The 72,089-nt window shown below is 45.3% G+C and overlaps 2 long non-coding RNA genes and 1 other non-coding gene across 3 annotated transcripts; all 3 read left to right on the forward strand.

Moving 5' to 3' along the window:
* The first annotated feature begins 2,766 nt into the window (after nt 1-2,766).
* TRNAF-GAA (transfer RNA phenylalanine (anticodon GAA)) lies at nt 2,767-2,840 on the forward strand. The gene has a single exon. It is a non-coding gene; the product is annotated as a tRNA-Phe (tRNA).
* Nucleotides 2,841-5,655: 2,815 nt separating this feature from the next.
* LOC146207843 (uncharacterized) lies at nt 5,656-9,075 on the forward strand. Its single transcript, XR_014704419.1, has 2 exons — nt 5,656-6,139; nt 6,235-9,075. It is a non-coding gene; the product is annotated as an uncharacterized LOC146207843 (long non-coding RNA).
* Nucleotides 9,076-12,044: 2,969 nt separating this feature from the next.
* On the forward strand, nt 12,045-35,937 carry LOC146207844 (uncharacterized). The gene is made up of 3 exons (XR_014704421.1): nt 12,045-12,178; nt 13,531-13,657; nt 35,572-35,937. It is a non-coding gene; the product is annotated as an uncharacterized LOC146207844 (long non-coding RNA).
* Nucleotides 35,938-72,089: the final 36,152 nt, after the last annotated feature.

Consider the following 72,089-nt stretch of genomic DNA (forward strand, 5'->3'; position numbering starts at 1 on the left):
GTTCAATTGGGAGCTATGGAAATTTAATGAAAAGCTGCTGCTGGATGAAGAGTTTACCACTAAAGTGAAAGAATATATTACGCATATGTTGCAAAATGACTCTAATTTTATACAAGCATGGGAGCAGTTTAAGATCGATATAAAGATAGCTGCTATTGACCGAGCATGCACTCTCCGACGTAAAGAAAGAGAACAAGAAAAAGAACTTCGAAGCACACTTGAATACATGCTTAGCATGGAGAGCGTTAAGCCTGGCTTGTTCGCCCAAGATATAAAAAAGATAAAAACCAAACTTGAGGTGATAGACGAAGAGAAGTATCGCGGTGCAGTGATAAGGGCACGCAGCGAAAAATTGTGGCTCGGAGAGACGCCCACGAAAAGGGCACTAAGTGATGAAAAACGGTACGCAGTGTCAAAAGAGATAAAAGAAATCTGCTATCAGAACGTAGTTACCTCGGAAAAGAAAACGATTGAACGGGCGTTTGTAGAATTTTACGGGGAATTGTTTAGCCTCAAAACACCGGACATTGAACGCTTCAGAAAAGATTTTCTGTCGCTGATGCCAAGAGTAGAAGACGAAGTGGCGCAGACACTTGAAGCAAGTATTACTTCCGAGGAAATTGAGGCCGCTATCGGGGAATTAAATTCCAGTAGGTCACCCGGACCAGATGGTTTTGGTGCTGCCATATACAAGGCCTTTCCAACTGAAATGGCTGTTTTACTGGAAAGAGTTATTAGTGAATGCTACGAAAAGAACGCACCTCCTCCGTCTTTTCGAATGTCACACGTTGTACTAATCCCGAAAACAGATGACCCAGTTAAGCTTCAGTCTGTAGCGTCTTACCGTCCTATAAGTCTAACGAATGTTGACTATAAAATTTACATGAAAGTATTAGGGCGACGACTCCAACGTGTAATTACTTCTCTTGTAGGCCCACATCAGACATGCGGTATAAAAGGAAGGACCATTTTTACTAACATACACGCAGCAAGGAGTGTTCTCGAATGTTGTGACGCAATGCATGACCACGTAGCCATGATGCAATTAGACCTCCACAAAGCATTTGACAAAGTGGTACATGAAATTTTGTTCTCCGTTTTAGAGTATGTCAATGCTGGTTCTGTGATCACAAATGGCGTGAAAATGGTTTACGAGTGCTGTTCAGCGAGACTGGTCGTGAACAAGCATTTAACCGATCGTATACCTGTCCAGTCGTCAGTAAGGCAGGGCTGTCCTCTGTCTCCCCTTTTGTTTGCGCTTTATCTGGAGCCTTTCTGTTTAAGATTGCTTACAAGGCCAAACATACGCGGTTATAGATTTTTTCAAACTGAAGTTCGGGTTTTGGCATACGCGGACGATATTGCGGTTTTTTGTACAGACCATGAGAGCGTGCAAGAAGTTGTAAAAGAAGCCACTGCTTTTTGCACTGCAAGTGGAAGTGAAATTAGTTGGGCAAAGTGTTTAGGATTTTGGCACGGAAACTGGCAATACGCGCCTGAACTGTTCTCCAGTATGCAATGGACAATAACGCCAGGCAATTACCTTGGTGTGCCACTAAAGCATTACCGTGAAAGTAAGGAATGTTGGGCCGGTGAAGTTGAGCAAGTGAAAACCCAAACAAACAAATGGGGAGGACATAACTTTTCTATGTTCGCAAGAGCTACCGTTTGCAATATGTTCCTAGTTGCAAAAATTTTTTACATGCTGCAAGTGTTATCTATGTCAAGAATCTCGGTTCAAAAACTGCATAGGGTATTTGCCACGTTTGTGTGGGCTTCAACATGGGAGCGTACCAGTCGATGCAATCTGTTTCATACGGTGCATAATGGTGGACTGGGATTGTCACATTTATACTTAAAGCAGATTGTAACCAGGTTCTTTTTTTTGCGCGAACAAAGCGATGTTTTTCTTAGAACGGTAATCCAAGTGCGATTGCGTGATTCACTGCCGGAATATGTAGTTTCGACTATGTCTACAAAGACAATGGCTCTAAGTGCTTTTCTTCGCGAAGTTGTCGCGTCCTTTCAAATAGTGAAGGCGAGATTTTCAAATGAGTATATGTGTACTGTTACGCGAAAACGGCTGTACAAAGATTTATTGGAAACCTTTTTACCTGTGCCTCTTTATCGTGCTGTATATGCTTTGGGTCCGGAGCGGGACGTGTTAAAGAGAGTGAAAAGAATGCCCATCAGATCGTCCGCTAAATCTTTCTTTTTTCAATTGCATACCGGCACTCTTCTGGTGAAGCCATGGCTGGAAAGCAAAGGCCTTTTCGTGCCTTGGTCTGCTGACTGTTTAATTTGCAAAAAGCTGGAAACCATAGAGCATATTTTCCTTGATTGTCACGATGCGGTTTTTTTGTGGGACGTGCTGCAGCGCACTATTAAAAAGGACTTACCAATAACGCCGTTTGGCATACGCTACCTTCCATGCGGCCAGCCAGGAGAAGTGCCCAGTGATTTATTGATGGTCTTGTGTATGCACAGCATATGGAGAACGCGGATGGATGTTCGCCATGAGCATGTTGTCGTACACCCAGCCCATCAATACTTTGTTGAAAGTGTAATGTACACGCGTGATGTTTTCGGAGGGCAATCTGAACCCCCGGAATGGCTGCCAGTCTTGGACAAGCTCATGTCACCTTATCCATTCTATCACAAGAAACCTGTAAGAAAGTGACTTGTGTTTTTAATTCCATGCGACTTTTCATCGTTCTTTGTAGTTGCCAAGTCGGTAATAAAGAAAAAAAAAAAAAAAAAAAAAAGTCCTGGTTAGCTCAGTCGGTAGAGCGACTGCCCCGAAAAGGCGGTGGTGCCGGGTTCGATTCCCGGATCAGGACGAATTTTTCTTTAACTACGAAGTTTCTGAGAAAGCTGTATAGCTTTCCCTTGTGGCCGTAAGGCTAACTCCTTATGTGTACAAGCCGTGCAGGAAGATTTTGAGCCTGAATTTTCCAGACGCAGGTCGCATTTTGATGAATTGACGAGTATATAGTGCAATGTGTAACTTTGAAGGACAATTTTTTTATTGTTTGCACTCTTTTCGATTCTGCTTAACTGTTTATGCCCATTTCCTTGATTAATAGTAGTCGCGAGACTACATATACATCTTCTGTCTTTCAACCGATTGATATATGTTTTGAACGAAGCTAGAACAGCCCACTCCACTAGACAATAAAAATTTTTACTATACGAGTAAATTTTTTTTCTTTACTCTGAATCTGAGACGCGCCATGATTTTTTGCCGGTGCCTCTTCTGATCTAAACGAAAACGGTAGCGGTTGACAGAATCCCCACCCAACAGTTCACCATGCACTCACGTCAGGTCGCGCTCACCTGCTTAAAACATTCAAAGGCAGATTACATAGCCTGGTAAATTTATTTTTGTACAAAACTTAGGGGTAAAAAAATGTTGAAGTGCACCCGAAGCTTCATTCGACCGTGCACGGCCGCACTGACGAAGGAGCGCGTGCTTGAGCGGATTGCTGACTGTATTTTATTTCTCGTACGCGATAAATGTTCGATGATGATGACGGACTTTGTATAAACCATAAGGGGCGAAATGTCAGGACCTGCTGGTTGCAACTGACGCGGGCGAAGCTAAAAGCGAGCGCGCGTTTCCCTTGCGCGTGAACGGCTGTAGCGGAGGAGCAGCAGTGGGGCGGTGGCGACCCCACCGAGGCGCGGCGGGCGGTAGAAACAGACCCCATTGGAGAGGCCGTAAGAGAAGAGAAGCGCTCTCTCCCTCGCACGGCCGGTCTCGATGGAGAGCGCGCTTCTCTTCTCTTGAGGCCTCTCCAATGGGGTCTGTTTCCACCGCCCGCCGCGCCTCAATGGGGTCGCCACCGCCCCACTGCTGCTCTTCCGCTAGAGCCGTTCACGTGCAAGGGAAGCGCGCGCTCGCTCTTAGCTCCGCCCGCGTCAGTTGCAACCGGCAGGTCCGGACATTTCGCCCCTTATGGTATACTTATGGTTTATACAAAAGCCGTAATCATCATCGAACATTTATCGTGTACAATAGGAATAATATACAGTCAACAATCCGCCCACGCGCGCGCACGTCTTCGTCAGTGCGGCCGTGCACGATCAAATGAAGCTTCGGGTACACTTCAACATCTTTTGCCCCTAAGTTTTGTACAAAAATAAATTTGCCAAGCTATGCAATGTGCTTTTGAATGTTGTAAGCAGGTGTAGCGCGAACTGACATGAGTGCATGGTGAACTGCTGGGTGGAAATTTTGTCAACCGCTACCATTTCCGTTTAGATCAAAAGAGGCACCGGCGAAAATTCATGGCGCGTCTTAGATTCAGGGTAAAAAACAAAAATTTACTCATATAGTTAAAATTTCATTTGTCTAGTGGAGTGAGCTGTTCTAGCTTCGTTCAAAACAAATGTTGAAAGACAAAAGATGTATACTTTTAATCATAAATAGTTTAGCAGAATTGAAAAGAGTGGCAAATAATAAGAAAAATTGTCCTTCAAAGTTACAAATTGCACTATGTTCATCAATTCATAAAAATGGTACCTGCGTCTAGAAAATTCAGTCTCAAAATCTTCCTGCGCGGCTTGTGCACACAAGGAGTTAATTGGCCTCTCGTTCTTCTCCGTCACTTTCTTGGTATAATTAATTGAGAAGAAGAATTCTGAGAAAATTTTCAGATATCAAAGAAGCGCACCTAATAACATGGCTGTTGTCAATTTCTTTCGGGCAACTCAGTGTTGAATTCTCAAGTGCTGATTGAATCATACAGGATCTTAAGTACTTCGAGAACCTTTGTATGTAGTAGTAAGTGTACGGCAGCTTTAAAAAAAAAAAAGTTTGTCTGACAGGGCAACAAGCTCTGGTTTCGGATAATGCAGTCCACTAGAATATTGTTCTCGTATAAGAGTGTACTAGTGCAGACATAGGACCAAAATTTCATTTCGTGGCGCGCCCTGCAAGCGGATGCGCATGTGTATAGCTTGGATACGTGTGGGTCACCCGGGGACGAAGGAGACCGCTTTTTCCCCAAACTCGCGCTCCGATTTATTTTGTGGGCACTACATGGGGCTGCTTCTTTCGCTAGTTTCAAGAATAGCGCAAGCGTCACACCCGAAGTGGAGTAACTTAACAATATATTAACCTATGTAAGCTAAACCGGAATATGTGACAGTGAGAAATGGGATGGCAGGAAATGCCATCACTTCCTTCAATTCCTCGGTTACTGATTGCGGCACAGCAGAAATGACTTTTTTTTTTTTTTTTTTTTTTGCATCGACGCAAGGTTGCTTGATTTTGCTCTCAGATGAAATGTCCGTCTTGACAATGTAGTCAAGTGTCGCTAGCTGTTACGGCCCTCGCATCTAGAATGTCGTTCCCTTCCGCACAGTAGCCTTACTGTCCCGAAGAGAGCTTCAATATGGGTCGCTATATAGGGCTTGAAATGTGTCTTTAATGAGAATGTCCTTCTTTAACGCTTTAGATGTTCTTTGCATACTTTCGATATAGCAGGTGAACTCATTAGTAAGTCACTGCAATCACCTTCATCATTTATTGGCCTCTTTTTACCACTTCCAGCACAAGTGGTGTCATGAATAACAAACCATTTTTTATTGTTATCATAATAAGCTTAATATCGTGTAAAAATTACAGTAAAACAAGGTTTATTTAAACGAAGTGTCTAAAGGTACGTCCGACGGATCCATTCGATTCTCGTAAAGATACGGCGGACGTCGATATACAGGCTCATGGCTATATGCACGTCGAACGCAGCCCCATTCCGCTTGCTACGCGTGAATGGATCTCATCCTCTATGATATCAGCTAGCCGCGACTCTCGATGAGGTGCTACGAAGAGTGCATCCGTTCTAACATAGATCACGGTCTTCACTTAGGGTTGTGTACGGCAAACATCGCTGTCAAGCACATAGCTGCAGGCGATATGCTACGTACTGCACCAGCTCCACCAGCTGGCATCGAGATACGCACATTCACGAGCAGCTTTCGCTTCGCACTAAACTATCACCTCGATCTGCCCGTAATGCGAGCGAGCTATTCCTAGCATTTACGCTGTCTTAGGTCCTGCATCGACCTCTGAAGATCTAGCGCCGGCACAACACACACACACCTCGTCGTGCAGCTGAACATTCGGCAGTCCAAAGTATGTATGTGAAATGGCATTATGCTCGTTCCTCACATGCAGACCGAGGAAACAGGATGTTTTTAGCTAAATTCTTCGTTTAAATTCTACCTCAGAGCCGTGGCAGAAGACATGCCGAATCTACTAGAGGCCTGCACATCGACTCGTCGAGGCGAAGACCTACTGCACCGCACCGCACCGCAAGAGTGCACAACCGGAAAGCCGGAAGCGTGAATGATCCGAATTCCCTGTGAACAGCAATGTTCTTTGGTATATAGAGGATTACTAGACTAAAGTGCTTAGGCTGCATCTTTTTCTTGTCGTTGAAGTTTGCGTACATGTAGTTTAAACCCCCGCATGCTCGAGGTTAGCGTGACCCGACTGAACGGCCGCGCAGCTTTGAAACGATCGGGATCGATATGCATGCATCGCCGGGCTTAGGTACGCGGTAGAAAATGTGCGCTGCACATTTCGTTGAAGAAGCTGACTCTTGGAATTTTGCAGTGTGCCATGCAAGCGATCGTTGCTACAACCACGCATCCATGTTCCCACGGCTGGCCTACCCCGAGGCGCATAAATGTTCAACCGTGGACGTATCAATGATCGAAGAGAGGACAGATTTTCACAATATTGGGCGCGAAATCGATAGCTACCAGTGCTCAGTGTTAGAGAAATTCTGCCTTGATCATGCGCAATTCAGTGTTTCAGGTGTGGTCAGTAGCTATATAAGTTTGAACAGTTCGCCTTTCAAGTCAGCGGCGCCAGCGATGGATCGGCGGAGCGATTTTCCACGCTACACCGCTGTCTTGCTAGAAAGCCTATCTAGGCGGCGTTTGACATTCACCTGCATTTTGTTGGCCCCGTAATTGAAAGCAACGCCTTCAGAAACGCGTTAAATGTTCAAAAATGTATTCTCTTCAACAGTTTCACTCCAGGCTGTCAAAGCAGGCGGACGTTGATAAAACAGAGCACTCCAGTCTTTAGAAATCTGTACAATCACCTTCAGTTTGTAAAATTATTGGAATAGGTCACTTTACGATCGCTGGGACATAGACCCTCATGACAGCGCTTTCACGTGAATAAGGACCACACCAGGCCGAAAGCTTGTCTCATATAACATAGCTAACCAAAGTATACCTTACAGCATTGTGTTGATTTTTATGGTGCCTAAGCGACTAATGCTGCCATGCACCCAGAACAAGGTTTAATGTACTTATTTTGTGTGTAATGACTAAAATGTTCTTTAGGATGTAGCTTGTTTAGGAACATTTTAGGAAACCAAAAATGCAGGAAATTTGCACGTCTCTCCTAGGATCATGCTGGGATGGAAATGGATCTGTTGGAAATTGTACAAAATGTTTCCTCTTTTCTCGACTCTGGCGCATGTGTAAGATATGGTTTATTGTTAGTTCATCTCCACACTCCTTGCATATTGGTTTGTCCTCTTTCATAAGTATGAAGCTGTGTGTGAGGTGTGGGTATGTGTTTTGTGAAGATGACCTAAAATGGCTTCCATGTTGCGTTTTTGATTACTGCATGATTTCCATCCCTTAATGACAGGTTTGACAAGTGTAGTTTGTAGTTTATTTCAATGTTTCAAAAATCCTGCCATTTCACTCTCACTTTTCTTTGTACAAGCTTCTTGGTATCTTCATGCAGCATATTCACCCTCTGTAATTTAGCATTGCGTCAAGGTAACCTGGTTATTTCTTTTCATCACCTTTCAAGACTACTGTCCCGATTTCATAAAGTTTCTGACGACAGGAACTCCTTGGAAGTCATAGAAATAAATGAGATCCACAATCATGAGCTATCTAGGGTATGCATATACATGTCCATCGCTCAGTGGAATGGCGTCAGTACGCTGTTAGAACAGGTCTTGAGATAACAACAACCATTGTCTGAGGTGGTCCTTTAATGGGCATTGAAATGCTATGTAACTACAGGTACTGATAGAACTCTTGATCATGTTATGTGATGATGCGATCCTTGCATGAATATAGGTATACATTTCAGAATCTTCAGTGCACCACTTGACCATTTGCCACCAGTTTGTGTGAAAATGTATTTTTCATGCATGTTAACCAGTGTTTAACAGATGACCCCTGTGCACAAGCCAAAAGTGCCACGAGCCAAATGTCACGAGGCCACACGACATGGCAGGAGCTGTTAAGCCAAGCTTACAAAGTTATATTTGAAATATTTCAGCTTCAACGTTTCAGCTCCAATTAAGAAAGGTTGAGGCTTACAGAGGTCTATGCCAGGTTGTCTATCACCTAACAGGGCAGCCTACGACCGTATGCTAATGAGTATATCTGAGATAACAGAGACATGAATTAAGGAATTAGTAGTAATGTTTGTAACAAAGGGCATGTAAATTAACGAGAATCCACAGTGGGATCTGCAGACAAGAACCATTAACGCTGGCACACCATACCCTTACAGGTGGAGATTAGGAGTCTCCCTAATTTTTTGTCTGCTCAAAGCTTGTCATTTCCTTCGTTCTTCCAGATGAGGAAGATGTGAAAATGATAGCATCTAAAATGCCAGAGACCGTCGTTAACAAGGATGCTGATCCCAACAGCGTAAAAAGGAATTTCAGAAAAGATGGGTGACTAGTAATGCTGGCAACAGTTGAAACTAAGTGGAAAGGCATGAAATTGAAATGCAACATATGCAGAGATATGTTGCGAGACGACCAGTCTGTGGTGTGCGACATCTGTCTCCGTTAGTTCCATCAAGTGATTGGTCAAAGCAGATGGGGCTTGTGGTTTTGTGATAAGCGCAGTGTAGTAGCATAGATGCAACCTTGCCCATTAATAATTCGAGTGGAGTAAGTGCATTGTTTTGTTTTGTTCATGGTTTCCATGAAAACATTATGAGAAATTTTTTCCTAGAGAATGTTTGCTGAAATGTGAATATAATGTGCAATAAAACTAATGTTTTCTTGCTGTTTACTTTTCCTTGTATACATTAGTTCTGTGAAGAAAACCACAGGCTAGAAAGAAATGTAATGGCATGCATTTTGATACTTGGCCCCGTTGTGCTGGCTCAGTAGTTAGAGTGCTTGGCTGCTGAACCCAAAGATGCAGATTTGGTTCCAGCCACAGCAGGGACATTTTAATAGAGGCGAAACAATAGGCCGTCATGCACCGTGCGGTGTCAGTGCATGTAAAAGAACCCCAGATGGTCAAAATTATACCGGAGCCCTCAACTATTGTGTTCCTCATAGCCGTAGTTATTTTGGGATGCTAAACCAGATATATATCACATCATACTCTGAGTAAGATGCTATTCATGGTCAGTTAATCATACACTAAATGATCAATTTTTTTTCTGCATGGTACAGCAGCTGTTGTACAATTTTACTTTAGCCTTCATGAAGAATATCACACTGGCTCCACATGGCCTTCTGTTGACCCTTGATATGCGTCACAATCACACACCCGAGTATGTATTTGTCTAAAGGCACCTATGCATGCAAGGAGGGGACCGTTACTTTCCACTTGTCAGAACTGAAATGCATGATCCACGTCAATTCTGTAATTCAACTGCTTGCTATTTGAACTGTCCAGCATTGATGCAAGTTTCAAAGAACTGCAATTAGCAAATTAATCTAAGCAGCAAACCATGCCAAGAACTGCTTCGGTTTCATCTTTAGCAACTGTTTGGGAACTAAAATTAGCCAAATGTTGCAAAACATAGATGAGAGGTTACAAAATCTAAAAAACAATGCAGCCTACCTGTGGCATGTAGGGTTTCACATCCTAAAGTGACATATGTAGCTATGAAGAATACCGTAGTGGAGAGCTCCAGACTAATTTGACTGCCTGGGCTTTGTACTTTGAATTGACATCTTGCAGAAAACAGAAGCATTTGCATTTCACCTGCACCAAAGTGCGACTGCCATCCTTGGGGCAAGTAGCCTAACGTGCCACTAAGATGTCGCAGCGTGTACGTACATGCTATACATGTCAACCTTTCTAGCATTAAAGCTGTCACATGCATGGCAGATATTCATGTTCAGCTTTGGACTGACAAGTTTAAAAGTGTACTATTTGTGTTTGTCTAGCATGAAAAACAAAGGAAACTAAGGAAAAACGAAAAAAAAAAAATGAACATAATATGTTGAAAAAGCATTAGTCAGTAACACATAAAGCATATTCGTTCCTTTATTAATGATAAAGTGGCCTTCAACAATAGTACAAAGCCTGAACATTTAGAAAGGTGCTGTGCCAGGCAGCTATTTTACAGAAACCTGAACCATTTCACCTGTAGTAATACGCATCCCGGCGGTGTGGGCTGGGCACTTATTTTTCGGTGCACTCCAACATGCGAAAACTGCATCGTGCATTCCCATTTTCCGAGTTTTGAGCTCTGTAGTACAGGCTAACAAATTGTCGATGACTTATTTTCGTCTGATTGTTGCACAGCGCGTGTAAATAAATTACCACTGCACCTAATAAACACTGACATGCACGTGCAACATCGCCGATCATAAACGGACACACTGATGTCCGTCCGGACATCGGCGCACTCATCACAGCACTCTTCGTAGTCTCACATAGCACTCTAGTAGGACGTAATCCGTAATCACAGCATCTCACGGTAAGCACAAACCACACCTCCAGTTGTACAACAAACACGAATGACGCGATGCTTGGGCTAGAGACACGCCGGCGGTGCCCAGCTTTTTCAGCGCCGCTTGTACTACGTAGAACTTGCAGCACCAAACCTCAATGCGAGCAGAAAGCGATGCGTTACGTGACGCATCTCATCACAGATGGAAGTGAGGAAACTTTGAAGAATCAAAACTACATAATTACATAACGACCGTCGTAGACGTTAATCCACATAATAACGAGGACCAAATGAGCGGGCGTGCGGGCCGCGGGCTGGCCGTCAACACCGCGATTACATGCGCTTGCGCTCTGGTCGTGCTTGCCACCCTGCCGCGGTCCAACTCACGTAAACCTATCATCATGCCATCACGTAGTATATCACCCATTCTAGGCACTATTCTTGCCACTGTACTATTCTTTGTAATTTCACATTTCACGCATGCAGTATGTAGTACATACTTCTTACACCTCGCACGTACACCTCATACCAACTTCGATTTGGCTACATATGGCTACCATGTTGTTGCTACAACCACATCTGAGTCCGGCTTTCCCGACGGATCCCAAGGCCCATATCGGAGAAAAATGCGTTGGGTCCGTCGGAAGAACCCTACCGATCGGGTCCGTCCGCCGTACCTCTGAAAAATATTTCCCGGATCCGTCGGACGGATCCCGAAGAAAAACGCACCGGGTCCGTCGGACGTACCTTTAAGACCATTGATCGGGTCCGTCCGACGTACCTTTAGCCACAGCCTTATTTAAATTAAAATAACGTTTATAATACCACACATTGGCTAATATATCCCAGACGGCCACTGACGTCCGACGGACATCTGAACTTTGCCGCAGCTCGGCGGCCGATTTCGGCCGTTCGCCGGAATTCCGGCATACGTACGAAAGCGGATGGTCGAATCCGTTCGCCCAGCGGACAGCCGCCGTACGTCCGCCACTGGATTTGCTTTTACACAGCTATCATATAGTTTGTAGTCGTCGTGCTCGTCTGAACTGCGTATAAATCAGTAATGCCATCAAATCTGCATTATATGATGCCAGAGCGAATCTCGATGCGATAGCAAGCTTTCTCTTAAACAGTTTTTTTTTATTTTCCGCATGTTTCATTGATAAATTCTTCCTTCAAAAAAGTTAAATGGCCATTAAACATCTTTCTATCACGACTCTTCGGTGAAATTCTAATCAGTAGCTGAATAGATGCAGCAAGCAATAAGCTCAAAAAGAACGAAACCGAACCTATCCTCAAAAAATCTGAAATGAGCCAATCCAACCCATCTGTCAAGTTTTGTTATGAAGATTGCTTCGCGTTTTCGCGTTCTGCATTTTCTGCGCAGTTACAAATACCTACGGCTGTAATGCACTGCTAGCATTGTTTTTGCTGTGGCTAGGTGCGGCTGGCACACTTTGTTCACCCGCCGATTCCAAAGTAAGTATTTCACCGAACTTTTGTTTCTTTAGTGCAACTTTTCGATGCACCGATGGTGCTGAGCTTACGGTCGAGTGTTTTAGGCGAGACTGACAGGATTGCTCCGTGCCGACTAACTAAAGTGCAGCCTTACGTCTGAGGGCCATCCTTCTCGGCATTACTGGACGCTGCGCCAGTAAGCCGCGCAACTTCTTCGTCTCTGATAAAGGAGTGCCTGCCTGGGCTTTAAAGGAGTTAATTTGTTAACCATGCGCAACGTGCTGAGTTGTAAAAACTATACGAGAAAACTTTAGCACTCGAGCCTATCGTGCGACATGCCTACACTTGTGAAAACGTCGGCAAGGGTGTTTTTTTTTTTCTTCCTTTTTTTTTTCTTTTTAAATGGGCAGCCGCTGTTCTTTCTCTCTTGAGCTTTATGGCAACTACAGTTTATAGAAGGAATGGCTGTGTGCACTGTGTTGTAGCTACTAAATAACTAAAGGTTTAGTGCTCTCCTTCAGCTTTGACAAACCAGGACAGCACCTTGCGCATGTTAGTTATGCATGTGGGACCGAACAGCGCAGAACAACCGGACAAGGAGACGAGACAAAGAAGTCAGTACTTGTCTTTTTCTTGACCCATTGTTCTGCGCTGTTCTGGCACGAATTTGACATACCGCCGCCGCGATACAGTTGGGCTGTGAGCTCTGGTGCCTGCAACGCCTTCTTTTATACAAAACCGGCATACTTGGAGGCCATGCAAGCCGGGGAAAAAAAAAAAAAAAAAGACCAGTTGAGCAAAAGTAAGATGAAAACAGAATTGTTGTTGCTCTGTCCTTACTGATATTCAAAGGCTCCTCAGAACTTCACTGCATTATTGACAGCGAGATAATGCCAAAGCTACACTACAGCCATGCAGCACCTTATAGTGCATGATACTGAGCTTATGTCTCGCACTGAAAGCTCTTGTCATGCTCTTAGATTATCATATTGAAGTAGCTTTAAACCCATGCTTGTTAATACAGTGATAGCCACAAATTGAATCTATGGCATCATGCTCACATACAAGGCTTCTGATAACCGTTGGCCACATGATGTGGGCTATAGCAGAAACCTGTACCTGATCATCTTACAAGCATTTGTGCAATTGATGCTTTTAATGTGTTGTAAAAGTTTTTGTATTCTGTTTCTGTATGGGAATGCTTTCCTTATTGAAGGCTAACATTTGGCTTGCTACAGCAAAAACCTGTACCTAGTCATCCTACAAACAGCACCGCAGTGCTTTTAGTGTGTTGTAAATGTATTTGTGTTCTGCTTCTGTATGGCAATGCTTTTCTCATTGAAACTAGTATGAGGCTTCCATAAATTTTTCAGATGCCATTTGCTGTCGCCGATTTCGTAGGCCAACATAAAGCAGCACTTTGAGCATGGATAAACTGTCATCCATGGGGAAAAAACAGCAACATCCCTTTGCATTCTCATTTCTTTGGTATGGATAAAAGTGAGTATTGTATCATTATCTATATTATTAATATTGAATCATGATTATCAGTGTTGAATTTGTTTGAGCTTGATTTTAAACACACAGGACATCCCTTTGACAGTAATGTTTTTAGCTTGTTTACATGTAGGATGTAGAACTGGTTTAAACAATCTTTATGCAGCAAATTCTTTTTACATTGACCCCCCATGTTCCTTTTTGTCATTGTCCCTTGGAGTAAATAGCTAGTATTTTACGTTTACACAGTCGTCCACTCTTAGCTTGAATGGGAATGTGTGGCATGCAGTTTGCGAAATAGCAATGCATCCGTCACAGCCATGCATCAAGGCTAAGTGGCTTGTGCGTAGAGGGACCAGCAGCTCCAGCTTCACGTCATCTGCTTCTTTGCTCCGGTGTGCAGACGTGCATTGAGGCAAAGTGGCTTATGTGTAGAGAAACCAGGAGCTTCTTTGTCACATCTGGCTGTTTGTTACGGTGTGCAGACGCGCATCAAGGCAAAATGACTGATGTGTAGAGGGACCAGGAGCTGCTGCTTGACGTCCTTTGCCTCTTTACTACAGTGCACATCCGTGCATTGATGCTAAGTGGCTTGTGCATGGAGGGCCCAGGAGCTGCAGCTTCACGTCTGCCTCTTCGCGTCGGCACGTGCCAGTGGGAATGTCTTTCAGCCTGGCTCACTCCTGGCGCTACTGCATGGCCCGACTGCTCGCAGCAGCGCCCAAGCTGCTTGTTCGGCATTTCTGCAGGTGCGTATTGAGGCAAAGTGGCTTCTGCATAGAGGGACCAGGAGCTGCTGTGTGACGTAGTATGTATATTTGCTATGGGGTGCACTTGCGCATCAAAGTACAATGGCTCATGTGTAAAGGTACCATGAGCTGCTGCTTCATGTCGTCTGCCTCTTTACTATGGTGCGCAGGCATGCATCAAGGCAAAGTGGCTTGTGCATAGAAGGACCAGGAACTGTTGCTTCACATCTGCTGTGATGCGCAGCTGCGTATTTGGGGTGGTGGTGGAAAACATTTCCATCAGATACAAATACAGGAGGTTACGCACTAGCTGACCCTGAGGGGGCCTGCCCTGACAAACACGAGGGGTCCCTAGTTTGGGACCCCAGTGGCGGTAGAGGGACTAGAGGCTGCTACTTCACTCTGTCTGCCTCTTCGCTACGGTGTGCAGCTGCGATGGACGCAGTGGCATCTCGAAAAGTGCACGCCAACCACTCGCATGTTCAGCCTAAGAGTGGACGACTGTGTACCTGCTATAGCTCTGTTATTCATAGAATAAAGCTAGGCCAAGTTGGATAAATTATAGCTCACATCATATGTGGTCAGCAAAGGAAAGCCACTCCAGAAAATGTGATGCATTTACTGTCATAGGATTCTTAATCATATACATGCTACTGACAAGTCAGATTCTTCACCCTCAGAAATGCCAGAAAAACAACCAAGGGTGCGTTTATAATAGTCTAGCTTGCTCTTTCTCTGCAGACTTGAGTCAGATGTGTGTTCCATTGCTGTGGGTGGGACAGGTGTGAATCTTTGATTTTAAGCTTGCAACAAGTATGGTATTGTAGTTTAAAGGCAAAATGGTACTAATAATCGTAGCCCCCATGTAGCCTTTATCCCCTTTTAATAGTGTTGCCAGACACTGAATTATTAGTTTACTCTGCACTGTTTCTGTCTAGTTAATGTGCAGAGATATGCATATATTTATATAACTTGGAGTTGTGGGCTTTGCACTTAGAAACATTGTAGCGTTATCTGATGTGTTGCTTTTATTCCTTTGATGATTTCTGTAAGGGATCGGTGGGTGTGCTAGGCACCATTATTACAGTCTACTCTTTTTGGGTCACTTGTTCAATGCCCAGCTGCGGCCGTCTCCCACTTGCCCTCGGGCAGGAGTCGGGGAGACGCGCACAGAGAGGCAGCTACAGCAGGGTCCGGCTTAACGGAAACGTAGGCATAGAGGGAAAGAAGTCCCTTTTTCCGAGGACTTTGTGGTCGCACTCGAAGACGCGGAGACAGGCAGTTTGTTCTCATTGCTGCGTCATGTAGGGGGCTCATTTTTATTTAAGGAACTTTACGAACAGTATACACCGACGACCCCTTAGTACGCTGACTGGACCTATCGCCCGGAGGCAGTGCACCTTTGAAACGAGCGCCTCTTTTGGAAGAACGGCATAATGTTCAAAGAATGAACACTGCCAGGCTGAATGGTGTAAGGCCCTATTCCTTGACGGGGAGCCCATAAAAGTGACAATTATTCAGTGCAGGTGCGCTGAGTGGGTCTTGTTGAGGATTCCAACCCTGGATGCCAACAATGGTTGCCAACAAGCGGGCTGGCACTGGCTCCTCAGTGACGGAGTGTGAGCCCGAGCATATGAGCGAAGTGATTAAATTACTAAAGACATTGACAAAAAAACGACGGAACTCACGACTGGACAAGCGAAACTAAGTGCTGATGTCAATGCAATCAAAACAAACCAAGAAGCATTAGAAATTAAGTTGCTCGATGTATTCAACCGTCTGGAACAGGTTGAAAACACGTGCAAAACTGTGGAGGCCCTAGAACTTGATATCGCCTCAACTCAAGATACTGTCAGCCAGCTAACCTTGCAACAACATGAATTACAGGCCCGTATAGACGACCTTGAGGACCGCTCACGCTGCAACAATTTAATCTTGCGAGGTATACCCAATGAACGCGAAACCTGGGATGAAACGGAACGCAAGGTGTCTGCCGTCTTTTCAAATGCCTTTCTTTGACAATGAACTTCCCGATTCGTTCATAGAGCGTGCTTACCGCATAGGCTCATTTTCAGTGGACAGGTGTCGGCCCATAGTTGTCCGCTTCCGTTCGTTTAAAGTTCGTTCTTTGATACTGGCATCGCGATCCAAACTTAAATCTGACAACATTTCCGTGTCGGAAGATTTTTCACCTGCCACCCCCAAAGCGCGCCAGCAGCTTACTGATTTCGCTAAAAGCCTGCCGCAATCACCTAAGTTCCAATTGCGTCACAACAAACTTTACGTTAACAACAAATGCTACATGTGTGACCACATCACCAACAACGTCAAACTGATAAAGAACTTGCCAGTTGAATCATCACATGAACACACACCTCGGCGAGCCACAGTACATGCCGAACATTCCGATAACGTCCCGTAGCATCACGTGAGGGGACGTGGACAGCCATCTAAACCACGAATATCTATCCTACTAGCTAACGTGAGAAGCATTGTTAACAAGCGTGACATATTTCATGCTGACACTTGTAACCCAAATGTTATTGCGCTCACTGAAACCTGGCTTCATTCTAATATATGTAACACAGAAATCTTTAACGACTCATCCCTCTACACGTTCTATCGCTGCGACCGCACATCATGTCAGGGTGGTGGCGTATTACTTACTGTTTCTAAAATAATCCGGTCATACACACTGAACATCATTACAAACCTCGAGATTGTCTGGGCATGTATAGAACTTGGACACTTAAAGCTCATTTTCGGTGTATGCTACCGCCCTCCCGGTCATTCTATTAACTTCATCGATGACTTACACGATGCAATAAATGCAGTTTCTACTCATCACCCAAACGGCGCCTATTTTCTTACTGGGTGACTTCAACTTTCCCAACATATCTTGGTGCTCTGAAGCCCCTGTTCAGAGTCCAATTTCAAGTCTAAGCACCGACTTCATAAACCTTTGTTACACTTTTTCATGTTCCCAACTAGCATCTCAACCGACAAGAATTACCAACACTACCGCCAACACCCTTGATTTAATACTGACCACACATCCCGATATTGCCTCAAAAATTATGTATCTGCCTGGACTTAGTGACCACTTATCGCTCTCGTTTGATATTTGCGTACATACTTCACCTGCTCGCAAAATCACCAAACAGATCCATGACTATAAAAAGGCTTTTCCGGCTATTAACGCGGAACTCGCTGAATTTCTTGACTTTTTTTCCGTGGGCTTTGATAACCGCTCTGTTGAAACTAACTGGAATCTCTTTCTTACTAAAATCAATGACTTGACAAATACTTATATTCCGTTACGGTCTATATCTTCCCACTCAAAAGCTCCGTGGTATAACTCATATCTAAAACGACTGTGAAATAGGAAAAAGCGCTTCTACCGAATTGCCAAAAGGTCCGGCAGTCAAGAAAAATGGGAGGCGTATTACGGGGCTAACAATGCTTACGTATCTGCACTTAAAAACGCGAGGAATAATTTTCTTCATAATACGCATCCCAACATTCTTACCACGGACCCAAAAAGGTTTTGGAGGGTGGTTAATCCAACCGATAATAACACCATTTCTTTATTAGATGCTAACGGCCTTTGCATCCCGGATGAAGAATGCGCAACAGTTTTGAACTCCGCCTTCTGCAGTAATTTCGTTCAGTGTAACTACACCACATTTCCGCAAACTAAAAACTATAATTACCTAACTATGGATCCAATAATAATCGAACCCCGGGGTATTGAGAAGATAATCGACTCCCTTAAAATATGTTCTAGCCCAGGCAGTGACTTCATCAATTCAAAATTTCTAAAGGGTGCTAAAACTTACTGTTCATTATTACTGTCTAAGATATTTCAGCAGTCCCTCCACACTGGTGCCCTGCCTGCTGACTGGACGGTCGGGAAGGTGATCCCCATCTATAAATCAGGTAACAAGAATTCACCCCTGAATTACCGCCCCATCTCCTTAACAAGCATTCCATGTAAAGTTTTAGAACACATATTATATTCAGGCATTGCAAACTTTCTGGATTCCAATTCATTTTTTACTAATACATAGCACGGTTTCCGTAAGCGGTTGTCTTGCGAAACACAGTATCATTCACACAAACTTCATTCCATCCTCGATCGCCGCTCATTAGCCGACTGCGTCTTTCTCGACTTCGCAAAGGCGTTTGAAAAAGTACCCCATAAACTACTACTCCTCAAGCTAAGTAAACTTAACCTCGATCCAAATCTTTTTTCCCGGCTTGAATATTTTCTTTGTAACCGCTCTCAGTTCGTATCTACTAACAATACATCTTCCCCATTATGTCCCGTCGAACCTGGCGTACCCCAGGGTTCGGTTTTAGGCCCTCTCCTCTTTCTAATTTATATTAACGACTTACCTAATTGTGTATCTTCTAACATTCACCTTTTTGCTGATGACTGCCTTATTTTTCGGGAAATTAACGACATTAACAATTTCTGTGCTCTACAAGACGATCTCACTTTCATATCCGCGTGGTGCAAATTATGGCTAATGCAACTAAATTCTTCAAAATGCAAAGTTTTATGTGTTTCCCGCACATCACCTGCTACTAATACATATCATCTGAATAACACTGCACTCGAGGCTGTCACATCATATTGTGAAAGAAGGCCAGGTCCAGACGGCAAGGTCGTGAAGGCAAGGCAAGGTATGCCGTGTCAGCGTTTAATCTGATGGAGAAAACCCAAGCTCGCGCCGGAGCCGGCGCCGCGGGACGATGACGGTATGCACAAGAGGAAGAAGAAGATCATGGTATGTACAAATGAAAGAAGATTCGTGGAGGGCTCACACAATCTGCCCGGGAGGTCGGAAGCGGCCAGCCTGGCCGCTCCTAACCAACTGATGTACCGCGGCGCACAAACGGCTTCAAGCGAGATACATGAACAATTTCAGTTCCACGGTGGCGTCGGTCAGCTGGGGGATCAACAGGTGTGACTTGGTAGTTTACTGGGGAAGTTTGGTTGATTACCTTGTAGGGATCAAGATAGTGGTGCTGAAATTTATCACTAAGGCCAGGGGTGCGCAGTGGTGTATAGAGCAGTACTTCGTCACCGGGATGAAAAGAGACCACGCGATGCTTTGAATCGTAGCGACTCTTGCGGTCTTGCTGGCACGCTTCTGTGTTGAGGCGGGCAAGATGACGGCATCTGGCCACACGGGATAAGAACTGGGCTGGCAATGATGAGGAGTAGTTGGGCGTAGAGAAGAAGGAAGTGTCGAGCATTGTAGTGGGAGGATGGCCGAAAACGAGGAAAAGGGGAGTAACCGGTAGTCCGCTGTACTGCAGTATTATAGGCGAATGTGACGAATGGAAGAACAGTATCCCAATTTCGATGATCCAGTGTGATGTACACGGATAGCATATCCGATAGGGTGCGGTGAAATCGCTCGGTCAGACCGTTAGTCTGGGGATGGTAGCTTGAGGTTGTCTTATGGAGGGTGGATGACGCACGGAGAACTTCGGATACGACTGTCGATAAGAAGGCCACCCCGCGGTCACTTAGAAGCACCCGAGGAGCACCATGACGCAATACAATTGACCGCAAAAAGAAATTAGCTACCTCTTCAGCTGAACCAGTCGGTACAGGGGCTGTCTCAGCATAGCGTGTAAGGTGGTCAACAGCTGTTATAATCCAATGGTTACTCCCATTGGAGAGAGGTAGGGGACCATATAAGTCGATGCCGACTACGTCGAATGGTGTGGCAGGACAGGGAAGGGGCTGTAGGAGGCCAGCGGGCGAAGAAGTCGGCCGCTTGCGACGTTGGCACAGGTGGCAGGAAGCAACGTATTTAGCTACGGTGGTAGACAGGCTAGGCCAAAAGAATAGTCTTTTTCACACGGTCGTATGTTTTGTTAAAACCAAGGTGACCTGCAGTAGCGTCATCGTGGAAAGCCGCTAGTATACGTGGGCGAAGCACACGCGATATGACTGGGAGCCAGCGAGTTCCATCAAGATAATACACGTAGCGGCGTAGTATGCCATCTTGAAGCTTGAAATTGCGAAGCTGTCGGCGAAGCTTAGCGTTGGGTGGGCTCGAAGCACTGATAAGGCGGTCGATGATGGGCCGACAGTAGGCATCAGCTAATTGCTGTGAGCGGAGAGCGTGCTTGTTCTCAGAGTCGTCAAAAGAAACTACAGTGATATGCGTCGGTGGAAGCGATGATCGGCTGTGGTCAGAGGTGGAAATGCATTGTGAAGAAAAACAGCAGGCTGATTCCGAAACCGGGCAGCGAGAAAGAGCGTCGGCGTCTTGGTGTTGGCGGCCCGATTTATAAACGACGTCGAAATGGTATTCTTGCAGGCGTAGAATCCAACGGCCAAGTCTGCCTGTCAAATTTTTCAGTGAAGATAACCAGCAGAGCATGGTGATCGGTCACAACTGTGAAATGCCGACCATATAGGTAAGGGCGAAACTTTTGAACAGCCCAGACGACGGCGAGACATTCCTGCTCGGTAATGGTGCACTTTTTCTCAGCTGGAGTCATGGTCCAACTGGCGAAGGCAATCACTTTCTCACGTGAAGTTGCATCGCGCTGCAGAAGTACAGCGCCAAGACCGTGACCACTGGCATCAGTGTGCAGGATGGTAGGAGCGCTGTCGCTGAAGTGGCCAAGAACTGGATCTGATGTGAGGGCGTGCTTTAGGTCGTTAAAAGCAGTGTTGCACTGTTTAGTCCACACGAAAGGGCTGCGCGCTTTAAGTAGTTCATGAAGTGGCGCAGCAATAGTTGCAAAATGTCTTATAAATCGCCGGAAATAGGACGCCAGGCCAAGGAAACTGCGCAAATCTGTAGTCCGTTGTGGACGAGGAAAGTTCAAGACCGCGGTTATTTTTTCAGGGTCTGGGCGAATGCCGTCATGGCCAACCAGATGTCCTAATATTTTAACTTCCTTCTCTGCAAAGTGGCACTTCTTGGTGTTGAGCTGAAGGCCCGCTGAAGCAAGACACGTGAGGACTTCATTCAGGCGCTTGAGATGGTTGGTAAAAGTTGACGAAAAGATAACAATGTCATCCAAGTAACATAAACAGGTTCTCCATTGGAGTCCACAAGTACAGTATCGATCATTCTTTCAAATGTTGCGGGTGCGTTGCAAAGGCCGAAGGGCATAACATTAAACTCGTAAAGTCCGTCGGGAGTTGCGAAAGCGGTTTTTTCTTTGTCGTCCTCATGCATAGGTATTTGCCAATAACCTGAGCGGAGGTCCAAGGTCGAGAAATATTCGGCACCTTGGAGAGAGTCAGGGGCGTCATGAATACGCGGCATCGGGTAGACGTCTTTGCGGGTAATTTTGTTGAGTGCGCGATAATCAACACAAAATCGTACCGATCCGTCCTTTTTTTTAACTAATACTACTGGGGAGGACTATGGGCTTGTTGATGGACGAATAATATCGCGACGGAGCATGTCATTGACATTTTCTTCAATTACTTTTCGTTCCGAGAGGGAAACCCGATAAGGTCGTCGGCGTACAATTGAGTTACCTTCGGTAAGGATGCGGTGATGTGCAACACTAGTCCGTCCTAGTGGTGGGGAAGTGCCATCAAAAATGGTTCGGTGGGCTTGAAGCAATTGCAGCAATTCTTGACGTTGGTGTGGCATGAGGTTCGGATTGATTGTCTTCGACAGCATGGAAAGAGAGACTTGCGATGAATCACATTGCAGAGGTAGCGGGGCAGTGAGCACCGTCATGGATATAGGGTGAGCATCCGCTATGCATGGCAGGGAAGTTCCTTTAAAGTCAACATGAGGGATTCACGGGAAGTGTTCGTGGCAGCTACTATTGCTGAGCTGCTGCGGAATCGTACAAGACTTGATGGGAAGGCGATTCCATGTGCAAGATGACGATGAGATGGTGCGATGAGTACATCCCCGTCATGATGTGTTCGGAAACAATGGTAATAAGTGTTTCGCACTGTGGAGGCAATACAGTATCAGCTGCGGCAATGAGGAAATGATGCCGTGCAGAAATGTCAGATGAAAAATCACTGTCTGTCATATAGATGATACAGTCGCCACAAGAAATTAACGCTGAAGTGGTTGACAAAACATCCCATCCAAAAATCATCAAATGCGCACACGGTGAAAGCACAGCAAACTGCACTTGGTAGCAGACGCCGTCTATTACAACTCGAACTGTACACTTTGCTGAAGGGTGCAGAGGGACGCCATTTGCTCCACGAAGTTCAGGTGCATCATATCGTGTCGTTACTTTCCACAAACGGTGGCACAAATCAGCATGAATAACAAAGTGCAGCTCCTGTGTCAATCAAAGCTTCGACCGGTAATCCTTCAGCTAAAACGGAAATCATATTATACGGGCGATGAGGAGGACTTTTTGTAAGTTCGCAAAGTGCAGTTTCTCCTCCGGAAACTGCATCGCTTAGTTTTCCGAATTACGGACAGGAACAGTTGTTGCTGGTCGAAGTGGCGAAATAGAGCGGCGGTATGGGGAAGGGGACTGGCACCAGGATACATGAGCCCCACTTGGTTCAGACAAGGATACCGGCGGTGGAGAGAATCAATGAGGTTGGTTCGGAATTGGTCGTCGCTGATAATATGCAGGTATGTCACTTTCGAAGGCGTCATAACCACGTCGCTCGTTCTGAATGCGTCGGCGACAAAAGCGAGATATGTGTCCTCGAATTCCACAATAATAGCATACTGGGAGAGAGGGGCACCAAGGTGCGTAATAGGGTGGCGTTGGTTGAGCCGTCGTCATGGCGTTGATGTGTTGCAGGGTGGTGCTTGGGGTGGGGGAACAAAAGGAGGAGGGGATGCAGCGACGTGAGCGTAAGTCAGTGCTGGGCGAGGTGCAGGAGGATCAGGTGTGACAGGGTGGTTGATAGTGGCCAACTCTTCTTTAACGATGTGGCGGAGGCCGGCGTCATTAGAAGGGGGAGACGAATGATCGCACACGTGCCGGCAGAAAGGGCTGAGGGCTTGGAGCTCCTCGCGGATTATCGCTCGAATCATGGCTCGTAGATCGAGGTCAGAAGAGGTCTGGGCAATAGTGAAGCCGGGCTGCAATCGGGAGGACTGTAGCTGGTCGAGGCGTTGGCAGGTCGTTATAATGGAATCAACACTTGATGGATTTTGGGCAACTAGGGTGTTATAAGCCATTGAATTGATTCCCTTCAAGACATGGTGTACACGTTCAGATTCCAGCATGGTGGGACTGATACGCCGACAGAGTGCCAGCACGGCCTCTATGTATGACGCATAGGACTCATCGGGACCTTGACGGCGAGTAGCGAGCTTGTTCCTTGCGATCTCCTTCCGAACAGCCGGGTCGGCAAAGTACTGTCGGAACTGCTGCTTGAAGGTGGGCCAGTTTGTGGTGTGGGGCTCGCGGTTAATAAACCAATTTCTGGCGACCTCAGTAAGGTAGAAAGATGCGTTCAGAAATTTCAAAGTATCATCCCACCGGTTGTAGGCACTGCAGCGTTCATAAGTGTCAAGCCAGTCATCGACGTCTTCGTCGCGACGACCAGCAAACAGCGGCGGGTCGCGTTGTCGTGTGGGCACCATCGGAGGCGGCGGTGTAGCCGAGGTATGGTCCGGCCGGGTCGGGACTGCTCTCGGTTGACATGACGATGGTAGTTGTTAAACGGCGACCGGAACGTAGCTCCAGCAAGAGGCAGGGCACAAGGCAGCAAGGGGATCGAATTTCACCTCCACCACTTGTGAAAGAAGGCCAGGTCCAGACGGCAAGGTCGTGAAGGCAAGGCAAGGTATGCCGTGTCTGCGTTTAATCAATCTGATGGAGAAAACCCAAGCGTGCGCCGGAGCCGGCGCCGCGGGACGATGATGATGGTATGCACAAGAGAAAGAAGAAGATCATGGTATGTACAAATGAAAGAAGATCCGTGGAGGGCTCACAATATCGATATCTTGGCGTCCATTTAACTTCTTCTCTCACTTGGTCACTCCACATTACCACCGTAATTAACAACGCTAACAGCATGTTAGGCTACCTGCGCCGCAACTTCTCCGCCGCTCCTACTTCATTAAAACTAACGCTGTATAAAACGCTTGTCCGCACTAAACTCGAATACGCATCAGCAATTTGGGACCCAAGCTCCACGAACTTAACTAATGCACTCGAGCTAGTGCAAAACAACTCTGCCCGGTTCATCCTTAACTACAATCGTACAGCAAGTGTCACCTCCATGAAAAACATGCTAAATCTACCTACTTTAGCCTCCCGTCGAAAATTCTCACGGTTATGCTTATTTCATAAACTTTTCTACAATTGCCCCATTCTACGAGATGAACTAATTTCTGTGCCATATTTCATCTCATCCTGGCTTGATCATGCACATAAAGTCGGCATCACATCATACAAAACCAAAGCTTGTTCGCAGTCGTTTATTCCCCGCACATCAGCAGATTGGAATCACCTTCCCGGATCGACAGCCAGCATACAAGACCGCCTGCGATTCCGTGCCAACTTAGCTAAAATTGTATACTCAGGCCTTTAAAGGGGTCGTGAAACGAAAATGTAGCTGCCCAGATGCAATTTTCCTTGCTTCAGTAAACATTAGGCATGCCGATTCCAAAATATTTCGTCGAAATATTGCTTCTGCATTTAATAATACCATTCTGAAATCACAGCATTTTTGCGTTCCTGAAGCGACCATGCGACCCTGTAGGCCGGAATTAGAAGTACTCGCCTACGTCATGTTTAGCCGTTTGTAAACTCAGATATAATCATTATTTCCTATAAAATAATAGGTTCCTGTTAAAGTTAGCAAATAAAAATATAGTATATCAATTATTCGCTCACGCAAACGCATTTCTTCAACAATCAGGGCAATCCCTCGTTACTGTCACGTGACGCGCGGTCGGCGGCGGCGGAGGACGGGTGGTGTCTGCTTCTCGCTGCGCTCTGGAACAGAGCAAGAGGTGACGCTCAAGTTCCGGTTTTCGGTAACGACGACTATACCTCGCTCCGCCGGGTACTCCAAATGACAGTGGTTCCAATCTTATTTGTTTTTGTTTTTTTTGTGTGTGTGTGAACATTCGTGATGGAGCACAACGTCTTGAGCAGTCTCATACCACCGGTACAACTTGGTTGTGCGGCCGCTGCTGTAATTTTTTTTTTATTCTTGGCGTCATTAAAGATACGATGTAAATACGGTTTCAGGTCAAATAAATTGACAAGTGTATTCAATCCTAGTGGTGGGTGGAGTGTTTCAGGAGCGGGCGCCGCGGCGCATACTCATATATTAATTGCTCGCCTCCGCGCTGCATCATTGAGAATAGCGTGTCGAGCTTCGCTTCCTTTATTTCGGCTGGATGACCTAAACTATGGCACTACACGGATAGCCGGAAACAGAAAAAAAAAAAAAAAAAGGTTGGTACAATGTACTTGGGTGGCCCTTTCACCCAACGCGTTGTCGCAGCTTTGCTCCCCCACCTTCCCGACGCCTCTTTCGTAACCTTTCTGGAAAAAGGAAACATACTTCCTGCAACGTCTACAGTGCTTAGACTTCGCGTATTTTTCCTGACAACGTTAGGTTCTGGGTTTAGGCATGTTGTGCGGGTTTGAGTGCTCGCTATGCCAACCGTGTGCGTCGCGAGATTGCAGCACGGCTTCTCCGAGTGGAAGTAACGTTCGCTTTTAAAAGTTTTGGCACACCGATTGGGTTCATGTGTTTGTACTACTTTCTACTGGAAGTCCTAAATGAACCTCGGCGTCATTCGAAGCCTCGGTATGGACCGGAAACGAAGAAAGCTCACCTCAAACGATGCGTCGTACCGACGCAAAACCGCTGGCCCAGTGCATTGGCAAAAAAAGTGTAGGTCGCATGATAAAGGCAGTAAAAGTAGTTGCTATTTGTAGCCTTACAGATATGCCTATTTGAGAACTACTCGACTCGCAGAAGCCACTAGTTCTATTTGATTGTTTCCTGCCAGACTGCCCTCATAGCAGTAATATGCGCATTTTGGATTTTCTTTTTTATTTTGAACGATACCGTGAGGCCAGCACAACAGGTGCCCCTACCAGCATATCGTACCACCCAGAACAGGCCCCTTGGTTCCACTTTGATCACGTTCTTTCCACAGCACTCATCTAGTCCCATAGAACCTGATGAAGACTCTAAAGAGGAGGATCATGTTGAGCAGAGCTCAGAATCCTCCACATCATTCAAAAGACATTTCTAGGGTAAAAATTGTTCACCTCAAAAGCTCATACGCCCCATGTCCTTGCATTACGATGGTGTGATTACCAGATCAACCATCCAGGAGAAATGCATTCACGCAAGTGTTATTGATTGGAAAGGCGGATAGATTGGCTTAAAAGTTTAATATCTGACCTGCTACTCTGTACAGGGAAAGAGAAAGAGAAGAACAAAGAGGGTCGTGACTTGATTAAAATATATGCAGGAATAGTAACTTGCACCACAGTCACGAGCCAAGTCCTGTGTCATGCAAGAAGCAGCAGAAAGCCTGCACTGCCTGTAGAGCTTTCCATCTCTGGCCATCCGGCCAATAAGTCCTCTGAGAGAGGCCTGTTGCCAAAACACTTCAAAGAAGTAACTCGAGTGATTGTTTTGCACGCATATACTGGGACACACCACTAGTACACGCTCCACAGTCTCCGTAATGTCACATGTGGAACATTCTGGGCAGTCCGCCTGTCCAATTAAGTATAAATATTTGTGTGTGAAACCACATTTAGATGCAGTCTATGGAGAAAGCATGCATAATGGCATATAATTGGCAAGTGGGTATGGATCCACTAAAGCACTACCTTGTGGCCTTGAGCACAAGTAGATATAAGGAACTCAGTGATGTGTAGTGCCAAAGGCCAAAGGCTGGTAAGGGTGTGGTGTTGAAAATTTCCAAAAATTTGTAATGCAGGCTTTGAAACTGTGAATGCACACCACTTCTGAAGTGGTTTTTCACAGATGTGGAAAGCCTCTTACCAAGGGGCCACAAGCTCAGCAGCGGTTTGTGGAGAATTATGCCCTAAAAGAAAATGAGTCATGTTCTGAGCGGCATCACCACAATTGTAGGTGACGCTTGTGGTGATAAAGATCTGTGTATACATGGATAGAGTTGTAATATTCTCACCAGATGTATGTCACATTAAGTTGCTTGAATCTACTAATTGGTACCATGGATTTCTTCAGTATCCCGAGAACATGCAAACGCACCAAAGGTTGTCATTACACACAGAGGTTGGGTGGGGTGGTATGGGAAATCGTAGCTTGATAGCATTTGTAATTAATGGCAGCGGAGTGCACGTGAAAAACTGCTGTTCAGCTGCTCGTCATCAGTGGGTGGCAACGGTGTTGTGCAAGTAGTCATAAATACACACAAAGTGGTTCGTGTGACAATTATGTAGATATTGGGCAGGCACGTGACATTCTGAAGTAACAGCGCAAAACGTGGATGGGAGCACAGGACGAGAAGACAACACAATGTCTCATCGTCTTCTCGTCTTGTGCTCCCGTCCACATTTTGCGCTGTTACCTCAGGATGGAAAACCAACAAGCCCAACCTGCTATTCTGGCTAACATGCCATTGTTTTAGGTGCATTGCGGCAGCCAAGGTTTATCCCAAGCACCTGCACTTCTATGTACAGTCTTTGTCAAAAATATACGGCCCAGTGGTTTTTTCTTCTAAGCCCCGTAACCGGGCTCGTATCGCAACTCTGGCGTTCCAAATGTCATAGATGACAAAACTCATTCTGTTCTAGCTTACATTCATATTCCAGTATTGCTACCAGGAGCCGCCTTACAAGGCTTAGAAAAGAAACCCTTGGGCTGTACATTTTTGACAAAGACTGTACATGTTAAAGAGTACTGGGAGTGGTGCTCATATGGGTGTGTACCATTTTCCTGGCTCGGGCGATCAGATTGCAAGCGGGCTAGCACACACAGCCCAAAGCACATGTAGCAGAAGTTTGGACTGTCGAACCGCGAAGTCTTCAGTTCAATTCCTTCCCTTATATTTTTCAATTTGTATGAGTATCATACAGTCTGTGCTTGTATGGTTAAATTGCGAAGGTGTACATATCACCTGCTCTCCTGACCAACCTCACTCTCCATAAGTATTCACCAAGCAGTTTTCGTTCCATCAAAAGGCTTTCACAATATTCAGCGACACAAGCAGCTACTCAGACAGCATCAGTGTAGCATTCTTGGAGCTTCGCAAATCTGTGGTTACATTGTTTACTAGCAAAACATGCACGGTATGTAGATATGTGCACTAGGACGCATAAGATGCCGTGACAATGTGGGCTGCCCTTACGTCTACAGCTGCCCTTTAATCCTGTTACATTCTAGCCTGCAGGGAATTCAGCAGCAAAAGATTTCACAATTAAATCATTCCAACTTTATATTTCCAGACTTGACCCCAGCACCGACGAAGTGCATTGTATTACCAGCATTTTGGTGGCATATTCAACCAGCAGGCCAATTAACTCAACGTCATGCAGGTTCTAGTGCAGATGTTTCCATGCAAACTATGGGTATCATCAACGAAGGAGTCTTTACTATACATACCTTTTCAGCACGCTGTTTTATGACTGGTTAAAGTCTGGTACATTTCAAAGTATAAGGCACATATTTTTGTATGCATGTCTACAGATTGCAGATTATGTTGGCTTGCTTCTAAATGAGACTGCAAAATGCTGCAAACAGTGGCCACCTTTCAAAGCAGCTTTTGCAGAAAACTGTTTTCTATTCCCCGTGAGCCACTGTTTTTCGAGGCCGTGTAAAGGTGAACGCGGCAACTAGAAAATCTAGGTTTGTCAGTGCCACAAGGGCCACCACTTTGTAGTACATTTGGGCATTAACTAATGTTACCAAATGAGTGTTAAAGAGAGACATGTTGCTTTCAAAATAATTTATTGGTTGGCCGCAGGTTCATCAGTGCATACAAAATTTTTAGGCTAGAAGGAAGTTGACCTAGAGCAAGACATCTTTTATTCATGCTTCTTCGCTGTCTTCCTCTCTCCTAAATATACAAATGTGTATATACAGCTTCACAATCATGATGTGTTGAGGTCAGTGCTAAATAAAAAAAATGCATCCAACAAAGGTATAGTTAGAGATTGAGTACACAAAATTCATTCTAAGTGAGCCTATATATGTCTTGTAGATTCCAAGGGAAGGCAAGTATAGCAGGGAGCAGCAGAAACTCAGGCAGGCAGGTGAGATTAAAAAGTTTGCGGGGATCAGATGGATGCAGCTGACAGAGGATTGGGTTATTTGGATAGATATGGGAGAGGCATCTATACAAGCAGGTATATACACAACTGCACAATTATGATGCATTTGCGGTCAGTGCTAAAAAAATTCCACCCATCAAAGGTATAGGTGGGGAAGGAGTACACAAAATTCATTCTAAGTGAGCCTATATATGTCTTGTAGATTCCATTATGATGTATCTGCGGTCAGTTCCAAAAGAAGAAAAATTCTACCCGTCAAAGGTAAAGGAAGGGAGTGGGTACACTAAATTCATTCTAAGTGAGCCTATATATGTCTTTTAGATTCCAAGGGAAGGCAAGTGTAGCAGGGGGCGGCAGAAACTCGGGCAAGCAGATGAAATTAGGAAGTTTGCGAGAATCATACACCTGGCACTGGATCGGGTTATTCGGATGGATATGGGAGAGGCATTTGCCTAGCAGTGGGTGCAGTCAGGCTAGTGATATCAAGAAGACTAACAACTGGATGAGTTGGTACTGATTCATCTTAAAACCAGCCAGAAGACGAAACACGTGAGAGGAGCACAAGACAAAGTTTGACTAACAACTGAAATGTTACTGAAGGAAAGAGGCAAAAGATGATTCGCACAGAAATGCACGTGCACGAAAAACCCCCAAAGCAGTGAAAGCGTGGAAAGCAGAAAGGGTCTAAAAAATCATCTAAAAAAAGCAAATTCCTTATGGTCAAGAACCACTCGTTATAAAAGGGAAGCCACAGATCCAAATCCAAAGGCACACTATACTGCAAAGGCTAAGGACGTGTGTGTGGCTAAGAAATGAGTCAACAGTCTTCTGGAGCCTTTTTTACATGTGCATCTCTGTGCAAGTCTTCTTTTGCCTCTATCCTTTAGTAAAATTCCAGCTATTAGTCCAGCTGTCCTGCAATTCTCTCTTCTCATGTTTTCCGGCTTGTTTCAGAATGAATAAGGTGATGACTCTACAAACCTTGTGCAAACTGGAAACCAGTGTAACTGTCAGATAGAAACCTTTCCCTTATTTGGCTTTCATCACAAATAGGGAGGACTTTACTGTGATGTCTGCCGAGGCATCCCCAAAGCCAGTGCGCAAGCTGACTGTAGCAGATGTAGTGGTGCCTCCTGTTGACAAGAGAAAAAGCAATATTCACTTTTCAGCATAGCAAAATGAAAATATGGTTTAGGTCTTTTACAAATTTGAAAGTTATTCATGCATCTGTACAATTAATTCCCGTTAACAGAAGCTGTACAGTGTAACTTTCACTGTCAATTTATTCTCCATGGAAGTATGGCAAACTTTGAATTCTGCTGCAGGTGATTGAGAGAGAATGAAACCCACCCAATATTAGAACTCCAGTGCAATCACAATTTGCTACTGCAGCAAAATAATGCCTGAAGGCAATGCAGCTTTTGACTGACAAAACCTGGTAGTCGTCTTACACCCTTTATACTAGTGTTGTGGCCGATGTCAATGTCCACGCTGATATCATCCGCATAGCACGAAGATGTTAAATATGCGACTTATGCATTAAGCAGCTCTGTGCATGGAGTCATTCTATTTGAAGGAGCCATAAGTCCACTTCTGTCAACGGCTCTCAGTTGTTTTCCCACAACACGCCACATGCCAAAGTTTCTGCAAGTGCCGCAAAACTACTCTATAACTTCATTTGCTAACTGTAAAATTTCCAACACTTACTCAAGCTGTGGAAGTTTCGGTGTACTGGCCTTTGGAAGAACGTCTTTCTTTTTTTTTGGTTGTCACATTCCAGCACATGTAAAATGTCAGTGTCAAAGCATTTTGGAGAGGTTTACTGTGTGGAGGTGCTGATGATGGTATCAGTGAAGTCAGACAATTTTTTTAATTATATTTGCTCACTATACAACACTCACCTAATGCAAGTGGGTAAAAAAAAACTAGCAAATAAAACTTTGAGTGCTGGTATGGTGATTGTTCTGGCAGCAAGTGGGCACAGGCTATAACAAGGGTTGTCGGGCTAGTTAGTGATCGTCTGCAGAAGCCAGTCCTGCTCTGTGTGTTTTTCTTCTTTGTGTCGTTTTTTAGTGCATTTTCCCACGGCTTCTGCAGGAGACAGGCTACTTCACTGCATGCAATTTCACTTAGCACAGAGTCCTCCGAAATGAGATTGCTTTTATACTTATTTACTGCATTTCTTGTGGCATTCCTTATGTATTCATGTTTTGAAGTGCTGCACTTGCTGAAGGTCATACCTGGCTAATAAAACAAGCAAATGTGTCCGGACAGCGTGTTTTTTTTTTGCCGTTACTTTACATCAATGTGCATGCCCTTTCCATTTAGCAACTTCACACTATCAGATGATGCGTGTTTTCTCATTTACTCGTGCATGGAATTATGCAAACCAGTAATTTGTATGGTGAAACGTCATGCTCATGCGCACCTTCTACGAAAACAAGAAAAATATGAAAACCAGCGATGTTGTGTTCGTGCTAACGTGGCGCAATATCGACACTGTAGACAGTGTAGATGATCGCAAGTAACGTTGAAGGGGAAGCTTTCTTTTATTAACACTGCCTTCCGCAATAAATTTCATTACAGCAGTTCTTGCTCGAGGAAATGAAAAACAGGTGACCGCTTGTTCAAGTTATGTCGCCTTTCGCTCAAGGTTCTTACCTTGTGTTCTCGACTAGCAGTCCATGATCAAGAAGCATTTGGAGTAAATGCGGATGATCTGTAACACCCAAAGGGCTGCTTCAACTACGTAGTCGCCGCCGGGATCTCGCCAGATGCTCTCAGAGCAGTCGCCATCGGCACGCACCGCCCGCAGCTGCACCTGTTCGAAAGCTTCGGTTAGCGATTGCGCACTCTCGCAACGGTCAAACGTAGGCTAGGCTGCAAGACTCGGACATACATACCAATGCGTAGTTCCGAAACGGCTGGGATCGGGAGGCTGACGGTCGGGGCTTCTGCAAGCCGGATTGTGCCGCGGTTACCGCGGCCTCTCGACACAAGTGTTACTGTACCGGTCGCTCGCAGGCTCCATCTTTGCTGACCTGGCACCCGAAAAGTTGCGTCGGCGTAAGGCTCAAAGCCCACGATGTAACCATGTTTTAACAGTAACGACTATATTCTAGTTCACTATAGCAGCACAGCGACGCTGGAACCCACGGAGGAACCTAGGCGTTGGCCATATTAAAAAAACCCTGTGTGAGCGTAGAGTAGGGCACAATTAGAACCTCTAAAATACACCGAGCTCGGTCAACTTTGGCTCAGCAGGCTCCGGCAACGGGAGCTTCTCATTGGCTTAGCGCTATGACGTATCTGTTGAGTTGAGGAGGACGCGCGCTAGGAAACCGAAATTCTGTTTTTGTCGCTATTAAATCAACGCGGGCGATGAAACGAATCGCGGTATATTATATGATGCAGGACAAGGATTCCATTTAACCAAGCCGTGCAAAATTTCTGGAAAACGTTTCACGACCCGTTTAACAATTGTAGTCATTGCTGTTACAATCACCAATGTTATTTTTGCCTTGCACTTACAACTATATTCTTACTATAGCAGCTAAAAATATATAACCAGGAACATGACGCTTGTATTTTTCATTTTTGTTTTTTAACCTCTGTTCTATTATTTTTGTAACCACTCCCCTCTGAAATGCCCCTGGCCTTGAGGGTAATCATAAATAAATAAATAAATGGTGAGAGATGGCGGTGTTGAAGAAGGGCAAGTGTGTAACAGTGATGGTATGATGCAGAGCGGGAGGATGCGGTTTGGCTCTTCTGATGTGGTCCGCAATGGTGCTGACTCGGTCACCGATAATTGCCCTGTAAAAGGAGGGCAAGCTTTGGGCAATGGTTGTGCACGTGGGGCTCCGTTTTGATGGGTTTTAATTTTTTTTTTCTTTCCTAGGGCATGTGACCTAGTGAGCCAATCATTTCGAGGTCCATTCTCTAAATTTCGTTTATTGTGAAACGAATTTGTTGTCCCTTTTGCATTGTTTGTTTTAGGGAGGGTGTGAAGAACCTTATGAAAATGGAAAAACATGGAAAATGAAAAACATGGGAAAAACTGGGTCCCGCAGCTTGGAGAGCTCGTTCTGAGCTAGATCTTGATCTCTTGCCTCTTTGGCGTAGATCATGCTCGTTGTTTCACCTGTTGTAAATACGTGCATTCATGTATAAAGTTTTCAGTTCATCTTCCTCTCCGTGTGCAAGTTGTTGTGGCCAGATGCAATAAATTCCCTATTTCCATTTTTATATAACATGCCTTTCTGAAGGCGGTAAGCTCTTTTGTCCAATCCTGTATGAAAGCAGCAAAGTGCTCCCAAATCTTCCACAAAACTGTGTGATATCTAATGCTAACTGATGTCACACAAAACACTTAGTTAAGGTAGATTTCTTTGCCCCCTTCCCCCTCTTTTTGATCGTTCAAATGAGGACCAGCGGACACTAACTCATGCTTTTGTAATGCCCTAGGCCCCTCCGTAAGGCAGTACTCCAATGTCAATACTATTTTTATAGCTATGGCTGTCCAACAGCACTCAAGTCTTATATACTTCTTTTACTAATCTCTTACCCAAGTGGTGGCTTATACTGCGGGGGCAAAAGTCTCTGGACTGTATGTCTGGAGATTTTGGACTAGAATCGCAATGTAAACGAATTGTGACCTTATTTCTCTTGCACACATGAAAGAACTAATGTTCAACTTTTACATCGACAAGTATGGTCTGAGTTTCCTGGTCGATGTGAAAGTTATGTGCTTTGATTGCAGTTTGTGTGGTCCACAGAAACTGTCCCCAATATTACATAGGGGCAAATTATGGGCCGTCCTTGGACAGGGGCAGTTTCTTTGGCACCCACTACCTTCCCCCCTAAAAAAGGTACAGTGTTTCTTGTGAACAGCTGGCAGCATTTATAAAGACCATTACTTTTTTTTGTAATTTGTGGTGGGGTGTAGCTGAGAAATCCATAACATACATGCACAGCTGGCAAGAATTATGCAACCATATTTCAGTGCCTATTTAACATCCATGCTGTATACTGCCGGTAATACATCAGGAGCTTGTGGTTGTCAGCTTTTTGTTTTGTGTAACTATAAGCCTTGCTATTGTAATGTCACATATAGCGCTGTAAGTAAACAAATAACTTTACTTTTAACTCTTGCAGAAGCATGAAAACTGCGCAATCACTGCTGCGGGCTATGCTTCCACTTTGGGCTTTAGCCACATGTCAAATATCTTTATTCTGCTGCTGCAGCTTGCATGTTATCAGTTACAGTAACATAAGTTACTTCATCACAGCTGCTCTAAGGAGACGCTTTCTAGACGCTTGTAGCCTAGATGTTGATGTCGGTATACCCTTGACACACCCAGGGAATGTATTCGGTTACGGGTACATGGAAACCAGCGAAACGTGCAGTTTACAGAATAAAAAGGTAGCAATTTTAAATGATATTATTGATCACTTCTTTTCAGAGCAGGAACAATGACTAGAAATTTGCCTGTTAAACCACTCAAAATGCAGGTTTCTGCTACCAATGCGTACCTGTGTAATACTGCAATGCTCTGGCTGTGCTTTATGTTAATATATAGCATCCTTTATGCTTAGTTCCTCTGCATGTGCGCTCCATGTTTTGGGCATTGCTGAGGGCGCATAGCAGCAAACATAACATGCCATGTTAAGTCAGAGTGGCATGTTCAAAGAGACAACATAAAAACATTAAAATACTGAATGCTAGATTCTGGTCAAACTATGTTTGTATCTTTTGGTGTTCTGCATGGGTTTTGCTGCAGTTATATGACCTTTCTACATAGTATGCAACTGTTCTTGTTCTGAATGGAGATGCATGCATACAGTGCCATCTGGAAAAAAGCAATTGAGTTACCCTTGGAGATGTGTAATCAAAGTTCAGCACAGATAACTTGAATTTCATTTTCCCTTCTATTGCAGGAGGAGCCCAACCTGCTCTTTCCAGCTTAGACCTGCAAGACCAGCAACAGCTGATTGAGCGAATGCACAGGATAGTAGCAGCTCCTGGAATCCCGGCCTGCGGAGGCCTCCCATCACTCCTCGCTAATCATCTCCTCGATAATTTCGAAATATTAGGTTTCAATAAATACCTTTTCCTCCACCACCTCCCCAAGGGAAGAACTGTCCCAGCCAAGGATAATTAAAAAAATTATTCAAGTAGATTCTTAATACTCCAGTCGGCCTGCATTTTACCATGCCATTCCGTCTGTTTGCATGCAGTTTTAACATGGATATTTTTTAGTGTAGACTATTTATGCATCCAGTTTTTGCAATAAAGCCTAAAAAATGCTGTTTTTGCAACCTCTCATTCTGGTATGCCTATGCACTTAGCATGTTTTCAGGAATGGTGTATTTGTGTAAAGCTCAGCTAGCATATCTGCCTCTGATGGAAGTTTTAATTGCACACTGCTGTTCAGTGCTTTGTGTGTGTAAGTAAAGCAGGAAACGAACCTGTTCCATATTCTGTTGTCTGCTTTACTCTCACGACAAAGGCATTGAGCACTAGTATGTGACAAATTTTCATGGCACATGCTTGCTGAGCTTTACACGAATGTTATTGGCAAGTTTTTACACTAATAGCGGACCCTGCAAGCAACTTCCGGAAACGTCCGAATGTCCGCCTCCGGCTGTCCGTGGGACGCGATCCGGATCCACGAACGATAGTCCGACGGACGTCCGCTGTACGTATATCGAACATAACCAGCCATAGACGTCCGTCGGACGTCTATGGCTGGTTATGGCCAGATGGCCATAGACGTCCGTCGGACGTCTATGGCCATCTGGAATGAATTGTAATAACATTTAACACTCAACCCTAAAACGTTTACTTTGACTGTTATACTAATACTTTGTCATGCAAGCATTTCGCAATTTACATTACATTTTTATGAAATTATTTTCATCTTCGGTGTTACATGGATGGTTTCGCATCTAGCGCTGAAAGACTTCTTGCTATTGCAGACGAGTTGCTGTTATGTTAGCCTTCAAGCTTCACAGCTCATTCAGTTTTTTTTTCCGATTCTTGTACAGGCTTGGGGAAAATTCGGACTAAAATGGACAAAAGTTGCTACCATATGCCGCAATGTATGTTATATGCTTGTCGAACGTTTGCTGAGCGACAGTGTAAATATAATGTGTAGTAAATGACATGCCGCTGCAGCATCTACCTTCTGTGTCCTTTCATTTTGAGGCTGTACTCACCACGAAACCCGCGAGCGACAGCGCGAAACCAGGCAAAAGCCCCCCGCCGCCGCTGAAGCAGACACGGAGCGAACAGTGAGCAGGTCGCGCCCCTTGCGGCGGCGGAGAGCGTAACTCAAAGAGAAAAGTTCCCATTGTTCCCGCGGCGATTGAGAAGGCCGTAAGAAAGCGCGCGCTCTCCCTCGAGACCGGCCGTGTCAAGAGCAGGGCTGGCCAAAAGCCCCTTGAAACATTGCGGAAAAGCTATGACGACGACAGCTCGTTATAAGCAAAAAAGTGCTGATCGCTTGTGACGAGCTGGGCTCGTCACAAGCGAAAGCCTACCCTTCCTCTCCTATCATTTGCCTCTCATCCTTTGCCACTTATCATCCTGCTGACTCATGTCTAGTGATTGTAGTCGTTACCACTCATAGCTAAACATATTTACTAATTTCCAGTCGGCTGCGGCGATTACAAGTCGTTGCCATCCCTCCCCCTCACTATCTATATTCTCTCCACTTACCCCTCCCCTGCACAGCCCCGTTGCGGTGGTCCCTAATCTGTACTATGAGACAATTATAGGGCTGTGCCCCCAATTTCTTCCCCCCCCTATTCAAGAACCTCAAGTTCGTTTGACATACTGGTCGTTCCGTAGTTATGCTGAGTCATGTTTAGTCGTTATAGTCATCACTACTCATGGCTAAGCATATTGACTAATTTCCAGTTAGTTGCGACCATTACAAGTCGTCATTTGACATATTTGTCGTTCCGTAGTTATGCTGAATCATGTCTAGTAGTTATAGTCATTACCACTCAGAGCTAAGTATATTTGCCAATTTTCAACCAGTTGCAGTTATTACAAGTCGTCCTTTGGCATACTAGTCGTTCCGTAGTCATTCTAAGTCATGCCTAGTCATTGTAGTCATTACTGCTCATAACTAGGCTTATTTTCTCATTTCTAGTCAGTTCCAAAAATTACAAGTTTGACATAATGGTCGTTCCGTAGTCATTTTAGCCACTTTATGGTTATTTTATTAATTATTATCGTTATGATTAGGGTAACTCTAATGATATCTATCGTATAACCTTTAATTATTACCAATCACCATCAATCGTTTTCATTCCTAATTTCGCTCCTCATACATCTGTTAATAGCAAGTGACAGATCCGATGCACAGATCCGACGCACAGAACTGAATTATAGATCTCCCCGCACAACTCTCTCGCACGGAATTTCGTTCCATTAGTCTAGAAAGGCTTTCGCGTTAAACCACACGCTGCTTCCCAGCATGCTTCGGGAGTAGAAATTAAACCATACGAACACTTATCGTCTACAGCACTATTAAATAATTTTTTTTTCTTGAGAACCCATGCTACCTCCAAGCAATTCCACACTTGCGAGTCGCAAAAGGCGTGCTACCGGCTGTCGCAAGGGCGGCCCGCAGGTCGGTTTCCCGAAATGGTCTTGTTCGGAATGAGACTTGTCGATCTAAATTCAATGCATTTGAATAACTGCTCAACGGCAACGAAAAGGCGGATGTAAAACTTCCGTTTACTTCAGCTGCACCACTCATTGGCTACCAGTTTACAACCAGCAGTCGCAAAGCCAGAAAATATATAGAAGGATGCGACTGGCGTGTGAATGTTGCTTTCTGACCAGAGGCCATTCGTAACGGTCGCTTTCTGATGAAAACGCTCTCACGACATCTGCGAGTCTCGTGTGAACCCTTAAAACGTGTACTCGCTACCAGCACGTAGGAAAATGATGCGTTATGCCGGTATACCGATAGCTCGGAACGGTCCCCACTAACACTACGCGCTTTAGCACGCGGAGATCCGCCGCGCGAGACACGGATTTCAAAGTTAGGCCTATATTGTCAAGCGCGAAAATATTTTCGAGCGCATACATGCTTAAGTTTATCAAGCTGCCTCGAACATAAAACCGACAGTCTTCGCACACAAACTAACAGAAAACACATATCAAACACTTACAAGAAAAATCAGCGTTGGATCCTGCTGGCGCGACTTGAAATTTTGTGGTTCGATGGAAGATAGCAAGGAGAAGGAAGATAACAAGTAAGAGGGAGCGCGCGTAGCCTCGGCAAGCCAACCTCCTCTGATGCCGCTCCCTTCTCTCTCTTGCGCGCAGTGATTCTTGGGAATTTAGGCAGCATAGTTGCCAGACTCAAAAGTAGCAGAGTACATGGTACGTCGGACGGCATGGAGGAAGCAAACAACTTAGGAGAGGTCCTTGCCATTCCCAATGGATTAGAAAAAGTGTGGCGGAAGTGACGTCAAAATTTATGGTTAGCCAAGTCGGGCCATTACATAGAGTTTCTTACTCTTACCTAGAGGGAAAGCTCGCAACTCTAATGAACGACAGGGGGCGCTGCGAAGTCTGGCCACACTGGGCAAGATGGCGGCTGTGTACAGCAACGGAGCTCCTCAGCACGCAGAGTTTTGGCACTTGTGTTTATGTCGGTGTGTGTCGGTGGTGTTTTTTTTTTTCGAAATGTGTAGAGTGCCGTAGCCCTGGGCGCGCACAGGGTTGAGGTGGTTACGGGTGTGCTGTGCGGCTGGTGGGGCCGTCTGTGCTCGGTCACCGGATGCGACGTTAGGCCTCGCCGCGCTTTGAACGGTCAAAGCTGCACGTGGGTGTTGTCAACGCCTCAGCACGCAAAGTTGGGCACTTGTGTTTGTGTCAGTAGTGTTGTTCGAGAGGTGTAGAGTGCCGTAGCTCTGGGCGCGCACAGGGCTGAGGTGGTTAAGGGTGTGGTGTGCAGCAGGTTGGGAGGTCTGCGCTCGGCCGCCGGATGCGACGTTAAGCCTCAACGTTGGATGAAGCTACACTGAGCCCACGGAGCCGCTGGGTGATTCCACTGCTCATATGTCCCCGAACTGGATCCGTTGAGGTGGCCGTCGGCGGCGGGGATACTGGACCGGCGGTGATTGCCTGCGGGCGCCGAGCAGCGCGGGCCGGGTTGGGCGAGCACGGACCGCAGCATGGGTAAGCCGCGCTACAGGAAGGACGCAGGTGAGGATGGGGAAGAATGGGTCGCCTGCACAAGATGTGACATGTGGATGCTGCTCCAGGACACTCCATTTAAGACGATAGAAGAGGCAAATGGAGCGACGCTTTTCGCGTGTACACAATGCACTAGGGTGGATGTTGTGGAGAGTGAGTTTGCCGAGAGAGGAATTGGTTTTGTGGCTGCAGAACTTGGAGGTAAGGGTGGTGGAGAATTCAGGCAAGGTGAAAAGGCCTGGGATTGAGAACTTACAGCAGCAACTTGAGCAAGAGACGGGAAGGCGCAGAGAATTGGAAGTGCAGGTGCTCGAGTTGCAAAGAACACTGAACATGATGTAGAGCAGGATAGAAAGGTTGGAGGAGCAGGCAAAGCCCGGGATACCGACTCTTGAGCCAGGAGAGGTCCAGGAGGTAGGCACAGATGAAATACCGGACAGGATACACGGGCCCAGGCAGCAACCCGAGGACCAGAATATAAGGGATGAGGAACGTCCCAAGCATCCTTGGCCGACCATTTACGTGTGGCCGACATTCGGAAAATGGTCGGCAGCCTACTTAGTCGGCTGGTAAACCACGGCAAGCGGTCGGCCCGGAGGTAGCCGCCAGCCATTTCGGCAAGTAGTTCGCAAGTAGTTCGCAGCGGGCTTTGGCCCTTCCACTGTGCGACGAAAAAGCTCACGGCGCTAGGCAGCGGAATGTCCAAGCTGCGACGCAGTCCTTAAGGAAACGTGTGTGAGACTCGACCTGACCAAGCAAGCTCGTGCCAGGACTGAGTACAAGATTTATGCCGTGTTTATTATTATTTTTTTTGCTGCTGTAATGATTTCTATACGTGAAAATTGATGATTGAGTGATGCGGTATGCTGGCAAGGTAAGTGAGCCAGTGCATTCATTTTGTGGATTTTGGAATTATATATGTGATGCACACAGATCTGAGCCGTTTCACATTGATTTTGCTCTGTGCGCTTGCTTTCTGGGCAAGCAGTTGTATTTTCATCATGCGGATTATTTCCTGGTGCTTACATGCTCATGAGGTGTTCAGCTAACTTGTTTGAAGCTTTAAAAATTTACAACGGGTTCTATAAGCTTCTAAGAGTTGGGCTGTCTAAATAGCCGTCTTGGCTGATGAGACAATTTTTAAATTAATGCTCGGTTGTTAAATAAAGAAAATAAATCAGATGACTTATCGTTAAACATCCGGTCGCTTTTGCTGTAAAAGTTCCATCTAGTTTGAGAAAATTAAGCTCTATTCTACGGAATAAACTTATTGTAGGTTTCATGTAAATATCGCGGAAACTGTTTGTTTTGCCGCGTTGGAATCCCTCATTCGCGCTCTATGACAAGCGCGGACACTTGGTTTTGCTAGAATTATTAAATTGCAGCATTAGCATGCAAGAACGCGCTTCGGGAGGATAAGGTTTGAGTGCGCTGCGGTTGCAAATTGCAACATCATGACTCCAGCAAAACGAAGTGATCGCGCCTTTCTCGCGGATTCACGGATCCTGATTACCTATTGCGGCTTTGCGCTAATGCGTTTTCAGTAGGGTCGCATGAAGTCAAGCGCATAAAATATATTGATGGGATAGTGCAGTTGGTGGCAGTGAGCAGACATTATTTTTTCTACCTTTCCACCCTATATTTGCCTGCAATGTAAAAGTCTAGGCGAAAAGGAAATATTTAATTAAAACACTTGTCTTCATACAGCTGACCAAGATTGAACCTGCCGCAGATCCGACCAGTCGCAGACATCAAGTGATCGACAGGCTGCCAAAAGGAGACCAAGCCTCAAGCCCATCTTCCATATGTGGCACACGCGTATATACACGCTTATTAAAAAGCAAATCGCGAGCTTTTTCTGAACGCTGTTGAAAAATAAATTTTTCACCAAATACTGCAGCTTTTGTTTCTTCATGGCATCAGAAAAGCTACTGCTTTTCTTGATGCATTTGTATGTGCTACCCCGTTATATATGCATGGGCCACGATATATTAAATGCATGGCATGATACTTGCACGAGGGGTGATGCCGGCCACTAACCGGCGTCGGGAAGCAACCGGCCGACGTACGGTCTTACGTCAGCAAAATGCTAGGGCAGACGAGCGGCCGACCATTCAGTAACGCTGGCAGACGGCAGGCCCACGTGCAGCAGGTGGTCGGTCACGTCGGGCCGTAGTCGATTTCCGAAAATCGGCCGACGTTAGGTCAGTGTCAATCCCCGACGCCGGCCCTCATTCGGGTGCCGAAGGTCGGCCGGCCACTTTTTGGTCGGCGAGAAAGGTCGGCCCTACCTTTTGCCACACACTTTTTTTTTGCTTGGGGTAGCGTTGTGTGTTTCGGAGAAGGGGATCGGGAAGACGAAGACACGGAAAACGGAGCTTGGGGAGGAGAGGGAGATGGAGTCCGTGTAGCTAGTGAGGAGAGGGAGAAGCACAGTGGGGAAAGTCGACAAAAGACCCGGTCAGTCGGACAACAGCAGATGAGGCAGGAACCCCAGGATAGTAAGTTACCGATCTCTCAGGAGGACAGCCTCCAGGTGCCTAGGGGCACCAAAGATAGGCAGGTAGGGCAGTCTCGAGCAGTGTTAGTAGCCGGGGACGAGAATGCTTTCCGTTTGAAGCCGGGCACCCTAGAGGTAGTAGACAAAGACAGTCGCCTGTTATTCCTCACGAAGGCGAAGGCAACCATGGCTGAAACGATACAGCGGGTGCAAGGGAAGCTTCGGGCAAGAAAAGACCAACAGCACCTGGTAGTGCTGCATGCCGGCTTGGTGGATTTGGAGGAGGGCAAGGAGCCGGAGGAGGTTGCTGGCTCACTGCAGCAGTGGTTGCGGGAGGGGCAGGAACAGTGTCCGGAACATTTCTTTGCAATTTGTGCACTTCCGGAGGGCGGGGCAATGGAACCCCAGTTGAGAGAGAGATGTAGGGTGGTAAACAGGCAGCTTGAAGGAGTGTGCCAGGAGTTGGGGCCTAGGGTGGAATTTATACGCCATAGGTTGAGGTCGGACAGACAGGAGCAGGGAGGCTGCTTTATATGAGGGAAGTGACTGGACAGCTGGGACAGAAGATCGGCGGACGTGCGCGTGCTTTTTTTAAGAATTCCACCCAGAACCGGGAAGCGCCGAGAGTCTCGCTGCACGCAAGGGTCGGGGCCCCAGATGCCCAAAAGGACCGGACTGGGGTCAACTCAGGAGAGAAGGGGGCGTTAGACAAGGGGCGCACCCGGAGCATGATGCAGGCTCTAGAACAGCTGCTACTCCAGGCGGGGGCGAGGTAAGTGCTCGCAGCCAAAAGGGGGCAGAAGTTGGACAGTTGCTGGAGTATAGGCACATGAAAGAGATAGCTGCACGGAGTGGAGCATCTCGGAGGAGAGCACGCCCCCGAAGGGGCAAGCGACGTAAACAGCCAACGCAGAAGCGGGAGTCGATCGTCTTCCTTAATATGCAGGGAGGTAGGAGGACGCAAAAATGGGAAGAGTTGGCTTTGGAATTGGCACGGCAACGAATGGACCTGTTTGCGGTTGCAGAGACCCATCTTCGAGAGGTAGAAACACCTCCGCAGGTTTGAGGGATGTAATCGGAGAGGGTCCGAACGACAAGGCGGTGGGATGGTTGCTTGTGGGCGGCGTCGAGGCCATGGAATCGCACGAGGCACTCGTGCCAAGAACACATGTGGATGACTGGAAAAGTAGGGGGACGGTCGGTGGCTTTGGCGATAGTTTATATGCGCTCAGGAGGGGCAATAGAGCATAACGGGAAGTTGTGCGAATGTCTCAGACAGGATATACGTACGCTTCGGGAGTTTTCAGAGATTTTGGTCTTTGGGGATTTCAATGCCCACCTTGAAGACTTTGACGGGCACACAGACTCAAATGGCAGGCTGCTGATGAGAATGGTAGAGGAAGAGAAGCTATTATGTGTGAATGGCTCGGACAAGTGTGAGGGGCGCATAACGTGGGCAACTCGAGAGATGCAATCCTCGATTGACTATTGCCTTATGACAGAGGAGTTGTACGAGGCGCTTGAGAAGATGGTGATAGATGAAGAAGGTACGGGGAACCTTGAGAGTGACCATAACCGGATCCGGCTAGTGTTTGGACACGAACATCGGAGGCGACGGCAACCCCAGACACCACTTCAAAGACGACTTAGCGAGGCTGAACTGCAGGAGATTGCAAGCTGGCTAGAGGAGCGAGTAGACCAAATGGACTCCTATGAGGTGTTGATGGATGCAATAGGAGGGCAACTTAGAGCACGGGAAAGCCGTATGGGGGGGCCGGCGTAGGGGTAAAGCATGGTGGTGTTCGGAGGTTGCTGCGGCAATTAAGCGACGCCAGGAAGCTAGCAAGGTACACAGGCGTGCGGTTAGAGAACAGGATGATGTGGCCACGGCCAGTGCATGGAATGATTATAGAGCCCGAAAGCAGGAAGCAGCAGCCTTGGTGAAATCACGGCTTCACTCTTTCAATAGGCGATTGATGGAAGAACTGAGAACGGCAGGGCAACAGGCGCCTCAGCGCTTCTGGAGATGGGTGAAGGCGGGGCACCAGAACCCTAGGCCCATAGCATTGAAGGCTGACTCAGAAGGTGAAGCGGTGACGGGACCAGCTTGTGTCCCAATTCTCGAGTGGTGGTGGCGTACAATACAGGGATCACCAGGAGGTGCGGAAAATGCGGCTGAAGAGGAGGGGGAGACCGAGTGGCAGCGGCCGGAGGAGTAGGCGGCGGATCTGCGGGCGCCACCCACCGAGAGGGAGTGGGAACGGGCAACTAAGAGGGTTGATTCTAGAACAGCAACTGGATGCGACGGCATACCCATGGGATTGATTAAGGTGCTGGGGCCGAAGGGTCAGTCACGACTTAAAGAATGCGTGACAAAAGTGCTGGGGGACGCCAAGATCCCAGACAACTGGAGAGGGACCAGGATCAAGCCCCTCTTTAAGGGAGCCGGGGATAAGGAACGCCTGGAGAACTACAGACCTATTGCAGTGACACCAGTCCTATACAGAGTGGCGGCGCAGGTAACGAAGGCTCGCCTTCAGGGGTGGGCGGAGAGATGTGGAATCCTTGGGGAGCTGCAGAATGGTTTTCGGTCAGGGAGACGGATTGAGGACAATTTATTTGTCCTTACACAATGTATTGAGGCAGCTCTGCAGGCAGATTCCCCTCTCTATGTTTCATATCTGGATATAGTCAAGGCCTATGACAATGTGGACCGGGAACGACTGTGGAGACTTCTGCGAGAGTATGGATTGGAGGAACACAGTGTTGACCTCCTTCGAGCTCTATACGACGGGGTCAAGGCGCGGGTGGAGTGGGCAGAGCAAGTGACAAGCTTCATGGATATTCCGAAGGGACTGCGTCAGGGATGCCCGTTGTCACCACTGCTCTTTATGATTTATGTCGCAGGTGTCACAGCACAGCTGGAGGCCTCGGGGCTTGGTTTCCGTCTGGAGCACTTCGAAGAAGGGATAAGGGTTGTACGACATATATCCGCTCTGGTGTATGCGGATGACTTCGCAGTGCTCGCAGGGTCACCCGCAGAACTACAGACGCTCCTGGACATTTGCGCATCAGGAATGGCGGAGCGTCGTCTCAGTTTCAGTGACACGAAATGTGTAGTGATGACCTGGGGCGAGGGAGACCACCACAGCGGATCCACGTGGCAGATTCAAGGGAGACCGGTCACTAGAGTAGACACCGCAAAATACCTCGGAGTCAGATTGTCCGCAGGAGCAGACTACCTGGGACAACGTGAACGAGAGCTCAGGGGGAAAACTGCTCGTTACAGGGGTGTACTGGGGCGCCAGGCACTTTGGTCGTTTAACCGGTACGAAGTGACGAGGGCGCTTTGGAAGATGGTGGCAGTACCAACCCTTACATATGCCAATGCGGTACTGTGCCTGTCGACGGGCACCAGGGAATTCCTCGAGCGCCAACAGAGAGCAGTTGGCCGATTAGCGTTGGGGGTGCCACGGCACACAGCGGTAGAAGGAGTGCAAGGAGAGGTGGGATGGTCTTCATTCATGGCGAGAGAGGCGGTGGCCAAGACAAGTTTTGAGGACAGACTAATGCGCCTTCCGGCCAGTCGCCTGGCTCATCAAATGTGGGCATACCTGGTCTATACAGGATGGTGGACTAGGCGCACAGCGAAGCTGCAGCGACGATACAAGTTGCCAGCGGTGTGCCTTGCAAATGCGAAGGGGGCCCAGAGACCGGCCGGGAGCAGGGCGAAGAAAATAAAGGAGGAAGTGAGGGCAGCTGAAACAGCGGAATGGATAGCTGCGGTCGGTGGAAAGTCATCCCTGGCCTTCTACAGTTCGCAAAAGTTGGTGATCCGCCCGGAGCCGTGGTATGAAAACTCTCTGGGAAGCGGTTTGCTGGCTGAAGCTCGCTGTGGTGAGCTGAGAACGCGACAGTGGAGAGCAGGTTCACTGAATGCCAGACAGCATGCGTCATCTGTGGGGCTGAGAACGACTCCATGGAGCACGTGGTTCTCCGATGCAAGGACATCGTCCCAGTTCCGAGGGCGACGTCGCTTCCAGAGGCACCGGGTTTCTCCGTTGGAGCGGGTACGGCGGCAGCGGTAGAGGTCACTAAGAGACGCTTGGAGGGTTGGTGGGCGTAGCGGCCGGAGCGGCAGGAGAGACATGAGCGAGTGGCATAGTGACGGACAAAAGTGGTGTGTGCGGACAACCCGCAAACGCTTTGAGTCTTTTTTTCTCTTCCCTCTTTCTCCCCCCCCCCATCCCCTTCCTTTCTTGTTTTTTTTTTTTTGCCAGATTCAACTCAGACTGTGATGCTGTGATCGCCCGTTCCAAAGGGTGCGGCCCCATCGCCATCGCCATCGTATCGAGGAACAGGTGGAAGAACAGGTGGAAGAGTGGACAAAGAGACAGGCAGAGGGACGGAAAGCACTCCACAAGAATGCAGGCAGTAATGCCACCCTGGACGACGGGGGGGGGGGGGGGGCGGCCGCGTCACAGGGGGCGCGCAGGGAGAATGAAGCGATTCTGGGGGACACGAGCCCCGATGGTAACCGGAGGGAAGAGGGGACACAGGGGTCGAGACAGCAGGGACTGGATAGCACTGACAGGGAAGAGACAGGAGCTGGCAGCAAGAGGGTATGGGTGGTAGGGAGCTCTAATGTCACGAGAATTAAAAAAGCAGTCTTAAAGACAGTGAAGTTTAATGAGAAAGTACAAGTGGAAAGCAGGCCGGGCGAGTGTTTTGGGCAGGTAGTGGAGAGGACAAGGGATATGCTGTGGGAAAATAGAGAAGGAGACAATCTGGTAATCATCCATGCCGGAGTAAACGACGTGCTGAAGAACAGGGGACAAAACCTAGGCAGGCAGATAAGAACAGGGGTGGCGAAGCTACGGGCTACAGCTGAGAATGTGCACATAGTGCTGTGCACAGTGCCGGCAGTCAAGGGACAGGGCCCGTACGTAGCACACCAAGTACTGAGGGCTAATGAGATGATCTGGGAGGTAGGGAAGGCCCTAAGGTGCGATGTCATGGATGTGAACAGGGTGATACATGGGGATAGGAACTACCTCCCCTTCACTCCTGACGGCATCCATTACACCGCACCAGTGGGATGGCAGCTTGGGCTGCGGATGGGGCGAAGGGCGCTAGCTTTTTTACAGGCGAGCGGATTGCCCCTGCATACCGAGAAGTAGGAGACAAAGATAGAGGGAGGAAGGGCAGGACGAAGGCACGGAGGAGGAAAAAGAACCAACCCGTAAATTTGGCCTTCATTAATATGCAAGGGGGTAGAAGTAGAATTAAATGGGATGAAATTCAGGAGCAGCTGCAAACTGGAAATTTTGTAGTATATGGTGTAGCAGAAACCCACCTTAGAGACAGTGAAGAACCTCCACACATTGAAGGATACTCATGGCTGGGGTGCAATAGAAAAGGGAAGGACCGAAAAGGAGGTGGCCTGGGGGCGCTAATCAAAGGCCAAGATTGGAAAAGGATAACAGAAAGCTGCAGAGAACATATATGGCTCCAGGGTAGAGTGGGAAACCTAAATACAGTACTAGGGTTTGTTTACCTAAAAACAGGAAATGACTCGAATGAGGAAAATTCAGAACATTTCAGATGTTTAGCTAAAGACAGAGGAATTTGGCCAGAATAAGGAAGTGATAATCTTAGGGGATATGAATGCCCATTTGGAATTTTTTGATGGAGCTACCGATACGACAGGCAAAATGTTAGGAACATTTTGTGAAACCCAGGAGCTCACAATAGTTAATTCAGATATAAAGTGTGAGGGAAAAATAACATGGGAAAGAAATAACTCTCATTCCACAATCGACTATTGTCTGATTGCCCACAAGCTGTATGACAGGTTAGTAGGTATGGAAATTGATGAAGAAGGGGCGAAGAGCTTAGGAAGTGATCACAAAAGAATTAAACTCCAATTTGGCGGGACAGCGGCCGCAACAAAAATGCAGGTATGTGAAAGCTACCAGAAACTCAATGATATGCAGTTGGAAAAAGGGTCAAAGCGCATTGAGGACATAGTAAACCAACAACCAAATAGACAATGGACATACGATGACCTAGTAGAAGTATTTAAAAGAGAGCTAAAAAAGGGCAAGATTAAAGAGGAAAGAGAAAAAATAAACCAAAAAGCTGGTGGGATGCTGAAGTTAAAGCAGCCATAACGAGGCGTCAAGAGGCATCCAGAGAGCACAGATTAGCAAAGAAGAGGGGAGCCACACCAAGGGAAGTAGAATCCAAATGGGAGGAGTACCTTGAGAGAAAAAGGGAGGCGTCAACCTTAATCCAAATCAAAATAGGAAAAGCTGGGGTGCAGTGGATGATGGACATAAGTAAAAAAGATAAAAATGCTGCAAATAGGTTTTGGAACCACATAAGGCTACAAGCAAAAAAGACGGAAGGGGTCCAACACTCACTGACCACACAGGAAGGAAAAAGAGTGGAGGGAGAGGAAGCACAGGAATATGTTAGGCGCACAATAGAAACAGCCTTTGCCAGTCTGGAAGTGAATGCCGCAGATGAAATGGAGAATAATGAGGACCACAGGGACGAGGAGCAAGAATACAAGGAGATGACAGCAAGAGAATGGGAAAGAATAGAACGGAAGGTCCCCTTGGGAACAGCGACAGGACCAGATAGCATACCCATGGGATTGATTACCAGATTAGGACAAAAAATCAAAGCAAAATTGCGACAGTTGATTGAACAAACAATAAAGGGCGGACAAGTACCAAAAGATTGGAAATTAAGCAGGATGAGACTAATATACAAAGGCAAGGGAAGCAGAGATAACATAAAGTCCTATCGGCCAATCACAGTTACATCAGTTATATACAGGGTAGCAATGCAGTTAGTAAAAGTAATGATGGAGGAATGGGCAGAAGGAGGGAATATCCTCGGAGAACTTCAAAATGGTTTCCGCAAGGACAGAAGACTAGAGGATAATTGATTTGTGGTTACCCATGTGTATAGAAACAGCAGCAGCAAGTCAGAGACCATTATGGATAGCGTTTTTAGATATTAAAGGGGCATATGGCAAGATCAGAAAAAACTGTGGGACCAGTTGAAGGAATATGGCCTGAATAAAAACCTGGTTCAGTTCATACAAGAAGTGTATGCAGATAATGAGGCAGTGATAGTATGGGAGACGGAAACAACAAAACCAGCAAAAATAAAAGGGGGGCTTAGGCAAGGGTGCCCACTGTCATCGCTGCTTTTCATGATATACATGAGCCAAATGGAAAGGCGCCTGGAGGAAAGTAATATGGGATTCGATGTAAGCTATTTGCAGGGAGGACAGAAAGTAACACAAGTTCTACCAGGATTGATGTACGCGGATGATATTGTACTGCTGGCAGATAAGAGGGATGGGTTGCAGGAGCTGCTTAAGATCTGTGGAGAAGAGGGCGAAAAGCTGGGACTGCAATTTAGCAGCGAAAAATCAGGAATTTAATGATGAAAGGGGGGATGTGCTGGAAATACAAGGCACCAAGGTTGAACATGTGGAGAGCTATAAATACCTGGGCATGTGGATCAATGAAGGAAAAAATTACCTAGAAAAGCATGAAAGGATCACGATAGACAAAGGGAAAAGGAGTTCGGATATTATGAAACACAGGGCCCTCTGGAATTATAACAGGTATGAGTGTTAGAGGGGTATGGAAGGGTGTTATGGTACCAGGACTCACTTTTGGAAATGCAGTCCTGTGCATGAAATCAGAAGTACAGTCAGGCCTTGAAATCAGACAGAGAAAGGTAGGTAGATTGGCATTGGGAGCACATGGCAACACACCTAATGAAGGAGTCCAGAAAGATATGGGCTGGGCATCATTTGAGGTTAGAGAGGCAATTAGCAAACTAAAATATGATCAGAGACTAACCGAAATGGAGGAATCAAGGTGGGCACGAAAAATGTACAAGCACCCCTTCATGAAAAGCCTGAATACGAAATGGACTAACAGAACCCGAAAGCTCAGATTTAAGTACCTAGAGTTTGGAGATGCACCGCAGCAAAACAGCAGCATTGAAAAGCAGGTAAAGGAGGCAGAAAGGAAAATGTGGGAGGAAAGAATGCAAGGAAAATCAGCATTGGGTATGTATAGAACTCGAAAACAGGATATAAAGAAAGAAAGTTTATTCGACAACTCACGAGGGAGCTCATTGCTGTTTGAGGCTAGGACAGGGGCCCTCAGAACAAAAACGTACAGGAAAAAATTTCAGGAAGTAGATATATTATGCGCGGCGTGCGGAACTGAGGAGGAAACAACGGAACATGTTCTAAGGTGCCAAAAACTTCGTCCTGCCCTTCCCGCGGGAAAAGCGGCAGATCTGGAGAGAGCACTGGGATTTGCTGGGGAAGATGGACGAATGGATGAGGAACGCGTTTTGATAACAAAAGAGAGGTTAGATGATTGGTGGAAAAAGTCAAGAGAATAAAGAGAGGAAAAAAAGGGAGGGGGGGCAGATACGGGCGAATTAGAAGCTAAAAATGGGGAAGAGATAAATATATTTCTTTTAATTTTTTGGCTAGGCGGTGCAAGTTGCTGTCCGATACAAAGGGCAGAGCCACTATCATCCATCCATCATCCATCCATCCATCCGAGGTCTGCGCGCAACTCGTCCCTTCAAAATGTATTGCTGCTCCTAGCTTTTGACGAAATTTGTGGTGTTTTGAGAAGAGTGGTCGCGTTTGTGACGGTTCACGCTTCATTCTGAGATGCCCCAAGTGCCCCAGGGACTATCACACCGAAGTTCAGGCGCCGGCGTTGCTGGAGATCCTCAGGAAATAGCGATCAGCTGACGAACGTGTTTATGAAATCTGCCATGGAGAAAAAGCGACGTGTTACTACATCGCCGATGCTTCTACGGAAGCACGTTGGCACTGCACTGTGTTTACATATTACTACAGGTAAGGACCTTAACGATTTCGCAATTATTCGGCGTGAATAGAAAGGCGCCACGCTCATCTTATGAGCCTCCGGTCGTCGAGCTTGTTGCCGCTGGTTTTTCCAAGAATAATATATGAAGCTATTAGTGACGAGAAGGGTCATCATGATTTTAAACGAATTTTGTTTTTGATGAGATTTAGCTTGTGCACGATAGTGCAGTTTAAATTAACAGCGCATTTCACTGAACTAGGGCAACAATTCTTTCGTGATTGATGGTGCCGCTTGAATTGCTAGGTGTCAATTTGAGGACGCAAGTGTCTTGCGTTTGCGTGTTATGTCGCTACGCCGACTGTCTGTGTGACGTGCACGTGTGCATTTGCTTTCCTCGAGATTGCGAGCGTGATAAGTGATGCCTTCGAAATGCGTGCGTGCGTGCATGCTGCATCGCCTCTTTCGCATGAGTATTTACATCTAGGCTACCGGGTATTATAAGCTCGTTCTGTAGCGAGGCCCTCGAAAATTTTCGCTCTCTCAGGCAGTCTGTGATCGAGAAGCTTATTAGTATAAATTCCGTATTGTGTCATACGACACAATACAGAATTTATACTAACAGCCGAGCAGCGTGTGAATACTCACACGCTGCTCGGCCCGCCTGGCTTGTGTCTACCTGTCGATGATGTACTTCCAACCCAGTTACAGGGCAAAAAAAAAAAAAAAAAAAAAAAAAAAAAAAAAAAAAAAAAGGAAAAAAATAAAAGTTGCTAAGAAAGTTGTTAAAAGGGCAGACAGGAAAGTAAACCATAAAACTATGCTTTCTGTTGGCCTGCATGGTTCGTCACCCTCAATTTCGTCTTGCTCCTTTGATGCTTGAACCAGTAAAGTGATTCAACAACTGAAGTGAAAATGAAATTATTATGGCAACTTTGGCTCCCCTACTGTGCACTCTACACAGTAGTTACCAGTTGCTGGAAGGCGCACGCCCTGGATGTGTGTGCCTAAATCATTCGGACCATAACATGTGTTACATGGTATCTCACCCATTACTTTGCCACTGGCCTGGTTTAAGGTTAAGGGAGCATGGCACCACTTGTGTTAGATGGGTGGCAAGAGCTTTTTTTTTTTTTTTTTTATAACACCACCTTCTGAGTTTAGAACTTTTCTGGTTACATGATATATAACCGGTTCTCCATAGGTTGCAAGTATAAGAAGAGCGACTTGTCCGTCTTCTAATAAGGTAGACCTTTTTACTAGACTGTGAAACAGCATATGATTATTATTTTAATCTGCTGTTTTAAACATGTTTCTTAAGATGCTACATATTGTTACGGACGACATCAAGGAAGAAGAAGCGGGCAGTGGCGGAGACAGGAGCGCTCGCGCTAGGCCCGGCAACATTTTCATTAAACATCATCTCACTGTCATCGACCATCTCTCTGTCTTCTGTTCTCCTGTTTTCATCGGCTTGCCGTATCGTATCGTATTACCCCCTCATCCTGGTCAGGAGCATCAGCGCCCTGCGACTTCTTGCGCCGTCGGCGAAAGGTTAGGAGGCACCGCATGGCTGTTCCCCATCCTGCCGGACTCAGCAAGACCTTGCCATTCCTCCGCCCCGTTCCCCCGCCCCAACCACAAGACACGACGAAGGAGAGACTCACCCGAGACGCCACACGTGACCACAAGACACAAGAAGAGACCCGAAGGACCACATGTGACCCCACTGACAAGATGTGCCGACCAAAGACCCCACGACCCAAGCCACCGCTACATTTCAAGACATCCTCCCCTGCCTATGCCATGCGGTGCGTGCCTTGGCCTCCGCCATCGAGTCGTGGCAACGTGTGGCCCAAGAGTGTCCTGCCAAGGTTCATCGCGAATCATCGTGCCGGCAAGCCATTCTATTCTTCCTTCTTCCTCTTCTTTTTCAAGCATCTAGACACGCCCATCATCATGCCATGGAATCATCAACATCGTGTATTTCCTCGTCCACGATCGGGACGATCGCTCGGTGGCCCCGGGTCATGTTACGGACGACATCAAGGAAGAAGAAGCGGGCAGTGGCGCGGACAGGAGCGCTCGCGCTAGGTCCGGCAACATTTTCATTAAACGTCATCTCACTGTCATCGACCATCTGTCTTCTGTTCTCCTGTTTTCATCGGCTTGCCGTATCGTAACAATATATTTGGCAAAGGAATTGAGCAATTTTTTCTCCAGTTTTAGTTGCCGGCTTCTTTGTGAAGTTATTTTATTTGTACTCAGTTTGCAGAAGCTTTCTTCACCATATTTTTTATGTTTATACATTTTCTATGAACCATAGTGCTCGTTTCATATACTGCTAGTAATTTTCATTGTTCTAATTGCGTTTTTTTACCAATGCAGCTGAAAATGCCTGCCGTCCACATCAACCTATTGCGCTGAAGAGGACCGGCGGATGCCTGTGTGTGGAACATGCGGCGCAGAGGGCGACAAGAAAAGTCGAGTCAATGACACTGAACATTCTCTTGAGTGACTCAAATATCAAAAGGACTGTATCACTGCAATTATCGCACATACCATCTTTACCAGGCAACAAGGCTTGCTTCTCAACCATTTAATGTATGCCAAATAACACCCCCAAAGACCAGAACATCTTATAATTTGAGGAAAAGGGTGCTCTTTACCTTGTAGAAGTTTAGAGATTGGAGGTAGCATGGTGTTGTATTTTATGACTAAGAAATAAAATTTGATGCTTTGTCAATATTTACAAACTATGCATCTGCAGTCTTTGCAAACATATTTCATGCAAAATTCTCATCAGACATTTATCCATTGCTTACTCGAATCTTAAAAGTAAACCTGTCTGTATGTTTGGTTTGGGCTAGTTGGTAGCAGTTTCTTGAAGACATAGCGCAAAAAAGACGGAGACAACACAGAAGACATAGCGCCTGTCCTGTCTACATCTGTGTTGTCCCCGTCTTTTTTGTGCTATATGTCTTCAAGAAACCTGTCTGTACTCTAGCCATGATTGCTTGAATGACAAAAGAAGATTTTGTAGTATGCACTGAGTTGTCTGAGTTGTGATACACAAGATAGGCATCACGTCACTCCAGTTTCCTATCACTGGGCTCTTTGTGCCCATGAAGCTGGTAAATTAAATTCAATTATGGAGCACTTGAATGGTAGTTGGGCTACACAACTCGCCTGAACGCCATCTAAAATAGTCGACTTAGTCTTTTCCAGTGATGATTACTGTATATTTAAATCTATGCTATGATGATGCTGCATTCTAGGCACCTAAAGACTTGTTTGTAAAAGAGTACTAAGCAAAATTCATCACAGTTCCTTCACAAAGGCTGTCGGGCATCCCTAATCGACGCTGGGAGGACGTGAAAATATTTTTTTGGGCACCGGATCTTCAGTAAGGTAGTTCACAAACTGTTAGACTGCCAAACTAGTCTCCCTGGAGCTCAGTATTGTGCTTATCTATGATTGCAAATACTTCACAAATTTGTTAATTAAAGCCCCACTCCACATAAAGTTTAAATCTGTAGGACATACAGTGGCAATTTTTCAATTAAACATTTTCTGGTACCTCACATACCCCACAGTTCAGTTCAGTCGTTCAGTCGTGTCCGACTCTTCGTGACCCTATGGACCATGTCACGCCACACTTTCCGGTCTCTCACTATCTTCCTAACATCACATAACTTCATCTGCAGCGCCTCGAGGATGCCATCTAACCATCGCGTTCGCTGCCTACCCCTTCTCCCTCAACCTTTCCCAACATCAAATCTTTCTCCAGCGACTCCTCTCTTCTCATCAGATGACCAAAGTAGCTGAGCTTCAACTTTAGAATTTGACCGTCCAATGAGCAGTCAGGGTTTATGGTCGACAATATCGACTGATCTGATCTTCTGGCAGTCCAAGGAACTCTCAAGAGTCTCCGCCAGCACCACAATTCAAATGCGTCAATTCTTCGGCTGTCAGCCTTTTTCACAGTCCAACTCTCGCATCCATACATCACAACTGGAAAGACCATAGCACGAGTTACACGGATCTTGGTTGGCAGACTAATGTCTCTGCTCTTTACTAGGCGGTCAAGGCTAACCATTGCTCTCTTTCCCAGAAGCAGGCGTCTCCTAATTTCATGGCTGCAGTCTCCTTCCGAGGTAATCTTCGAGCCCAAGAAGAGAAAATCTGTCACAGCTTCCACTTCTTGTCCCTTGATGCTCCAGGACTTGATAGGGCAAGACGCCATGATCTTTGTCTTTTTAATGTTCAGTTTAAGCCCAAACTTGTCACTCTTTTCTTGTACCCGCATCAGAAGTCCCTTGAGTTCCACTTCACTTTCTGCCATTAAAGTGGTATCATCCGCATATCTAAGGTTGTTGATACGTTTTCCAGCAATCTTCACTCCAGCTGAAGATTCGTCCAGACCGGCCTTCCTCATGATGCACTCTGCATATAGGTTAAATAGACAGGGCGACAGTATGCAGCCTTGCCTCACTCCTTTCTCAATCGGAAACCAATCAGTAAGACCATGCCCAGTTCTGACTGTGGCCTCTTGCCCTTCATGCAGGTTCCTGAGGAGACAGATGAGGTGAATTGGAACTCCCATCTCTTGGAGAGCTTGCCACAATCTGCTATGATCTACGCAGTCAAACGCTTTCGCATAATCAATAAAGCAGAGGTAGATGGGTTTCTGGAACTCTCTTGCTTTTTCCACGATCCAGCGAAGGTTGGCAATTTGGTCTCTAGTTCCTCTGCCCTTGCGAAACCCAGCTTGCACGTCCGGAAGCTCCCGATCCACATACTGCTGCAGCTTACCTTGGAGGATTTTCAACATTACCTTGCTAGCATGTGAAATAAGCGCGATCGTGCGGTAGTTGGAACAATCTTTGGCACTGCCTTTCTTTGGAAAGGGGATGTAAACTGACCTCCTCCAATCCTGTGGCCACTGCAGGGTTGTCCAAATCTTCTGACATAATGTATGCAGAATGTTAACAGCGTCATGGTTGAGGTTTTGAAGCAACTCAGCTGGAATGCCATCAATTCCGCTAGCTTTGTTCTAGCAAGGCTGGCTAAGGCCCATTCAACTTCACTCTTCAGGATTCCCGGCTCGAGATCAGTGATCACAACCGTCTTATGTTGGGCTTGCACATTCGGGTCCTTCTTGTACAGTTCTTCTGTGTATTCCTGCCACCTCTTCTTTATCTCTGAGGCTTCAGTGAGGTACTTGCCTCGTTGGTCCTTTATCACGCCTAGCTTAGCACAGAAGCTTCCTTTGATATCTTTGATTGTCTTATACAGAGCTCTTGTGTTCCTTAATTGGCTGTTTTCCTCAACTGCTTGGCACTGTATGTTCAGGAAGGCATTCTTATCTCTCCTTGCTATTTTCTTAAAATCCGCATTGAGAACCTTGTATCTTTCTCTTTCCCCCATAACTTTTGCCATCCTCCTTTCCTCAGCTATTTGCAAAGCCTCTTCAGATAACCAGTTTGCTTTCTTGCATTTCTTTTGCTTTGGAACTACCTTAGTAGCAACTTCTTGTATTATATCACGAACATCAGTCCACATCTCTTCGGGCTCTTTGTCTTCTAGATCTAATTCTTGAAATCGATTTCTCACTTCCACAGCATATTCTAATGGAATTTGATGCAGATCATACCTGAAAGGTTTTCTAGTTTTCTGCGTTTTCCTCAACCGAAGCTTAATTTTGGCAACAAGAAGCTGATGATCGGTGCCACAATCGGCCCCAGGCCTTGTTTTTACTGCTTGTATAGCGCTTCTCCATCTCTGCCGGCAAATAATATAATCGATCTGATTCCTGTACAGACCGTCCGGTGAAGTCCATGTGTACAGGCGCCTCTTGTGCTGTTGAAAATGAGTATTCGCTATGGTCAGGTTGTTTTCTTGACAAAACTCTACTAGCCTCTGCCCAGCTTCATTTGGCTCACCAAGACCGAACTTGCCTGTAATTCCGGATATTTCTTCACTCCCTACCTTAGCATTCCAGTCTCCTATGAGAAAAACTACGTCTGATGATGGGGTGCGATCTAAAAGGCGTTGTAGGTCCGCATAAAATCTCTCAACGTCAGCTTCTTCAGCAGTAGTGGTCGGTGCATTGACTTGGATAACTGTTATGTTCAAAGGGTGACCTTGGATCCAAAGTGACATCATTCGGTCGTTTTTGGGGTTGTACCCTAGCACTGCTTTGCCCATTCTTCTGTTTACTATGAGAGCGACCCCATTCCTTCTCTTGGATTCGTGCCCACAATAAAAGACATAATGGTCGCCGGAGTTAAATTCTCCCATTCCAGTCCACTTGAGCTCGCTGATACCCCACACATTGTAGCTTATGGTCTTAAGCTTGGTTTCTTAACTTAAAAATGATTTATGAAGACCAGCAGGCTTCATGCGTCTTTATACAAGCACATCAGTTTATTGCCAACCTCTTCTGCATTTCATGTATCGTTCAGATAATTAGCTCAATTCCTTCAAACCTTCTGTTGTTGGCTTTGATAAGCCGAGCAAAGGTTCGCTTGATTGAAGTTCTTACACTGTAGTTCGTCCTCTTGACATTTCTTTGTGCTTGGATTTACACGAGTGCCGCACGGCTACGTAAAATGGAGTGGCGTCCGTGTGCTGTGTGATGTCATTGCATGTGAAAGAACCCCAGGTGGTCGAAATTTTCAGTCCTCTACTACGGTGTCTCTCATAGCCTTAGTTGCTTTGGGATGTTAAACCCCACAAACCTATTGCATGGCTACTGCTGATGGAGGTTGGTGTTCATTTGTAAAACAATACTTTGGTGAGTGCAATAATATATTTCCAGTTAATATGTTATTGTTGTGCAGTAGTGATTCTGCAGGTCTGCACTCACATACAGATGCATGCCTCCATTACCCGCCTAGGCAACTTCCTCTACTATGGGCAACCCCCCTCCCCCCAATTTTGGAAAGGCGTTCAGCCACCCATGCTGCTGCATGAACTAACATTGGTGCCATTCAGGAATACGTAACAGCAATTTCTAACAATACAACCGAGTGCCGTGGGAAATGCGCATTCTCCTTACCTTCTCTGATGAGGCGACAGAGTGTCTGAGGAAGAGTGGAAGCATGGGCGAGTTGGTGATGGTTCGATTGGTGCATAGCGCTAAAAAGACAAGGACACAGCGCCCGTCCTGTGTGTCTCGCTGTGTCCTTGTCTTTTTAGCGCTATGCACCAATCGAATTGTCTGAGGAAGCAGTTGAAACATCACTCTGGAATAGTACAAAGCATGGGAACTAGAATCTCCCATCCTCTCCTGCTCCGAGCCCCCAATCGCATTGGGCGTAGAGGCTTTGCAGTGCTTTTTATGTTGTTCTTGGCAGAATACAATCATAAATGGCACGTGGAGGCACATCAGAGGAAAGAATCAGTGGACTTGGGATTCGTATGTTCAGGAGTTAAGCTCTCATCAGTTCGCAGGGGTCAAGTGGATGCAGCTAGCACAGAACCGGGTTAATTGGAGAAATATGGGAGAGGCAGTGGGTATAGTCAGGCTGATGATGATGCGTGACAAGTGCAATTTCTCGTTGCCATACTTTTCTTCCTTCCAAAATAAAACTTCAGATATATAATGCATTATTAGTTTCATGTATGAATTACTGTTTTTTAGTTTGGCTCACAACTACTAAAACAAGCATGGAGAAAATTTATCTCCTTCAAAAGAAAACCATTCATCATATAGCAAATCTTGGTTACTCAGCCCATACTCGACAAGCTCTCTAGACATATAATGTAGTAAGGATTCAAAATATATATGAATTTCGAGTTCTGTTGTTATATTATTTTCCTTCCAGCTTCAGAACTACGATTTAAGATGCCTTCCTGCTGAAAGAAAATAGACATCTTGTGAACCACGTAACACAGACAAGTGGCTGGTACCATTTTTTTGCACGGACTATAGGCTGCAGACATTAGAATATACTCTTCCCTCAATTTTAAATAAATTTAAAGACCTAAATCAATACTAAAGCTGCACTGCATCAGTGTCTTGTAGTTATGTAACCCGATGGTATCTTCCACAGTTATAAAGTTCTCTCTTATTTTCATTCATGGCCTCTGTTATAATTTCGCACTTAAAATGTTGTTAAAGTATGCACTATCTGCGGTCATTTTTTTTTCAGTGATTCTGTGAATATATCCTGCTAGTTTGTTTTGCTTGCAGAACTGATATTTAGATGCTGTTGTGATATACCTGTTTCCATTGCATTACTTACATTAGTGATCCGGTTAGCTGCATTTAAAACATTAAAAAATGTATTTGCTTCTTGATATGTATATTATTTTATTGTATGCTGGCCTGCCTTATAACAGCTGCGTGGGTCTCGTCAAGCTGTTTACTCTCAGCTTTTAGCCCAGGCAGCCGACCAGAACATTCTGGGAAATAAAATTGGAATTGAATTTGAATAGCAACACTATGGGGTGGCAGGGTGCAGGAGGCAAGTGGGAAGACAGCCTCCCGGTAGGAGATGGTTCTATACCTTACCGTAGAAAGTGTTACTCTATTTGTTTTTGATGTTAATATAGTGGGGCCCTGGGTAGGGCCAGACTAGCAATATGAATGGACTTGTAGGCCCGGCCATTGGAAATTACTGCCCTTATTTCTTTGTTAGCCAAGTGATTGAAGAAAGGGTAGTTCACTCCATTCTGAGCTTGGACTCTATGCTTAGTCATGCAACATGGTTAGGTTGTAACCATTTAGGTGCTTAGGCCCTAACCAGTTAAGTAGCAGAAAGTAGTTGTTTTTGTTAATTCGTTTTTGGTCCTTCCAGTCTTACTCTGAATATATATTATGCTCTAAATATGTGCTCTGCTACCATCATCTTCAGGCATGCCTCCTGGTCTTCCGTGTCGAACTACACGGCTGATATGTATTCTGGTGTTTGTTGAAGATAACGTCTTTGGCACTGAATGGCACTGTGCTCCTTGCTAAAAGTGAGGACAGGGCCACTTTATGTGTTTGTCATAGCTGTTCAAAGATCAGGACACAGAAGAACAGTGAAACTGTCATGGAGAAAACTAGTTTATCATTCCCTGGTTTGTAATAAAAATATTTCATGTATAATGTCTTGAGTGTGCGTTCTCATGAGAAAACAACACAGTTCCTGCTCACTGCAAGCTGATCGCAGCAATGACGGAGTTGTAGTAGGAAAACACTGCTCTAAAAATTAAACATTGATAGATAATACTCATGTGTCAACCCCAAGTGAAAGCATGAAGTGTGGCTTCAGTGACAGTGGAAACACTATGTTCTAGCCAAGGGCTGTGCTGATTATGTTGTCTATATGTGGTAAGTAGTTTTGCCTTTCATTGCCTTTTGATGCTCATTTATAGTTTCACACAACTTGAACAATGCCACGCTTGCTGCTGTTGCCTACATAGCTTCAAAAGGTGTAAACTGGAAAATTGAGAATGGTGCAGAAAGCAATACGTTTCAAGAGAACTATGTCGAGCGCAGACAGCCATGTACAGTATGTCGCTACTATTTAGACATTGATGCAATAGTGCTTTGTTAAAACAAGTGTGCAAGTTTTCTGAAAGCAGTTTGTGACACCTTTCAGAGCTAACTTGCCGAGACTGTGTGGCTTATTTAGCGCTTAGCAGGATATTGCAACGGAATATGCTGCTGGGTGTAAATGTTGAAAATGCTTTGCTGTTAAGAGAACAAGCAATCTGATATCAGGTGCAGGAGGCACACGGCAATTACTGCTTGTGCCTTTAACCTTGTATTTAGCAGTACGAAAATAGAGCATTAGAAAAGTGACAAATGGAAGCGTTGGACATCTAGTATCAAAGAAAAGATATGAGGGGAAGCCTTAGTTCGCAAGCAAACATTTCAACAAGAGGACTTCTCTTCGTCCAGGTGAAGACTGATCATCTCGTTGAAATGTTTGCTTGTAAACAGGCTCGTGCTCAACCCTTGTTTGGTTTTCTTTGATACTTTGTATACATCTTCCCCTCATTCTGGTGAGTGCTTATGCCCACTTGCAATACTCTTGTGCACTGCATATGCAGAAAAACGTTCCAGAAGTTATGGAATTAAGTAAATACTAGTTGCTGTCGAGAAAGCCATCTCCTTTAATAGTGTGTCATCAAACATGAAAAACTAATGAATGCGTTGGCTTGCTTGTACAGCTGATAAAGCTCCTCTTGACATCTGTTTTATGAAACAACTTTTAAAGTAGCCGCAAATCGTTTCTTGCAATTGATTGTCAGGTGTCCAAGAAAGCACACTCTACGTATATGCAAGGAAGGTTGTGTACATTAGTTTTGTATGGCCAATCTGCATTCACTTTCACTTATTCACATGGGTTATTTATGCTGCATATGACGAGGTTATGTGTGGATATATCTGGAAAATCATTCATTTGTTTTATTGATATCCTTTTCTTAATGTGCAATGTTTACTTTACTTTTACTTCAGCATATATCACATGTATGGAATATCCTAGAACTAAACTTGATTGTGGCAAGACGTATGAAGGGCCATCAGGAACCTGAGTTCAAAAGATGAGCTCATCTAAGTTGCATTTTGAGCACAGATAAGCTGTTGATTTCCATATCTTTTTTAGTTAATTCAACAACCCCTTGATTGTTTGATTAATATCCGATGTGTGTATGTGTATGTATATATACTACACTCACTGCTCCTTTGGTAATTGGCGAGGTATGATACGCATGCGGGCACTTGACCAAATGAGCGCCCGAAGCGGGCTTTGTCCCTGGCGAATTGCCATTTATTTGAGAATACATAAAAAAAAAGGCTGTGGCTAAAGGTACGTCCGACGGACCCGATCAATGGTCTTAAAGGTACGTCCGACGGATCCGGGAAATATTTTTCAGAGGTACGGCGGACGGACCCGATCGGTTACAACATGGTAGCCACATGTAGCCAAATCGAAGTTGGTATGAGGTGTACGTGCGAGGTGCAGGAAGTATGTCTACTGCATGCGTGAAATGTGAAATTACAAAGAATAGTACAGTGGCAAGAATAGTGCCTAGAATGGGTGATATACTACGTGATGGCATAATGATAGGTTTACGTGAGTTGGACCGCGGCACGGTCGCAAGCGCATGTAATCGCGGTGTTGACGGCCAGCCCGCGGCCCGCACGCCCGCTCATTTGGTCCTCGTTATCATGTGCATTAACGTCTACGACGGTCGTTATGTAGTTATGTAGTTTTGATTCTTCAAAGTTTCGTCACTTCCATCTGTGATGAGATGCGTCACGTAACGCATCGCTTTCTTGGTGCTGCAAGTTCTACGTAGTCGCTGAAAAAGCTGTGTGCCGCCGGCGTGTCTCTAGCCAAAGCATCGCGTCATTCGTGTTTGTTGGAGGTGTGGTTTGTGCTTACCGTGAGATGCTGTGATGTACGGATTACGTCCTACTAGAGTGCTGTGTGAGACTACGAAGAGTGCTGTGATGAGTGCGCCGATGTCCGGACGGACATCAGTGTGTCCGTTTATGATCGGCGATGTTGCACGTGCATGTCAGTGTTTATTAGGTGCGGTGGTAATTTATTTACACGCGCTGTGCAACGATCAGACGAAAATAAGTCATCGACAATTTGTTAGCCTGCACTACAGAGCTCAAAACTCGGAAAATGGGAATGCACATGATGCAGTTTTCGCATGTTGGAGTGGACCGAAAAATAAGTGCCCAGCCCACACCGCCGGGATGCGCATTACTACAGGTGAAATGGTTCAGGTTTCTGTAAAATAGCTGCCTGGCACAGCACCTTCCTAAATTTTCAGGCTTTGTACTATTGTTGAAGGCCACTTTATCATTAATAAAGGAACGAATATGCTTTATGTGTTAATGACTAGTACATTTTGAACATATGTTCATTTTTTTTTTCCTTAGTTTCCTTTGTTTTTCGTGGTAGACAAACACAAATAGTACACTTTTAAACTTGTCAGTCCAAAGCTGAACATGAATATCTGCCATACATGTGACAGCTTTAATGCTAGAAAGGTTGACGTGTATAGCATGTACGTAGACGCTGCGACATCTTAGTGGCACGTTCGGCTACTTGCCCCAAGGTCGTGATGTTTAATGCCAGTGATGGCAGTCGCACTTTGGTGCAGGTGAAATGCAAATGCTTCTGTTTCCTGCAAGATGTCAACGCAAAGTACAAAGCCCGGGCAGTCAAATTAGTCTGGGGCATCTCCACTACGGTATTTTTCATAGCTACATATGTCACTTTAGGATGTGAAACCCTACATGCCACAGGTAGGCTGCATTGTTTTTTAGATTGTGTAACCTCTCATCTATGTTTTGCAACATTTGGCTAATTTTAGTTCTCAAACAGTTGTTAAAGATGAAACCAAAGCAGTTCTTGGCATGGTTTCCTGCTTGGATCAATTTGCTAATTGCAGTTCTTTGAAACTTGCATCAATGCTGGACAGTTCAAATAGCAGGCAGTTGAATTACAGAAATGATGTGGATCGTGCATATCAGTTCGGACAAATGGAAAGTAACGGTCCCCTCCTTGCATGCATAGGTGCCCTTAGACAAATACATACTCGGGTGTGTGATTGTGACGCATATCAAGGGTCAACAGAAGGCCATGTGGAGCCAGTGTGATATTCTTCATGAAGGCTAAAGTAGAATTGTACAACAGCTGCTGTACCATGCAGAAAAAAATTGATCGTTTAGTGTATGATTAACTGACCATGAATAGCATCTTACTCAGAGTATGATGTGATATATATCTGGTTTAGCATCCCAAAATAACTACGGCTATGAGGAACACGATAGTTGAGGGCGCCGGTATAATTTCGACCACCTGGGGTTCTTTTACATGCACTGACACCGCACGGTGCATGACGGCCTATTGTTTCGCCTCTATTGAAATGCTCCTGCTCTGGCTGGAACCAAATCTGCATCTTTGGGCTCAGCAGCCAAGCACTAACTACTGAGCCAGCACAATGGGGCCAAGTATCAAAATGCATGCCATTACATTTCCTTCTAGCCTGTGGTTTTCTTCACAGAACTAATGTATACAAGGAAAAGTAAATAGCAAGAAAACACTAGTTTTATTGCACATTATATTCACATTTCAGCAAACATTCTCTAGGAAAAAAATTCTCATAATGTTTGCATGGAAACCATGGACATCTTACAAAAAAACAATGCACTTACTCCACTCCAATTATTAATGGGCAAGGTTGCATCTATGCTACTACACTGCACTTATCACAAAACCACAAGCCCCATCTGCTTTGGCCAATCACTTGATGAAACTAACGGAGCCAGATGTCGCACACCACAGACTGGTCGTCTCGCAACATATCTCTGCATATGTTGCATTTCAATTTCATGCCTTTCCACTTAGCTTCAATTGTTGCCAGCATTACTAGTCACCCATCTTTTCTGAAATTCCTTTTTACGCTGTTGGGATCAGCATGCTTGTTAACGATGGTCACTGGAATTTTTGATGCTATCATTTTCACATCTTCCTCATCTGGAAGAATGAAGGAAATGACAAGCTTTGAGCAGAAAAAAAAATTAGGGAGACTCCTAATCTCCACCTGTAAGGGTATGGTGTGCCAGCGTTAATGGTTCTTGTCTGCAGATCCCACTGTGGATTCCCGTTAATTTACATGCCCTTTGCTACAAACATAATTACTAATTCCTTCATGTCTCTGTTATCTCAGATATACTCATTAGCATACGGTCGTAGACTGCCCTGTTAGGTGATAGACAACCTGGCATAGACCTCTGTAAGCCTCAACCTTTCTTAATTGGAGCTGAAACGTCCCAGAACATATTTCAAATATAACTTTGTAAGCTTGACTTAACAGCTCCTGCCATGTCGTGTGGCCTCGTGACATTTGGCTCGTGGCACTTTTGGCTTGTGCACAGGGGTCATCTGTTAAATACTGGTTAACATGCATGAAAAATACATTTTCACACAAACTGGTGGCAAATGGTGCACTGCAGATTCTGAAATGTATACCTATATGCATGCAAGGATCGCATCATCACATAACATGATCAAGAGTTCTATCAGTACCTGTAGTTACATAGCATTTCAATGCTCATTAAAGGACCACCTCAGACAATGGTTGTTGTTACCACAAGACCTGTTCTAACAGCGTACTGACACCATTCCACTGAGCGATGGACATGTATATGCATACCCTAGACAGCTCATGATTGTGGATCTTATTTATTTCTATGACTTCCAAGGAATTCCTGTCGTCAGAAACCCTACACTTTATGAAATCGGGACAGTTGTCTTGAAAGGTGATGAAAAGAAATAACCAGGTTACCTTGATGCAATGCTAAATTACAGAGGGTGAATAAGCTGCATGAAGATACCAAGAAGCTTGTACAAAGAAAAGTGAGAGTGAAATGGCAGGATTTTTGAAACATTGAAATAAACTACAAACTATACTTGTCAAACCTGTCATTAAGGAATGGAAATCATGCAGTAATCAAAAACACAACATGGAGGCCATTTTAGGTCATCTTCACAAAACACATACCCACACCTCACACACAGCTTCATACTTATGAAAGAGGACAAACCAATATGCAAGGAGTGTGGAGATGAACTAACAATAAACCATATTTTACACGTGCGTCAGAGTCGAGAAAATAAGAGGAAACATTTTGTACAATTTTGCAACAGATCCCTTTCCATCCCAGCATGATCCTAGGAAATAAATAAGCGAGTAAGTGTCCTGTTTAAGTTGTTGCGCATTTCTCTTATATACTATGCAGAACCAACTAGCCCGACAACACGCTCTTCTGAACTGTAATCCTAGGAGAGACGTGCAAATTTCCTGCACTTTTGGTTTCTTAAAATGTTCCTAAACAAGCTACATCCTAAAGAACATTTTAGTCTTTACACACAAATAAATACATTAAACCTTGTTCTTGGTGCATGGCAGCATTAGTCGCTTATGCACCATAAAAATCAACACAGTGCTGTAAGGTATACCTTGGTTAGCTGTGTTATATGAGACAAGCTTTCGGTCTGGTGTGGTCCTTATTCACGTGAAAGCGCTGTCATGAGGGTCTATGTCCCAGCGATCGGAAAGTGATCTATTCCAATAATTTTACAAACTGAAGGCGATTCTACAGATTTCTAAAGACTGGAGTGCTCAACTGTTTTATCAACGTCCGCCTGCTTTGACAGCCTGGAGTGAAACTGTTGAAGAGAATACATTTTTGAACATTTAACGCGTTTCTGAAGGCGTTGCTTTCAATTACGGGGCCCACAAAAAGCAGCTTAATGTCAAACGCCGCCTAGGTAGGCTTTCTAGCAAGACAGCGGTGTAGCGTGGAAAATCGCTCCGCCGGTCCATCGCTGGCGCCGCTGACTTGACAGGCGAACTGTTCAAACTTACAGCTACTGACCACACCTGAAACACTGAATTGCGCATGATCAACGCAGAATAACACTGAGCACTGGTAGCTATCGATTTCGCGCCCAATATTATGAAAATCTGTCCTCTCTTCGATCATTGATACGTCCACGGTTGAACATTTATGCGCCTCGGGGTAGGCCAGCCGTTGGAACATGGATGTGTGGTTGTAGCAACGACCACTTGCATGGCGCACTCTGCAAAATTCCAAGAGTCAGCTTCTGCAACGAAATGTGCAGCGCACATTTTCTACCGCGTACCCAAGTCCGCGGCGATGCATGCATATCGATCCCGATCGTTTCAAAGCTGCGCGGCCGTTCAGTCGGGTCATGCTAACCTCGAGCATGCGGGGGTTTAAACTACATGTACGCAAAATTCAACGACAAGAAAAAGATGCAAGCTAAGCACTTTTGTCTAGTCTTCCCCTAAATACCAAAGAACATTGCTGTTCACAGGGAATTCGGATCATTCGCGCTTCCGGCTTTCCGGTTGTGTACTCTTGCGGTGCGGTGCAGTAGGTCTTCGCCTCGACGAGTCGATGTGCAGCTCGCCGCAGTAGCAGCGCAGGCCTCTAGTAAATTCGGCATGTCTTCTGCCACGGCTCTGAGGTAGAATTCAAACGAAGAATTTAGCTAGAAACATCCTGTTTCCTCGGTCTGCATGTGAGGAACGAGCATAATGCCATTTCACATACATACTTTGGACTGCCGATCGTTCTGCACGGCGAGGTGTGTGTGTGTTGTGCCGGCGCTAGATCTTCGGAGGTCGATGCAGGACTTAAGACAGCGTAAATGCTAGGAGTAGCTCGCTTACATTACGGGCAGATCGAGGTAATAGTTTAGTGCGAAGCGAAAGCTGCTCGTGAATGTGCGTATCTCGATGCCAGCTGGTGGAGCGGGTGCAGTACGTAGCATCGCCTGCAGCTATGTGCGTGACAGCGATGCTTGCCGTACAACAGTTATTCGTACGTGCGCTGATATCGACAATTATGTATGCGACGCGAGACGTCGAGCTGCGTAGTACGTATTGTTTATTGGTACTTATGCGTAGGTGTTCTGTGCCTGTAGAAGGCAGTTGATACCAGGAAAGAAATGAAGCAAGAAATGAATGAAATGAGAAATGAAATGAAAAAAACTGACGAAGCCATATATAAATTGTCGACGGCGCACTTTGTGCGTTCCGCGGAGATTGGAAATGCATCGATTCTCTGGCGCCGATCGCTAGAGCATGAAGGAAATACATGAAACTATGTGCCACTGTGCTGACCCGCACTGCGGAACGCTGCTGAATCGGTTTTCTGTTGGTATTTTTCCTTTTTTGCGGTGCTACGAACGCGAGCGAGGGGCGTCTGTTACTGGACCTCTTTGGCGCGTTGCATGGTTTCGCCGCCAGGTGCCGCATGGATTGCTGGAATCGCGAATGGGAGTCACACGGAGTTTCCAGACGACCAGTTCAGCCACCATGGGCGCTCAAAGCATCATGTGTCGGAGAGCTACCGAGTGCAGAACTACAACTTTTAGCCGAAACTAATGCAAAGATAAACGTTGTTCTACTGTAAATAATGTCCTATAATTCAATATTGTGACTATAAATTTTAAAAAGGCAGAGAAACAGCATGTCAGTGTGAGATTTATGCAATATAAGCGATAGCTCCATAATAACTCTTTCTCCTATTGGCTTAGTTTTGAGCAGCACAAATACCAATATTTCGCGATTAATAGGCACACTAAGAGGAAAAGAAACGTTTTGGAAATATCTATGGTTGTGCAATTACTTAAGGAAGTTTTAGTGGCATTTCGGAAAACAGAAACCTGTTATTGGCAACGTCTGCTTTTGCGACTTCGCTACTATGGCTTTTGCGGTCTATGTACGCACTCCAAGTTGATGATGATGATGAAAAAAAACATCATAGTAACGCCGCTTCATGCATCCGAGAAAAACCGGCTGTCCCGCAACAAGTAGCACACCGGCCCATGATTCTTAGTGCGCCCATGGTGGCTGAAGTGCAGCGCCCTCAGCTTTCCCACTAGTTATTGTAAGAAACTCTATGCCTGGCAACAACAACCCAATGTTGCCCGCGCGCCGCCCGCTGATTGCGGTACTTTCAGAGTTCCAGTACAGTGGCTAGAAGTTCCAGTGATTTTAGATTCACTTGCGCTGCTGGTCTACTTATCGGTCACAATTCGAGTTAGAGTGAAAAGAATATCAATTAAGCCTGTTATTGGCTGAAACTGTTTATTATAGGTAGATTCTGTGTTCTTAGTTACTTGGTAAGTGCTATGTTTTAGATGTAGAAAAGAGCATTGTGTTAAACAGAATGCTGTTAAACAGCTAAATAAAATGTAGTGAAGTCTGAGCCAGCACTACCCGGGAACGATACCAATTATGAAATATGATCAAACATTGAATAGCCTCAAGTAGGAAGAAATGCAAGTTCTCTTTCGACTCCCACCCCATCCCCTAAAGGAAAATTAAAATGAAATATGGGACAGATGTGTGAAAAGGAAAGGGAGACTCAACGGCATTACCTGAAGAAAAAACAGCTCTCTCACAACTGGTTGATTTCGGCATGAAGCATGTGTAGCTTGCTATGTGGTACTAGAGCCAGGGTAATTATTGCTCAGGATGACAGTTAAGGTATTTACATTAGCTGCTGTTTGCCCTGTTGTTACTACATGTTTGTTCCACAGGCCTCTCTTTGTGCTACTGCTTTATTAAAGCATTGATGTGGGCAATAAAACACATTTTTTTTAATCCTAAAGTTCAAGAAATCAAATGTTAGCATATTGTGTGATGTACTTAAAACAGAAGGTGGCTGTGACATTAAAACAACTAAAAAAAAAGAGAGACCATGGAGTGTGTTATATACCAGGTGTTCTCGCCTTCAAACTGTCGATGTGCCCTAACCCAGTGAATTAATCCAGCTGCGGGCTGTTGAGAGTTGCCTGCCTAGCTTGGTTTTCATTATTGAACCTTATAATGATTAAGACTATATAGTTAGCATTTAAATTATTCGCTTCAAGAACAATTAGTATCAATAAGGGAAGTAGTAAACTGCCTTCCAAAACAGCTGACAGATATGTTTGCACCAAGGTGCCTTCTATTTTGCATAATTTCTTTTCTCATGACCTTAAATGGCAACAAGCCCAATAAAGGATGCGTCTGCATGACAGCAATTTCACTTCAATGTCCCAAAACATGGTTCAGAGAACAAAATCGGCTTTTGTCAAAAGTGCTCTCCATGGTGTGGCTTTGCATGATGTGGGTGAGAGATATGTGTGAGCAGCTAGTCACATAGTAGCTTGATTTAGAAGCCATTGAATAAATCTATGGAAATCATACCATGATGCAAACATTGTGAGTAGCTGTTTTTCAACACTATCTACAACATTAGAACTGATGCTTTGCTTTTGGGGCCAATAAATAAAGAAGTCACTAATTAGTTTTTGCTAACTGCAGAAAACCCACAGCAAATGAAAAGCCACTGGAGACTAAGGCAATTAACTCTGAATAGTTCTCTGTTAGTTTCACTAGCCTAGACCACTCTACCTAATTTAAAGTTTGATTAAATTCAGCAGGGATACTTGGTATGCATGGTTTGCTGGCACAAAGACGGTTAAGCTTTCCTCTTGGGGTCAGCTTCAAGTGAAATGGTCGTGATGCAGCTGTGGACACTGAATGAGCTTCCCCCCCCCCCCCTCTCCCCTGAAGCCTTTTAGCAAGTAAAATTTTCCACTGGTCATTTTTCAAATCAAGATATAAATACCTTGGAAGCAGAACACTGTTATTCAAGCTATAATATTGTAAGCTAAATATAAAAATGACTATATATGAACATTGCTCACAGAACCGTTGTATGCAAAGCATGAATTAAGTTAAAACATTTACTTTGCCATTTATTGCTCAACAACAAAGTGCATGGTATTGTTTGACAAATAAAAAGTAAACAAGGAAATCGTTGCTATTCTTTTTTGGGTAAAAGGAAGCCCTTTAGCTCCCCCTAGAACCAAACCCTGGGGATGCCACCACCGTGACATGGAAATGATTGATTACTCGGCACATATTATATTAATATGTTCTGCATGTCATGGACAATGTCATGCTCTGCTAGGCCATATTTACTTGAGGTGTAGGTTTAAGGTTGCTATGCAAGGAAAACAGATGTCCACTTTGGTCACATTGAACATTGGAAACACATACAACAACATCTAACAATGTTCTCCTGAACAAACTAGCAGAAATTCTGCAGCCTTTTCATCTACGACAGAACCTTTGCTTCCGGCAGCTGCTTGCCCTCTAGAGAGAGGCCTCAAACATGGGCTTCATCAACATTACTATTTAGAATTTTGTTCAATATGCCTCTTCAGTGATGTGAAGAATGTATGTTGCATTTGTCACTGCTTTTACATGGATTCAAGAGCTATTTCTAGAAATCTACTGCACAACATACATTGTGCCCAATATGAAACGAAGTGCCATCCTTGATTGCCAATGTAATGCATTCTTTATACAGGTTGCTAATGCATTGAGACTCTAAATTGTGCTCAATATAAAATGAAGTGCCATCCTTAATTGCCAGTGTAATATATTATTTATACAGGTTGGTAATGCATAGAGACTACATAGGTAGAGTCAGTATAAATGACATGTGTGTCATATGCAATGCTCAAATAGTTCTGTAGTCTTTTATCAGATGCTTTGTATTGGAAGGGGGTACGTGCTTTTGAGATCATGATGAGAATAAGCAGCACTTTGAGGGCAATGTATATGAGGTGGGTAACTACAGTGTGCATTACAAGTACACATATGCATTGCTTCCTGTACTTTGTCCTGTCGCCACTTTGCGTAAATTCTAAAGGGCTTGATCCGAGTGCACTGTAAGGATAGCTTGTGAAAAAAGAAAAGAGGAAACTGCATGAAGAAACAAGGAGAACAAGACTTGCTACCTAGTACAATGGCATTTATTCTTTCCTACTGTCCTTGTCCTTTAGCAGTGCTTTTACAAGCTCCACAAAACCCATTTTAATGTGTTGTGTAAAAGTTTTAAGAGCCGGTTAAGCAGACATATTTTCCACTCATCAAATTTTTGTTTCATGAAACACAGTGTTGTAATTATCTTGCACACTTTCCAGAGAGAAAGGTCCTTCTTGAGTCCCACAATTTAAAAACACATAGCCTGGCTGGTTGTGTCATTATACCATGACTAAAAAATAAATAAGTTAGCATATACAGCAATGCCTCATTAATATGGACCCTGTTAATATGGACATGTACGACTCATATTACGAAAACATTTTTTGCAGATGAGCCTTGCAATGCCTTTACACTTCATTAACATGGAAGTTTGCTGTTTAGACAATAAACAAGAGCCTATTGGGGCCCTGTGACCCATGTATTTTTCATTAATACACACGCCAATGCTTGCAAACAAAAC

This window comes from Amblyomma maculatum, chromosome 1 (genome assembly GCF_055883805.1).
Source record: "Amblyomma maculatum isolate TAMU_Amacu chromosome 1, ASM5588380v1, whole genome shotgun sequence".
NCBI classification, from domain to species: Eukaryota; Metazoa; Arthropoda; class Arachnida; order Ixodida; family Ixodidae; genus Amblyomma; species Amblyomma maculatum.